Below are 68897 nucleotides of genomic sequence, written 5' to 3'. Positions count from 1 at the left end.
TTTGTACGCACCTTGAAAGAAGGTTCCAGGCCTATTGACCCTGATCCCCAAAATTTTACTTAAGCACTGTAGGTTTCTAAAGAAGTTTTTATTTTTTTATTTTATATATATATATATATATTTTTTAAAAAAAGAGGTTGAGCAAATAATGCAATTATATTTTTTTAATAATTAAATAACAACATTCTATTTAAGTATGTACTCTATTAAAGAAAAAACAACTTTAGAGCTGAGGTCGAAGCGACCCGAACCTAGAGAGGAAAACGATATTCAAAGTTACATAAAATGTTCATGATATATTTTTACTTTATCTTTTTATAACTAATGTAGCTTGTTTATTTATGTATTTTGAAGTCTTATTGAAGTATCGTAATTTATTAAAAAAATAAATAAATAAATAAACACAAAAATAAATAAAAATCATGAAAAAAAATAATTATGTCATGGTTCGAACCTACATCATAAAGTGCATGAGTGATTAAGTGCCCCTACCACTGTGCCAACTATGTGTGTGTGTGTGTGTGTGTGTTGTGTGTGTGATGGTTCGAACATACACCATAAAGTGCATGAGTGATTAAGTGCCCCTACCACTGTGCCAACTATATATATATATATATATATATATATATCCTATCCAGAGCGGAGTTCTGCTTTGAAATTATGGAGTGAACTTTGAGTTTTGGGTCACTTTTAGGTTGCATATCCACATCTCGACCGTTCAGTTTTTAGGTTTTACTGTATAGATCATATCTGCAAATTTTCAGCAAAATTGATGATCATTAAAGTATCTTACTCATTTAAACCAATAGACGAACTGAATCTGTCAACCTGAATCGTACTAGCTTTAAGGCAGTTATCAATGCCTTAACGATCATCAATTTGGCTGAAAATTGCAGAGATGATCTATACACTAGTACCTAAAAACTGAACGGTCGAGATGTAGATATGTGACCTAAAGTGACCCAAAACTCGAAGTTCACTCCTTAATTTCAAAGTGGAACTCCGCTCTGGATAGGATCTGTATATATATATATATATATATATATATATATATATATATATATATATATATACAGATCCTATCTAGAGCGAGGTCTCGCTCTGAAATTAAAGTGCGCTTTTAGAGTTTAGAGTCACTTTTCGGTCACATATCCACATCTCGACCGTTTGTTTTTAGGTACTAATGTATAGATCATCTCTGCAAAATTTCAGTCAAATTGATGGTCGTTAAGACATTGATAACTGTCTTAAAGCTAGTACGGTTCAGGTTAGACAGATTCAGTTCGTCCATTGGTTTAAGCGAGTTAGATACCTTAACGATCATCAATTTGGCTAAAATTTTGCAGAGATGATCTATACATTAGTACCTAAAAACTGAACGGTCGAAATGTGGATATGAGATCGAAAAGTGACCATAAACTCTAACCTAGCACTTTAATTTCATAGCGAGGCCTCGCTCTAGATAAATAATATATATATATATATATATATATATCACAGTACACTTATGAATCAGATTCAACGATACCCAGAAAACCCAGAATTTCAGATTTGCTCATTGTTCCATTCTTCTTCGACTTCCTTCAAGTCGATGGTCCACCAGACAAGTTAAAAGCTGCTCCGATGTGAATATCAGTGGGATTCAATTGGGATTGTTGTCATCGTCGCCTTGACCGCCGCCGGCTTTGACTAAGTCTGCCGCCCATGTTGCAATCCCGCCATAATTCACTCTCTCTGAATTTGTAGTGTTGGGGTTTTGAAATTGAAACTAGAAATAGAGCAATTCGTCCATTTGCAAAACTGCAGAACCGCAAATATAATGTTATCGCCGTCGACCTGACTGTTCTACTCCCTCTCTCTATTGGTTTAATTCGCCGTCAACTCGACTGTTCAACTCTCTCTCTCTCTCTCTCTCTCTCTCTCTCTCTCTCTGTGTTTAATTTGTAGAACTTACCATGGTTTACTCTTTTAATAAATTTTACCTTCTTGGTTTTGTTTGAGTTAACGTCTGTTAATGAAAGGTTTGCATGTACAGACGACTCAGATTACATAGATGACCGACCTCATATATGAATGGCTGAGATTGTTTTTTGGTATTAAAATATTTGTCAATGCAAATGCATTGTCAGTGCATAGAATCCGTTTCCCTTACCACCCCACCAAAAACACATAACTTTATACCTATATTTACACTCTTTTTTTTTTTTTTTTGAATGAATATTTACACTCTTTTTTAGTCTTTAGATTTAACCATATCAAATGGTATCCATAGCTTCCATAAATGATGTGTCAATAATATACCAAGATTTTCGTCTAAATTTTCATAAATTTAAATTACTGATATTTTCATCAATTTCGAAATTTTAAACCATCCCAAGACCATATGTAGGTTTGCTATTCATGACTGTTTCCAATATAACACTTGTTCTGCGTTTGGATGAGACAATTATAAATTTTTGAGAAATTTTGAAATGATAGAATCTACAACTCCATCAATTCAAATTTCATTAATTGTAATTTCCATTATTTGATTGCATCTATTTAGAATTTGGAATGTGTAATAAATTAAGAAAGTTTAAAACAAATTAAAATATTAAAAATGAAGAAAAAAATCTTCTTTTTTTTGGAAATTAATTAAGAAATAAAAAGAAACATCTCCAATGAAATTTGAAATGACACATGTTTTGATGGAATTTAAAGTGAGGAATTCAGGCAGTCAATTCCTTTTTTTTTTTTTTTTTTTTAGAGAAACAGATAAATTTCATTCAATCACGAAAAACAAAACCCCAAAAAGAAGGCAGTTACATGTACCATGAGCCGATAGGGGCTCAACTATAATTGCAATATGCCCTTTTCCAAGGCTACTTAGACCAAATATACCTGAGACTCTCGATAAAATCCCATAATCAACAGCATAAGAGACAACGTCCTCTTCTACACTGTGTCTCTAAAATACCAAGACCACGTGCAAGAATCGCATGTCAACATGTTGACAACAAGAGTAAACCGAACATAAATCTAATTGTCCCAAGGGAGGACGCCATAACCATGGCTCCAGAACATGACCCAACCCTAGCTCAAAAGAGTGGGGACTTATTAACCCTAACGATAAAAAAAACCTAACAAAAATTAAGACCCTAATAAAAAATAAGAACTAGCCGCCATCACCCTCCCCTTATTTTCCCAAAGCTCCGACACTGGCCTAATTCATAGTTTTTACCAGAGAACCAAGAACTACCCAGCTAACTTCCTCGTCTCCAAATACAAAAAATAGTGGCCACCACCCCCACCCACTCACCCAACCATGCATCAACCCTTTACCATAGGGCCTGACCATCACCAACAAGCCACTGTTTCCCTCCATGATGATTCAACCATCGACCTTGATATTCATCACCAACCCACTAACCATAGCCACCATGCATCAAGATCAGAGAAGCCCAGTCACTGCATTCTTGTCTCTTCCTGTTACTTCATGTACCTTAATTGACCTGTTTACTGGTCATTTTGACGGTAAACGACAATTACTTTTACTTTTTACTCTGTCTTGATACTTTTAATGGCCTAAAAAGTTGACTTTTTGTTCGGGTCAATTTTTGAGAAAATTTTCTTCACGAAAGTTATAGAGGACGTTAAACCGAGTCCGTGGACACGTGGTACGCTTAAATCAGAGTTAGTATGTGAAAGTTATGATCTAAATACTAAAGTTACTGTTTATGGTGATTATTCTATAAAAGGAGGAGTTACTGTGGTAAGTTTCTAAAAACAGAAACTTACCTAGTCGGGTTTCTCTCTTCCTCTCTCTCTCTCTCTCTCCCCGACCTAGTCGCCTTCTTCCGGCGATATCTCCTCCATCCGACGACGGATTTTGACACCATAGGTACCGTTGGAAACCTCTCTTCCTCCTCTTCAATTCTATGGTTTGGACTGTGGAAGGTGCAACAAGGAGACAAAGATTACTACGGCGTCATTTCTTCGGGTTTTGGCTGGAACTAGAGTTTCCGGCCACCTCCGGCGACAATTTTTGTTGGGTCTTTCAACTCTTGGATCATACAACCATCCCTCAAAGTCTCTTGGTCTAATTTGAAGCGTGGAGGATGAATTGAAGCTTTGAAATTTCTAATGTTCAAATCGACCCTTTTGCTTTCGGGCTAAATTCTGGCCAATCAAGGTAATTCTAGACTTTGTTATAGTTATGAAACTTGTTGGTCTTGATGAGAGGAAGATTTTGGCATAAGTGTTAATACCCAGTTTGAGGGTTGGCCGACGGCAAGTGGAGCCCATGCACCACCACTGTTGGTGGCGCGTGGGGACCGATTCTGGCCTCCTATTTTTGGTTGGTTAGGTTCCTTATAGCGTATAGATTTTGTAGGTATGAGTTCGGTGGAAATTGGAGAAGTTTGGTATGAATTGGAAATTTACGAAATTTCATAGTTTCGGGTGTTTATTTCCGGAAATCCGACCGTTGGATTTCCCTCGTTTCTATTCTAGAATGCTAGAATTGATGAAATGATATTGTTGGTGAAGTTTGGAACTTGTACATTTTGGAGGGTCAAAGATATCGAGTTTTCGGTTTAGTTATTATGAATTTATTTCGGACCTTCCGTTCGGTTATTTAAGATGTATTATTGTGTACAGGACGACGTACTAAGCCACTGCTCGATGAGGAAATTCTTACGCGTGACCACCTAAGTCGTACTGTGAGTGGACATTTGATTTTAAATAATTATGCATGCAGCATTTTATTTATTTTATTATGTTCCGGTTGAGATTTAGTATATGATTTTACGATATAATGATTTCCTTTAATTGTTGATTTATTAGAATCTCCTGAATTATATTTAGTAGCATGGTGATAATATTTGAGTATTTGATTTATCGAGATTTATTGAAGGATTAAATATTTGTTACTCCTCAAACTTTTGCCTGAAAAACAGTTTAGTCCCTTGCCTTTCAAATTAAATTGGATAGTCCTTATTCTCTCTAATTCTCACACAACAGGTCCAAAACAGGTCTAAAATGACTATTCTAAGATCCTTTTTTTTATTTTTTTTCTCTCTTTTTTTAATTTCTCTCTTTTTTTTCTTTCTCTTTTTTTTTTTTTTCTGGTTGGTTCTCTCTCTCTCTCTCTCTCTCTCTCTAAGCTTGTATCCGACCTCGAGTTTATCCACTCGATCCACCGCACTCACTACCACTCTACAACGCTTGGTGGGCCCCCTCCACCCCTCATGGAAGCTCCGCCGCCACAATTCCATCTCCACCTCCGTCGTCGTCCCCACTAAGCTCAGCCACCTCTCCTCCTCCTCATCCTCCACCACTCCCACCAATAAGCTACCTCACTATCATCATCTAACATATTATGAATGATCAGAAACACCTAGATCAGATCGAGCAATAACAACACAAAACCCAGATCATAAACACCCAGAAACACCCAAGTCGTTGACGTACTGATCAAGATCGAGAGGGAAGGAGAGGAGCGGGTCTCTGGGTTTGAGATTCGAATACGAAACGGATATGTTGAAGACCCGCCGAATTCAATCCAGCAATTCACGAGGTCCACCGCCAAGAAGCTCGACCGGGAACCCGAACCTGGGTCCTCCACGCTCTGGAGCCCCAAGAACCCACCGGCGTCTCCGACAACCTCATCGTCCGGCGAGATGATAAAAGCCAGCTCGCCGCCGATCGAGGAGGGGTTCAAATTGCTGAAGGAGAACGTGAAGAATGTGGAGAAGCTAGCCGGAAACAAAGTGGAGGGTTGCTTGAAGCGGACGGGCTTCGAGTACAGCACTCTACCGGCGCCGGAGTTGCATTCTGATAGAGGAAGACGAAGACCCATTTAGTGGTGGGTTCTGGAGAGTTGAAGAAGAAGATGAAGATGAGAATGTAAGAGATTGAGAGTAGTGAGGAGGACAAGATCAATCTGTGGAGAGGGAGAGAGAGAAAAGCAGATGTTAATGTCTAAAAGTCTAGCGGTAGCTGGACTTTAGTTAACGCTGATCCGGCGGGCGGACCGATACTTCTGCTGTTAGTGATTCCCGTCACCTGTCAAGTAAAATACAATGGGCGTCAGAGGGAGACCGCGCTGGGCGGTCTTCAACTCTCCGATGCCTAAGTTAGTCAATGTATTTATGTTGACAAAGTAATAGTAGGTAAGTATTGAATGCGTAATAAATGAGGAGAGAGGAGAGGACCTTTTATAGGTGAGGAAGAGGATGATCTTCTCCTTGTTTTCGATGTGGGACTGATGTGCTTCGGTTCCCAGTTTAAGTAGCCTCTGATGCCAACTTGACACGGCGCGTGGCGGCGCGTCGGCGGTGCTTTGGGGTTGATCCGGGGCTCAGGCGGTAACCCGGCTAGCTGTCTTTACGCCAGTCACTTATATGGTGGGCGTTGATACCCCTGGCGGTACCATGAGTCTGGCTCATTATAGCTAATTATGCTTGCAAATGTACATGTATGTACAAGTCCCCCAAATCCCCAGTCAAGGAGGGCAATCTTGGTTGGGGAGTTGATCGGCGGTTTGAAGCGTTTCTCCCGCTAGACTTTGCAGAAGCATAATTAGCGTCAGTGCGTCGTCAACCATGGATTTACTGAGCAAACGCTTTGTGCCCTTTCAGGTGGGCCCCTGCTAGGCCCCCCAGGGAGTCCCCCACTCCCCGGCTAAGATGGACCTCCGGATGGTCGCTATTATTGTTTGTTGAGGGGGAGCTGCACGGAGCAGAGGGTGTTGGGTTGCGAGCCCAATCTTAGCACCCAAGTGACGGGGGTCAACGTACCTGATCAGGGCTGTCGTAGACTGTTGACTAGTCCCCGTGTCCCGTAGGGACATTCTGACCGTAACTCCGCGTGGCGGCGTTGTCAGAGAGGCGTGGCCTCGGGATCCACCGCTGGCGGAAGTCCCCCCGCTAGATGTAGCGGGAAGCAGCGTCAAGTAGACGTGCTTGGTGGTATTTTATTGAGCGGTATTGCGCTGAATAAAGTACGCAGTTTGTCAGATGAGAAAGGGGGTTCGCTAGCGGTGTGCTGTGTAGCAGAGGGCGCCCCGTTCACGGAATGACGAGAGAAGTTCCACTGGAGACTTTGATGGTGACAAAAGAAGTTCCGGTGGCGGGGTTTCACTCAGCGGAGACTCCGTCACTTGGAGGATGACAAGTGAAGATCCGCTGGCGGGGTTTCGCTCAGCGGAGACTCCGTCACTTGGAGGATGACAAGTGAAGATCCGCTGGCGGGGTTTCGCTCAGCGGAGACTCCGTCACTTGGGAGATGACAAGTGAAGATCCGCTGGCGGGGTTTCGCTCAGCGGAGACTCCGTCACTTGGGAGATGACAAGTGAAGATCCGCTGGCGGGGTTTCGCTCAACGGAGACTCCGTCACTTGGAGGATGACAAGTGAAGATCCGCTGGCGGGGTTTCGCTCAGCGGAGACTCCGTCACTTGGGAGATGACAAGTGAAGATCCGCTGGCGGGGTTTCGCTCAGCGGAGACTCCGTCACTTGGAGGATGACAAGTGAAGATCCGCTGGCGGGGTTTCGCTCAGCGGAGACTCCGTCACTTGGAGGATGACAAGTGAAGATCCGCTGGCGGGGTTTCGCTCAGCAGAGACTCCGGGCGGTTCTTTACGAAGTCACCCCAACTGTTTAACACGTGTCGAACCTATAGCGGGTTAGCGTGCGTAGGCTTGTCTCCTAAGCCTGTCCATCTTCTAGCTTTTAATGATATTAATTGTGGGTTTCATAACAGAGGTAACGCCTCGGGTACTCCGGAGAGTGAGTGGAGACTGATGACACGTGTACGGCTGGTACGTGATGTTGATATGGAGCGGACGGCTGGGGACGCGTTGGGGCCAATATAAGAGGGGGGGAACTTTGTGGGATTTGACACTTTGTGAAAATTTTGAAAACCTAGTCACCGTTTGCGAGCCCTGTTTGTCCAAGACCGGAGAAGGAGCCTACCGAAGTTTGGGTACACCATTCCCAAAGAGACGTCGATCGTAACTGTGCACCACCGTGTCGGAGTTTGCACCACTGAGGTTGGTAACTGGATTTTCCTCCTCTGCCTTTTGCTTCTGCTATTTTCTTTGATAATTGCTGGTTTTAATGGGTGTGTTCTGAGGTTGGAGTGGGATTTCCTTGGGTGGGATGGTTGGATTATGGTTGGCTAAACGTTGGTGGTTAAGGATTTAGATAGCCGAATCTGGGTTGAGTAGTCTGTTTTGTACTCTGGAGTTTTCTGGGTTTTGTTTTTTGATTATTGTGGCTATATCTGATGCGAGAATAGGCTAGATCTGTGTTTGTGCTAACTGATGTGGGTTTTAGGGTTTGGGATGGCTAACGTTATAGAGATTTCGAGCAGTGAGGATTCCGGGTCTGACGTGTCGTTCAGCGCGGCGGATAGGATTTTTATTGATTCGTTGCGTCCGTCTGCCCCTGCAGGAACCTCACTGCCAGAAGCGTTAGACGTTGAGCCGCTACAGACCATCCCCTGGGAAGTAGTTATGGGTCGTGGTTCGCGTCCGGAGAGTTCTAAGGCGGGTGAGGCCGCTGTTGGCAAAGCTAGGCGCGACGAGCGTTTGGCGAGCAATAGTGCTGCTAGCGGCTCCGCTGGGGAAGAAGAAGTAGCGGGGCAGAATGCGGAATCGGCGTGGTTCCTCTCAGATGGCACCGCCGTCGACGAGGCAGGTGGGCGGATGACAGCCGCTGCGGTTAATCGACTGAAACAGACGTTCCGGTTGCCGGGGTCGGTGAAGCTGCGTCCGCCGACAGCAGATGAGAAGGCGTCGATTCTCCCGGCGGGATCTGCAGCCGTTCATGAGGAGATATTCCGCCAAGGAGTGACACTCCCGCTGGTGCCCAACCTCCAGATCCTGGTGTGTGAATTTGGCCTTGCGTTGGGTCAGATTTGCCCCAATATGTGGCGGTTGTTGCTCGCCGTGAACTCCCTTTGGCGGTTATCCGGGTGCGAGGGGCCTACCGTGGCGGAAGTGCTTCACTTCTACGAGTTGGTGTACGTGAAGCGCCGAGGCTGGCAAGGGCAAGTGAACTTGAGTCGCCGGCAAGGAGCGCCCAAGCTGATCGAGAATCTAAGGGACTCAATGTCCTACTGGCGGGGGACCTTCTGCGTGGCTACCGACGGTTGGGAGTACCACGCCAGATCGAATGCGGAAGGGCCGACATTTAGGATTAAGTCTGAGTTCCAACCTATTCGAGGTTGGTGTCCGGTTTCCGCTGAAAGTATTTGGCGTGCCCATGTGCTTGCACTTGTACTCCTACTAACGTCGTGTTTTTTTTTTTTTTTTTTTTTTTTTTGTGCAGCGGGACTTCGGTACACGCTAACGCGCGAAGAAGAGTGCCGCGTGGCGAGGATCAGGGGTTGCTGGCGGAACCGAAACTTGCTTGATTTCCGCCTGCTGACTGGTTGGGAGTTGCTGGTCGACCTGCGACTAACACGCTCCGTTGGTGAGGAGTCTACCCTGTCGTTTCGTACTATACTTTTGAATTGTGTCTTGACTGGTGGCTGTCGTTTTTCTTTTTAGAAACTCCGCCGGGCAACAAATCGAGTCGCGACGCATTTGAGAAGGCGATGGATCGGGCGGAGATAGAGAATTTTTTGGAGGCCATGTACGCCGAGGGGCTAACGGCCCAGCAGACTGTAGTGAACCCCGAGACGTTGGCGCTGAGCCAGTCCGAGGTTCCGGTGGTGATGCCGATGCCGCACCAGTCTCATCTTGGTGAGGATGGTCTCCCTATAGTGCAGGCGGGGACCCAGACGGCCGGCGGGGATCAGAGGGGAAGCGCTGCGGCCGGGCCACAAAAGGAGCGGATGCCTGCCCAGAGGCGTGGCCCTCAAAAGGTGGTTCAACCGACTGAAGAAGTCATTGTGACCAGGGAGGAGCCGCCAGTAAGGGCGACGGGGGCCGCCGCTGGGAGCCAGAGGGCGCTGGAGAGAAAGCGCCGGACGGCTGAGTCTTCTGACGAGGAAGAGGGAGATGATCTGGAGGTGGTCGGGGCCCGCCGACAGAAGAAGGCCCGACAAGCTCCTTCGAAAACTGCGGCGGTGGAGGGAGAGGCGCCCGCCGTCAGTGATCTGGACTCCTTCGCCGAGTATGCGCCATTTATGACAGAAGGGGAGCGGGAGTTCCTCTTCCATCTGTGTGAGCGGCTGGGGTTCGGCGGTCTGGCGGGCATATGGCGCCCGACGGCAATTGACCAATCGCCCTTTAGCTCGGCGTTTGGTCAAATATCGGCGGGATTACACGATATGTTCGTGGCGGCGTCGAAGCAGCCCCGGATTGAGGAAGAGCTCAAGGGAGAAATTGGAGGTCTCCAGAGGGAGTTGGCGGAGGCAAAGGAGAGACTGGCGGAGGTCGAGCGGGGGCTGGCCAAGGCGGAGTGTGATTATACGGACGCCCGCGGCAAGCTTAATGCGGCCATCCGGCGGGACCTGGAGAGGAATGAACATGTCTCCAAATTGGAGCAGGAGATCGCGCTGCTGCAGGAGCGGATAGCCGCTAAAGATAAGAAGCTCATTGTAGTGCAGCGGGAGTCCGCCGACAGGATGGCCGAAATGAAGCGGCTGGGGGGTGAGGTTACCCGCCTGAGAGCTGAGGGGAGTACCGCTGCGGCCGCTGCTGTTGAAGCGTTCAAGCAGTCGGCGGAGTTTAAGAAGACATTGACCGAAGCGGCGAAGTCTGGGGCCCGAGCCAATATAGATATGTTGAAGCGGAAGGGCGCCATTGACTTTGTAAAGGCGTCACAGCCTGACGTGCCGCCGGCCGAGAGTGTCCCGGCGGAGACAGAAGTCGTGCCTGCCCTAGCTGTAGGTACTTACTCGGGCAGCGGGGAAAGTGACCCTCATCCGACGGAAGGGTCCCAGCAGACTCCCCAGCAGACCCCGTCGGAGGTGTCACGTGCCGGATTTCTGGAGGCACACACCCGGACGGACGGCACCATGGAGACCCCCAGTCCGACAGCTCGAGGGTCCGATCAAGCGAGCCGATCGGTCGCTCCGCCGCCTGTTGAAGCAGCAGAGGCCGAAGCCAACCGCTGAAGCTATCCGAGACCCTAGTTTTTTTCCTGCTTTCCCCTTTTTGTTTGTAGCCGCTGAGGCGCATCAGTTTGTAAAGAATTTTGGGGCGTAACATAAATTTCTGACTTGGTTTGCCATGATGTATGTGTAGTGTTTTTGAGTTATATTTTTCTTTTGTCGATCAATGGAACATTAAAGGAATTAAGATTGGTCCAAGTGCACCTCGTAGCGGACGAGGTCCGCCGACGATTGCTGGCGTTGCCAGTTGCCCTCAGTGCTAGACTTGGTAACAATGGTTTGAATAATTCCTCGTTTCATTGATAGCTGACTGATCAGTGTACAAAAGCGGGGTAGTACCCGTTGGGTAGCTTCCCTTAGCTAAATATTTGAACAAAATAATTAGCTAAGTCAAGATGCTCTCCTGGGTAGGGTTCTGACTATTTGTAGTAATACCGAAGGTGTTCAGTATTCCAAGGGCGGGCCGATGTGACGCCGTCCTTGTCCATTAAGTAGAAGGTGCCTGGGCTAACGACTTCCACAATTTTGTACGGGCCTTCCCAAGTTGGGCGGAGTTTAGTCGGCGGCGGAATGACTTCCTTCATGACCGAGTCCCCCAGCTGGAGGTTCCGGGCCTTGACTCTGGCGTTGTAGAAACGTGATACCCGTTGTTTGTTTTGTAGATTGTGTAAGTGGGCCTTGCGTCTTTTCTCTTCCAGGAGGTCGTTGTCCAAGTTGACGCCAGCGCTGTTGTTCTCTGGGCAGTAGCCTTCGACTCTAGCGGTAGGTTGAGTAACTTCAATGGGTAAGACAGCCTCTGTGCCGAACATCATACAAAAAGGAGTTTCTCCGGTGGCGGAGGTTGGAGTTGTTCGTATGGCCCACAGAACCTCTGGGAGCTTTTCCGCCCATAAACCCTTGGCGTTGTCGAGCTTCTTTTTTAACAACTTTTTGATTATCTTATTTGCCGCTTCGACTTGGCCGTTGGTCTGGGGGTGGGCGACAGATGCAAACCTCAACTTGGTGCCTAAGTTGGTGGTGAAGGAGATGAGCTCGTCATTGTTGAACTGTGTGCCGTTGTCTGTAATGATTGTGTGTGGGACACCGTAACGGCAGTAGATATTCTTCCAAAGGAAGCGAATTACCTTGGCGGTAGTTATTGCCGTCAGTGGCTCTGCCTCTATCCACTTGCTGTTGTAATCGATGGCAACAATGATGTATTTGAATTGACCCTTGGCAGTTTGGAATTTTCCCATCAGATCAAGGCCCCACGTGGAATGAATCCATGGGCCCACGATGATTGACAGTGGTTCCGCTGGTGCGTGTGGGAGATCTGCAAACTGTTGGCATTTGTGGCAAGACCTCGAAATCTGCCGGGCGTCATCACCAAGTGTGGGCCAGAAGTATCCTTGTCGCATTGTGCGGTTGGCCAGGGATCTGGCGCCCGAGTGGTTTCCGCATTCCCCGCCATGGATTTCCGCTAGGACAACCCTTCCTTCCTCTGGGGTTAGACAGCGGAGGTTAGGATGGGTGAACCCCTGGCGGTAGAGCTTGCCGTGCTGGATGTTGTAGCGGGTTGCTCTTCGCTGGAGCTGTCTTGCCTGTACCTTGTCTTCTGGCAACGTTCCGTTGCGTTTATATGTAATGATCTCGTCCATCCAGCTGGGGTTGACCTGAACGTTGAAGATTTCCGCCAGGGTCTTTGTGATACTTGGCTTGTCAAGATACTCCACCCTTGTGTCCGCTGGACTCTGATGCGGTTGGGCGGTCCAGTGAATCATCCTTGGCGTTCTTTTCCCTGGGGATTTGTGTGATTGTGTGAAATTTGAATTTCTTTAGCAACGTTTTTACGTACCCCAAATATGCCGCTAGCTGCTGGTCCTTGGCTTGGAAGCTGTCGTTGACCTGATTGACGACTAGTTGGGAGTCGCTGAATATGTTGACGTTGTCAGCTCCGGAGTCGATGGCGAGGAGTAGACCGGCTATGAGCGCCTCGTACTCCGCCATATTGTTTGAAGCTTTGAAGTTGAATTTCAACGCGTACTCTGCGTTCAGTCCCCCGGGTCCGGTTAAGATGACTCCGGCGCCGCTGGCCTTGGCGCAGGTGGATCCGTCCACGTGGAGGTTCCAATCTGACTGTGGGGGAGTTGTTTCTGCACTGGCTACTATTTCTGTTGCGGACTTTGTTTGAGTACTGGGTTCTGGCTGACGCTCGGTAAGTTCAGCGATGAAGTCCGCTACTGCCTGGGCCTTCATGGCGGCTCTTGGCTTGTAATCTATGTCAAATTCACTGAGCTCGATGGCCCACTTGCTGAGGCGCCCTGAATGTTCAAGGTTCTGCATCACCTGTCTCAGCGGTTGATTAGTTAGCACATGGATTGTGTGCGCTTGAAAATATTGGCGGAGGCGCCTGGCGGCAACAATGAGTGCGAGAGCTAGCTGCTCCAAGGGTGGATATCTTGTTTCTGCCCCGTTCATGCCTCTGCCGGCGTAGAAAACTGGGAGCTCGTCCTGTCCCTCCCGCCGGACAATGGCGCAGCTCACCGCCGATATCGATACCGCTAGGTATATGAACAGTGTCTCTCCTTGCACAGGGATAGAGAGTAGTGGGACTTCCGCTAGGTAATCCTTCAAGCCCTGAAATGCAGTCTGACATTCTGGGTTCCAGTTGATGACTTTCTTGTGGGTCGTTTTGAGGAGTTTGAAAAATGGGGCACACCTGTCAGTGAGCCTGGAGATGAATCGAGAAAGGGCGGTTAACTTGCCTTGGAGGCACTGGACATGTACCTTATACTCAGGGTCCGCCAGGTCGAGTATGGCCTGTACCTTGTCCGGGTTAGCCTCGATTCCTCGTTCACTGACGATATAACCCAGAAATTTGCTGGCGGTGACGCCAAAGAAGCATTTTTCTGGGTTGAAGCGCATGCCATAGGCCAGGAGGATGGTAACTATGATCTTGAGGTTTGCCACATGTCCGCTGGCCTTTATACTCTTGACCAACATGTCGTCCACGTAGACTTCGATTATCTTGCCCAAATGTTCAGCGAACATAGCATTCATCAACCGCTGATAAGTTGCACCGGCGTTCTTCAGACCGAAAGGCATAACGTTGTAGCAGTACAGGCCTTTGTCGTTGGTGAAGGTGGTACACTCCTGATCGCTGGGATGCATCTTGATCTGATTGTAGCCGGAGAAAGCGTCCATCATGCTGAGGAGTTCATGCCCGGCTGTTGCGTCAACCAGCTGATCAATGCGTGGTAGAGGGAAACTATCCTTTGGGCACGCCTTATTGAGATTTTTGAAGTCGACACACATCCGCCACTTGCCGCTAGGTTTCTTGACCATGACCAGGTTGGAGATCCACTGGGGATAGACTACCTGGTGGATGAATCCCATGCCCCGGAGCTTGGCGACCTCCTCCCCTATGGCGCGGTATTTCTCCTCGTCAAAGGCCCTTCGCTTCTGCTTGATAGGATAGAAGGATGGCTTGATGGTTAGCTTGTGTGTGATGATTTCAGGAGAGATACCTGGCATGTCTGCATTTGACCATGCAAAGACGGCGGCGTTGTCCCGTAGGAATTGAGTGAGTTCTGCCGCCACCTCTGGGTCTAGCTGAGCTCCTATGCGGACTGTCCGCTCTGGGTGCTCGTCGGAGATGCTGATGACCTTCAACGATGTTTCTGGATTGACCGGTTCCTTCTTCACATATTTCTTCTCCTCATCCCTAGGATCCTCGAAGATATCCGGTGGCGGTGCCTGATTTCCTACCGTTAAGATTTCGTGGCGGCGGGTTGACCGTGCAATGGTGGTTGAGTAGCATTCTCTTGCCAATTGCTGACTTCCCTTGACACAGCCCGTGCCGTTGGGTGTGGGGAACTTCATGAGAAGCATGTATCCGGCGATGATGCATTTGAGCTTGTTGAGTGCCGGCCGTCCTATGATGGCGTTATACGAACTGAAACAATCCACAATTATAAATTCAGTATGTACCTCCGCCATACATGGACTGGAGCCGATGGTTAACCGCATGTAGTCAGAACCCAGCGGTTGAGTTATATCGCCGGAGAAGCTAAGCAATGGCTCATGGTCTTGTAGTAGTTTCTTGTTCCGCTTAAGGTTGCTGTAACAACCGCTGAATATGACATTGACAGCAGATCCGCTATCCACCAGGATTCTTCCCACTGACCATCTGTCGAGAATGGCATCGATCAGAAATGGGTCGTCATGGGGTAGATGTGCTCCGCGCTCCTCCTCCTCTGAGAAGGTGATGGGCTCCCAACCAGACTTTGGGAGTTTGGCGGATCTCTCGTAGCAGATGTTACAGACATCCTTTGGGTGATTTGCGCGTGCGTAACGCTTTCTTGCCCTGTGAGACATGTTGGTGATTAGAGCCCCGCCATCGATGGTGTTGATGCGGCCTAGTGGCTCAATGTTGGCAATTACAGGTGGCGGTTGGCGCACCTTGAATTGATCCATCTTGCCGTCACGGTACAAGGTCTCAATGGCCGTTTTGAGAGCGTTGCAACTGTTGGTATTGTGACCGCTGTCCTCGTGGTATTTGCACCACATGCCGGTGTTTCTTGGCTTGCCCTTTTTGGGGAATTTCGGTGAGGGTGGCGGTGGTATCCGATCCTTGCACTGATTGTAAATTTCCTCGTACGAGGCTGTGAGGACCGTAAATACCGCATACCGCTGAGAGGACTCCGTCTGCTTGTTGCGATTGTCCCCATGGGATGGGCGGTTGCCCTTGTAATGGTTGTCTTTCTGCCTCTTGCTTTGATAACTGCCCTGTTGCCACTCCCTCTTCTTGTCAGCTGGCTGTGCAGTGGGGCCTTGCTGGTGGTCTCCTGATGGCTGGAGGAGGGTTGAGATGATTTTGTTGGTGTTGCTGGTGGTGGTGGGGTTTCTCCATATGTGATAAACTCTGCCTGGGCATGAATGACCGCCTCACTCATAAGGTGATCATACGCCGCGTTTGGATGATTGTAGTTGAGGTGATAGAGGAATGGTCCCTTGAGGAGTCCCTGCTTGAAAGCCGCCGAAGCCATTGTTTTGTCGAGATCGCGGCACTGAGATGCTGCTGCCCGCCATCTTGTGACGAATGCCTTCAATGATTCGTCCCCTCCCTGCCGGACGCCAAACAACTGGCTCGTGTTGTGATGACCGGCGGACAACAAGATGAATCGAGAGAGGAAAGCATGAGATAACACCTGGAATGAGCCGATGGACCCTGGCGGACACTCGAAAAACCAACTCATTGCCTCACTATCCAGGGTTTCGCTGAACAAGTGGCACAGGGTGGCGTCATCAAATCCCTTGTTGTTGGTGACCTTCTTGAACGTGGTCGTGGGTTCGATTCCCACAGACGGCGCCAATGTTAATGTCTAAAAGTCTAGCGGTAGCTGGACTTTAGTTAACGCTGATCCGGCGGGCGGACCGATACTTCTGCTGTTAGTGATTCCCGTCACCTGTCAAGTAAAATACAATGGGCGTCAGAGGGAGACCGCGCTGGGCGGTCTTCAACTCTCCGATGCCTAAGTTAGTCAATGTATTTATGTTGACAAAGTAACAGTAGGTAAGTATTGAATGCGTAATAAATGAGGAGAGATGAGAGGACCTTTTATAGGTGAGGAAGAGGATGATCTTCTCCTTGTTTTCGATGTGGGACTGATGTGCTTCGGTTCCCAGTTTAAGTAGCCTCTGATGCCAACTTGACACGGCGCGTGGCGGCGCGTCGGCGGTGCTTTGGGGTTGATCCGGGGCTCAGGCGGTAACCCGGCTAGCTGTCTTTACGCCAGTCACTTATATGGTGGGCGTTGATACCCCTGGCGGTACCATGAGTCTGGCTCATTATAGCTAATTATGCTTGCAAATGTACATGTATGTACAGCAGAAAAAATAAATAAAAAAATAGAGAGAAATTAAAAAAAAAAAAGAGAAAAAAATATAAAAAGGATCTTAGGGGCAGAATAGTCATTTTAGACATGTTTTGGACCTGTTGTGTGAGAATTATAGAGAATAAGGACTATCCAGTTTAATTTGAAAGGCGATGGACTAAACCGTTTTTCAGGCAAAAGTTTGAGGAGTAACAAGTATTTAATCTTTTATTGAAATATGCTTCCGATGATTTATTGAGGTTTTACGGAATTAATATTGAGTTCCCTTGGAGTTATGAGAATTATTGAGAAGTGGTTTTCGAAAAGTGATTGATTGAGGAAATATTATGAGCATTAAGAATTTTCAAGTATTTGAGTATGATCGATTTCTCGAGATTGAGTTCAATTATTTGAGGAGGCAATTATGTTAGCGCATGCATGCATTACCTGGTCGGCAGTCCCCTACATGTAATAGTCTGGTCGGCAGTACCCTCCAGAATATTTCGGTCAGCAGTACCCTCTGATGCGTCATCTGGTCGGTAGTCCCCTCCAGATGGCATGAGATAGTTAGTCTGCAGTACCCTCTACCTATCTATGGTTAGTCGGCAGTACCCTCTAGCCATCACTTCCTTGTCCCGTCGGCAATCCCCTCTGATGAGTCCCTGATCGGCAGTTCCCTCCGGGTGACAAGAGATGACTAGTCGGCAGTTCCCTCTAGTCATCGCCTATTTTTCCATTATGAGTATTTATTAAGATTTCAAGAGTTTTATGAGATTAGTATACTACGAGATTTCCGAGATTTCTGAATAAGTTTGAGGTACTTGTGATATGAGATTTCGAGACGGTTTTCGAGATGTTCTATAATTCGTGATTGTGCATGATTTCAGTAAAGAGGAGGATTAAGAGTATTTTCAAGACTTTACTGCATGCTTGGTCTTTAAGAGAATAATTTGGGAAAGCATTAAATCTTATATTTGTTTTCCTTCAAGATTACTTATTTTTCGTCCACTCACTGTAACGGTTTTTAAATTCTTTTTCCCTGGGCCTTTCGGTTTTAAATGCCCAGTTTGCAGGCTAGATTAGTTGAGGTCGGGCGTACATGGAGTTGAGGCATAGCTGTCACTACTTCCGATTGTTGGACTTATCGATCCTTTACCTTTCTATTTTCTTTTCTTGTATACCTTGTATATTAGATTGCTCTGATAACCTAGTGGCTACATGTTCTTAAGTTGTGTTGTGGTGGAGTTTGTTGTGTATCGGGGAGCAAGGTGACTCCAAGAGAATAAGGACAGATTGTTTAGAAGTGTAATTATCTTCCTACAGGTTTTTGGATAAGTCCATTATTATAGAAAGTTCCGCCAAATTTTTGAAAGAATTTTTTCTAAGGTGGGCCCCGCAGGGCCACTTAGGATTTCATGGTGAAATCTGAGGCGGGTCCTGTCACCTCCTGCAGACCTCCACCATCTAGCAAGACAACTTGATACTGGCACCAAAAAAGATTGATCGCAGAAGGATTGTGGTCCGTGAACCCCCGCCGTCGCTAATCAGAAGTAAAGGAGATCACGTACGACTCCACGCCCAAGGCACCTACATCCCCGCCTGGTTGCAACCACCATACTCTGACTAGGCAGAGAACCGTCGTCAACATTGGGGCGCCGCAGGACGAGAGAAACCAATGCAAGGAAGAGACCCAAAGTTTTACTCCGAGTTTTGTGGAGCTAAACCCTCACCAATTTCCTTTATTTCTATGTATAAGTTCCAAGTTTAGAATTTTAAATGAGATAATTCATGTTTAGAAATTATGAATTCCACATTTTTATTTAAATTCCATCTTTTCTACTTTCATCAAGACAAACGGCTTTGACCAATATAATAAAATCTTGTAAAAAAATCATATAATAAGAGAAGTTTATTGAAAATTTGAAATGAAAGACACTTGACTACAAGCTATGCCGGAGGCAGGAGCCATGGAAACAACATGATAATGTAGCCCAGTCACACAAAGCTGATAAACAACAGTTGGGATTTGGGAACCCCAACAGTCCAACACCAAACCAGAGGAAGAAAAACCCTGATCTAAACAGGGAGCTTTTTCTGAGCTCTTATTTAAATGCGGCCTTATATATATTGCCACACTGCACATATTCAACCCAGAGGCAATTGTATATTACTTGTTCCTTCAAAGCCGATTAGCTAGCTAGGCTTCATTCAAGACTCACCATCATCCAAGACCCAAGAGCCATCATCCATTTGAATCATAGACTTGTTCTTCTCAGTCCACCAGCTACCAACTACCTTATGTTCGTCCTTCAGAAGATCAATATATTTGTTTACCAGTGCGAGATCACGATTCACTTCCAATTTAAAATCGTTATTTTCGATTCCCTGTGTCCCTGCAACACCATGCAAGTAAACCTCCACATCGTGCAAACTGCCAAGCCTTCCTGCTTTATCTGATTCAGGGATAACCTTCAAGTAGGGCGACTTGAGACTGTCGATTCTCAACTCTTTTCCAACATGAACATATTTACCATCCAAATATGGTAATTTAGGAACAATATCTTGGTCATTAGTGACACGCAAGACGTGAAGGTTTTCGAGACCAGAAAACACCTTCTCGAATCCCTCATCGCCTAGTCGGGGGCTGGCAAACACAATTGCTGTCACAGGAATCTGCTTGTCCGATTGATCTGTGGGTTTGTTGTGTCCGTTACAGACAATATCGGTTGCGTTTAACGTTGCCATTGCAGCACCCATGCTGTGACCAGTGACAGTAATGCTGATTTCTTCATCCTTGTATTCTTCTAGTACTGATTTAAGTGCAGCTAGAACCTGAGAATTAGAAAGCAATTGAATTTGGTCATCAACTAGCGTAATTCATCATATTGCGATCAATTCTTGAGAGGCTCAGATCATGGAGTTGACATACTATAACACTTTGGAGATTAATGTATTGATAAATTAACTCAATTAGTGTGTTTTTTGAAGTTAATTTAATTTTCAAAATTTAAAGAATGAGAATAAAAAATATAATCATGAAATACCTGATCTCTGCAACTACGTAGTTGATTGTGTGGGGAAAAAATGTCCTTATTAGTGTAGTAGGACAGCCAACCTTGGTGCACCAAAGGATCGAGTCCGTTATTCGATCCCAGAATGTCAGAAGCTGAAACTAAAGCGATATCGTCGTCAACAAGCCACTCATGTACCAACTGGGTTCCTCTCCAAGAAATCAAAACGTCCCTCCTTCCCAACACTTTGGCTCCTTCATCTGTTGTAACCGCAACAAAACCGAGAAAGTTTGATTTCCCGATCGATAATGGCAGATGGATTGCTGCATACAAGTATTCTTTCACCACGTACTTGTATGGGTTACCACTCTGCAAACCCACCTTTGAGAACAAATGTTCCTTTAAGTATCGAGGAAGTCGGTAGTTCTTCGACTTTGGTTCGTTCACCACGGCTACGGCTCCCGCCCTTTCCCCGTAGTGAATGACATAGTGGCGGAGATCAATGTCGAGAGGGTCTAGTAGACCCTCCCACTCGTCTTCGCCGCTTAGAACCCTCCACCTTGTTGCTATACCTCCGGCCATTTTTCTTGCTTGCTAGCTCAAGTATTTGGGCTAATTGTATTTCTGAAAGTTGATTATCTAAATCTTTAATATTGATGTGTGTGTGCTTCTGCTCCCATCCAAGCTCTTGTATTTATAGGTGATGATATATTGCACATGCATAAAACGTTGGAGATTAATTAAGTTAGTTTGGTGTTACAGTATATAACAGCTAGCTAACTAAATTAATTAAGTTAGTTTGATTGATACGTATCAGTTCTTATCCTTCTTGGTTAAATAATGTGATGAGAAATACAACGTGAAATTGATGTATTTGCTTTTTCACGATTAATTGAACAGCTGAAAGCTCCCCATAATTTAACAACTTAAAATATTAACAAGAATTCCAGATGATCGATCTTATCTAATGGAAGTAGTTACTTGTTACATTCACATGCCGCGGGGATTAGACTTGTATATATTTAATAAATAATATCGTCGTCATTCTTGTTTTGTCCTACAACCCATAGTCCTAGCTACAATCGAAGTTAATTACTTGTTTTTCAAATTATGAAACCAAAAATGAAAAACCTAGCGGGTAAAGAAGAGCTGGTCGGGATTATGTTGAGAAGCATTCTCCGTCTTTCTTGAATGAGGAAGCACTCGTAGGCTGGCGGCAACGATTAATTAAAAGGGCAGTGACCACTTATCTAAATTAAGCCCAACAAGAACTCAAACACTCCACCAAAAGATATTTGTGTCCACACTTACCCAAACTAATAGTGCAACGACGCTTTTGGACTCTGAAAATAAAGAAATTACAAACTGTGCCACTACCCCCTACCCACTAACACCACGACTTCCCTTCCACTTTTCCCTCTCTCTCTGTTAAACGAGCACGATACTCTAGGGGTGGGCAGTTTGTACCGAAAATGCGGTTACCGACCCGAACCGCACCGAACTAAAACGGTGTCGTTATATGGTCACACTGCACCGAACCGCATAAAAGCGGTTCGGTTGCTGTTTCGGGTCATAAACCGACCCGCACCGAATTTATTTTAATTATATTTTATTTATTTATTATTTCTCTATTGATGGAAATGTTGGTTTTTAATATATAAGAAATCCATTTTTGTTTAGGTTTTCAATTTGTAATAAGTTGCTATGTTTGCTTGATCATTGATATATATATATATATATATATATATATATATATCTGTGTGTGTGTGTGTGCGTGCGTGTGGGGAGGGGGGGGGGTTTGTTAAGTGTTCAAATATGGTCTTTCTGCAAGTTGCTTGATATGTGGGTGACATTTGCTGATTTGTGTGGACTCTAAATGCATTCAAAATTTATTTATGCCTTATTGAAACTGTTAGGTAAAAATAAGCCTAATTTTGGCCCTTTCTTTCTAGTTGAAATTAATAAATCGGTCCAAACCGAACCGACCCACACCGCACCAAAAAATGGTGTAACCGAAATAATCGGTTCAACCCTTTTGTAATGCGGTTGCGGTTTGATATATAGGCCAACCGAAAAAAGCGGTTTGGTTGCTGTTTGGGCCTCAAACCGCACCTCGCCCACCCCTACGATACTCACCGAACACCGGTGATTAAGATTCGAGGTCCAGCAACGGTTGTATTTTCTCCGACTTCAGAAACATCAAAAGAGATCAAAATTGAATTTCTAATTCGTTTTTTAGATTTTCAGGTTTTCTGAGAAATCGATTACATAAATCTTCAATTTAAACCTTGTTGATAGCTTAAATTTGGTTTATATATGTGAAATAGACTTTGCATGTGCGAAAATCTGTGAAATCTAGGGTTTCTGGTTCATACGTGTGAAATACTGTTGTGAATGTTGGTTTTTTTTATTATAAACTGTTAATTGAGTGAAAATGAAGACTCGTTGAAAGCCTATATTGGAGTCGAAACCAAAAAAAAAAAAAATTATTGCCCCCCAAGAATATGTCTATTGGGGGGCAATAATCACTACACTGTTTATTAAAATACACTAATATGTTATTGATTGAAAATGGAGTGTTTTCTTGATGGTCTAATAGGGGCAATAGACAGATTATGGTCCCCCAATAATTTCTTAACTGTGGTTAATTAATCACTGAAATTAGAGCGTTGAAAGTCTTATGCTGTTTTGAGTTTATTAAAGTACAATAATATGTAAATGATAGAAACTGGTTATTTTTGGGATGGTCTATTGGAGGCGATAGACAGATTATTGCCCCCCTCGCCCCAATAATGTCTTAACTGTGGTTCATTTATCATTGAATTTAGGGCTTTGAAAAGTCTTATGTTTCTTTGTGTTTATTGAAGTACACTAATCTGTTATTGATTGAAAATGGAGTTTTCTTAGTGGTCTATTGGGGGGCAATAGACAAATTATTGCCCCCAATAATGTCTTTATTAGGGGTCAGTAATGTTAGAAACTTTGATTTTGAAAGTCTAAGATGATGATTTTGGTTTTGTTTGCGGGCAGAATGGCAAGACCAAGATTCAATCTGTTGAGTGATTTTGAAGAGGAAGCACACAGTTGAGTAAATCATGACTCTTGATGGAGCTTGGAGAAATTGAAAACTGAAATCCTGAACATGATATCTAACTTCTAATGTATTGTAAAGTAGGATCTTTATTTTGAAAGTAGGAATTTAACTTAGGGATTCTGAAAGTAGGGATTGTACATTCTCGTATGCAATTTATTTTCCAATTACAATGAAATGGCATGATTTGGATGATATGATATACTTCTGTTGCATTCAAATTATTACAGGTCATTTCAACAAATTGCAGATATATTCAAGTCCCCCAAATAAACAGGTTTATTGGGGGGTCATAAAAACTTTATTGCCCCCAATAATCTTTATAAAGATGGTCAGAAGTAATTCAGTTGGGTTTTAAATTAGTTTGCAAAAGTACAAGTATTCAAAATCAATACTTGGTGAACTAAAGTCTCAAATAATTAGGTTTATTGGAGGGCAATAAAAACTGTATTGCCCCCCAGTAATCTTTATAAAGATGGTCAGAAGTAATTCAGTTGGGTTTTAAATTAGTTTGCAAAAGTACAGGTATTCAAAATCAATATTTAGTGAACTAAAGTCCCCAAATAATCAGGTTTATTAGGGGGGCAATAAAATCTCTATTGCCCGCTAATAAACCTCTTATAATCAGTCATTGCAAACTCAATCATGTTCAAAATTTAATCCATTTCTTAAAAAGCAACAAAAATCAAAATAAGAGTCAATATCAATCATCCTCAAAAGAAAAATGTTACAATGAGCCTAAATATAAACAATTCTTGCCCCCCCCCCCCCCCCCCCCCAAAATAAATGCACCTAGCAACCAAAGGATCACCCATATTCCTGCAAAAATAACAAAACAGAACTATTATTGCCCCCTAATAATAATGTCAGAACTACCAAAACACATCAGAAGTAGTAACAAATTACTCTGAATACAAAGGAAAAGATCATTGAACAACTATTATAGGGACTTCGATCATAACAATTAAGACACATTACTGCCCCCCAATAGACAGATTATTGCCCCCCAATAATGTAGTCAGAACTAGCAAAACTCTTCAGAAACTATAACAAGTTGCTCTGAACACAAAGGAAAAGATCACTAAACAACAATTATAGAGACTGAATAACAATTAAGACACATTATTGCCTCCAATAGATAGATTATTGCCCCCCAATTATATAGTCAGAACTACAAAAAGACTTCACAACTAGTTCAAACTTAACACGAACCTCAGATTCACCAAAATCAATTCGAAATTAACACAACAATTCAAAACTAACACAATGTACACAAAAAGACCTAGAAATTCAAATCAAACAGACTAAACCGAGCTAAAATCAAATAATTAGAGATCGACGAAGAAAAGAATCAAACCGCGATGAAGGAGAAACACAAACAAGAGCTTGATGTCGGTCCATGGTAATAGTCACAGAACAACTCCTTTCTCTCTAGAAATCGCAGAGCTTCTCTCTCTAGAAATCGCAGAGCTCCTTTCTCTCCAGAAATCGCACAGGTCCCTTCTATTTAGAAATCGCAGAGCTTCTCTTTCTAGAAATTGCAGAGCTCCTCTCTCTCCAGAAATCGCACAGCTCCCTTCTATCTAGAAATTGCACAGCTCCTTTCTATCTAGAAATCGCAAAGCTCCTCTCTCTCCAGAAATCGCACAGCTCCTCTCTTTCTCTAAAATGGTAGAGCTTCTCTCTCTAAATCTCTTTCTGTTTCAATTTTCAGCTTTGACAGTTACAAAAGGGCAAAATGGTCCAAAAATTTGAAGAAAACAGGCCCACAGAGAAAGAGTTGGGTAAGTGGGGTTAATTAACCCCAAATTTGGGTAAATAATCATTTCCCCTTAATTAAACTATGTTTGTTTTCTTATGTAAGAAATGTCTTTTTTGTCCTTATATCTAGGGGCACATGTGTGACACATGCTTGGTTTTAATAGAGACTCAACGGAAATGTAATGGAAGTACCTAATTAATACAATTTTTTTAGTTCAGGTACCTGATTGATCGTTTTTGAAGTTCAGGTACTATATTGTCTGGTTCAATAAAGTTCATACCCCACCCCATGATAAAATCTTGGGTTATTATCACAAATGATACCTGAACTTATCCTCTATCTTATCGATGGTACCTGAACTTCAATCTTGATCACAACCAGTACCTGAACTTTTCGATTTCATTTCAAATGGTACCTATCACTAACTTCTGTTAATGTTCGGTTAAAAATTAACATGTGCAAAACACATGACCTATATTCAAGAGTAGTTTGACGAAAATACCCATTTAAATAATTTTGTTTACTAGATATTTTGATCAATTAATATGTTAATAAAAATAGAAGTTCAATTAAAAATAGAATTAAAAATGTATCTTTACCCTCTTATGAAAATAAAATTTAAAAGCAAGATCTCAACAAAAATTAATTTGTTTTATAGATACAGACAAAACATTTCAAATAAAACTATAAAAAAAAAATTTGGACAAACTATAAAACATTTAAAACCAAAAGCTTATCAAAACTTTCGTAATTCTTTTTTTTTCCTGTCATTCATATTTTTAATTGAAGTTGAAAGTTTTTCCTTTTTTTTTTTTTATAGTCTCATTTTTATAGCCACAATATAAGTGAAAATAAGTGATATTATAAAAAACAAGAAGGTAATTTTACAAATTTATCCTTGAAAAATGAGTCACATGTTTGGCACATGTCAGTTTTTAACGGAATATTAACGGAAGTTAGTGATAGGTACCATTTGAAATAAAATCGAAAAGTTTAGGTACTGGTTGTGATCAAAATTGAAGTTCAGGTACCATCAATAAGATATATGATAAGTTCAGGTACCATTTGTGACAATTACCCTAAAATCTTTGTAAATTTTAACTCCTATGAAGGGGTCTAATGAGAATAAACCACATACTTTTATTCATAGTTCCTCATTTATTCTCTCTCTCTATGTTTTCTACCTTCTCTTTTTTTTTTTTTTTTAGGGAAAAAGTAACAATAAAATGCAGATTTGAATTAACAATGTGAACACTAGCAGGACTCAAAAGTAAATTCATAATCTAAAAATAATTACCAACAATAGAAACATTGTCATGTCGACCTTTAGAGTTATGAATCAACATATTAGAGACTGCTTTAGGGAAAGCAAGAATTCGGAAAATTGATCGAACATATCCTCATAGTAGGACAATTCGCATAACACGCCAAGGCACGCAATTGAGACTCACATGCACATATACTGAGAAAAAAAAAGTAAAATCTTCCATGGACATAAGATCTAGACAAGGAGATATATTTATTCCGTGAACCATGGTGTTTATATGCCTTTTTTTTTTTTTTTTTGCTTCTTCAAATAATCAGAGAAATATGCGAATGACTATTCTCTCCGGTGTAAACTTCAAATCTAGATTATTGACAATTTTTGGATTTAGAAGAAAAGGCCCAAACGATAAGGGAAAGTGCCCCTTTCTCTTTGATAGGCCCAAAATAATAGTCGCCGGTGGCGGTCGTAAACTATAAAATCACAAATCGTATTCACCAAAACCGAGCAGTGAGGCAGTAAGCGCTCAACTAGGTCTTTTTACAGTATGAAACCTAGGGTTGTACGTGGAGTCCCCATATTCCCTCACTCCACACACCTCAATCACCTCCACAGCCAGCGTCGCTGCTTCACTTCTCTTCTGAAGAAACTCCAAAAGACCACTCAGGTCCGCGCTTCTCTCAATGGCGGAAGTGGAAGTTCCAAAGGTCAGTGAAATTCACTTCCAAATGAATCAGCCTTTTGATTTAGTTTGAAGCAATACCCTGATTTTCAGAGACATATAGCACTGAGTGTAGCTAAAGAAACTTATGAGAGTGGTTTAGATGAAGGGAATTTGAAAGAAAAAAAAAAAAAAATCGGGGTGTTTGTTGACTAATTGTGAGCTGTGTATGCAGGAAATGGTGATTGGTTTCTGTTGCCTGGCGCAACGGTGGCTACACTACTGATGCTGGGTGCTCTACATGCTCGTCGGATGTATGAGGACATGAAGGTATATCTGGATGAATCACATTTGGTTTATTAACAGTACATTTCAGAATAAATGAGCTTGAGATGTGTCTTGAGTAAAAGGAACAGATTATTGAACCAATGCTTCACAATTTGAATGTGTATTTACATAGTCACAGTTATTGTATGCAGTGTCTATTCCTTTTGGGGATTTTAGAGATTACATGCAATGTTGCACCTGTTTTGGATAACAATTTCTATTTTATGTGATTTCTGTTTCTTGAAAAGAAAGTGTATGTAGTAAATGGATCACAATTTTTACGCGTACGAATGTTACTGATCATCAGTGGGAAGGTGTCTAGGATTTGTGGTGATTGTTCATTTCTTAAATAATTTTTGCCACTTGATTGATAGGTTGTGGAGGCACATGAGAAGGGAACTGAATTTGAGTTCCAGCCTGATGTAAAAGTAATATATCGATACCTTCCCTGATTTTTTGCAATCTTGATTTCACTTATAGCTGCTGTGTTTTTGTTGCAAATATGGTTCCTTCATTTCTATCTCTGACTTGACCTTTTTGTTACATTAGTCTACATTCTTAAGGTTGCTACCTCTGCGCTCCATTTCAAGATGTTGGGGAGTGTTGACAAGTGTGGTAAGATCTTCCTGTTTCTTGATCTAGGTTTCCTATTTTCGAGCTACATGTTTTGTTTATTTCAATTCCCTATGTAGAGAAAGAATTTGTGTTGTATTGTTTTAATTCTTTTTATGATATCATGATATACCCACTGCAACATTTCCAGGAAATTCCAGTCTCGTTGCGATCACATGTTTATGGAGCCTGGGCTCGAGCATTCCATTCAAGTATGATTGTTTTACCTGTTTTATTATTGATGCATCATTAATTGGATAAGGCTTTTGCTTATATAGAATTTCATTTAATAGTTACATATACAAGTGCTGGCAATTTTTGCATGAAAAGTTAAAGATAATGACATATATTAAAATGATTTGTTTGCATTTAAGACTTGGAAGAAGCAGCTCTGCCTCTGGATGAATATGCATCATTACGAGATTTCTTTGTACGCACCTTGAAAGAAGGTTCCAGGCCTATTGACCCCAATCCCCAATGTCTGGTAACTGGTAACAAGCTTTTTGGACTTTCTATCTGTCCAAATTTTCCCGTATGAAGTATTTTCACTTTTCAGCATTACATGACTTTGTTTATGGGTAATAGGTTAGTCCTGTCGATGGTACTGTACTAAGATTTGGGGAGATTAAAGGAGCGGGTGCTATGATTGAGCAAGTCAAAGGGTTTTCTTATTCAGTCTTTTCTCTTCTTGGTGCAACCTCGTTTCTTCCTACTTTAGCTAAAGGAGATATGCATGATGAGAGTAGTGAAGCAGAAAATGCTTCTGGGGAGAAGAGTAGGAAGTCATGGTGGAGTATATCATTCGCATCTCCTAAAGTTTGGAACCCTTACTCAGCACGGTAATGAGATTATGCACGCTAATAGCTCCATTTAGTTGACACATCACTGTGGGTCATATTGGTCATGTATCAATGTATATATGATGCTAACAAATACATAAATTTTTATTGCAGTCCTACGAAAGGCCTTTTTTACTGTGTAATTTACTTGAAGCCTGGAGATTATCATCGTATACATGCACCTGCTGATTGGAATATTCTTGTCCGCCGGCATTTTTCTGGTAAGCTCAAGGCTGAGCAACCTTTATGCTCAACACATCAGGGATGGTTCCTTACTTAACATCGTATTAATAATTCAGATTATGAATGAATTTGGCTCCCTGATTTTAATGAATATGCTCTTTATCTAAATCTTTCTTTGCTATATACTATTGGCCATTCAGTTTATTTGCATATGTTGTAGTGACAATCAGCTTTGACTCTAATAATATATAGTTGGTTTCGTCGTTTGTATATTTATGTTATGTTATCTACTTTGAAGGTCGTCTATATCCTGTAAATGAACGTGCTACAAGAACAATCAGAAATCTTTATGTTGAGAATGAACGGGTAAGTTGTTTCTTATTGACCCTTTGAGAGTAGTCTTATTAAATTCTATGTTTATTTGTTGTATTATCGATTTCATTATTGGTACGTGAGATGCATTACTAGATAGAGCAACTAAATTCTTGAAGAAGAAAAAATCATTTATGGTATAATCACAAATTCAAGAACTAATCTAATGTGAAAATATGCAAAGACCAACCAAGTGAAATGCAGGCGATGAATATAAAGAACATAATGACGGCCTGTATGAGGTTAGCTAAAAGTGGATGCCACATTGAATGCATATAAAAGGAATTCGACTAGGTGTCACATCCTACCAATAAAAACATAAGTTCCTTGCCAGTTGCAATATATGGCATTTTGCTGAACCCTTGCTGCATTGTAGTGTTCCACAGTTCTCCCATTGTCAGATAGTTTGAATATGTGAATTTGCTTTTGCTCCGGCCTTTTACATTTCCTATCTTTTTCAGGCTAGAATTAGATATAGGTCAGTGTGCATCCTTCCCTGATCTTTCTTTGACTGCACTCTTTTCTATGTTTTTTTTTCATGTCATCAGGTTGTTCTGGAAGGTCTATGGCATGAAGGATTTATGGCACTTGCTGCTGTTGGTGCAACAAATATTGGATCAATTGAGGTAGAGTTAGCTCTTTGCAGATCATGAGTTGATTTTTCAGGGCATGCATGTACAAACACTGACAGTAAACGTAGACACCACTTGCACAAAAATATTTCCTCTACTGATACTTCTGGGTTGATATTTACCAACTCAAAATAAGTTGGACAGTTAAGCTCAAAAGGTAGACAATGTGAGGCTAGATTTTAGGACACAATCAAACACTGGCATGGAAGGGCCGGTTGATACATAGGGTTTTCTTTCAGGAAAAAAATTTAATGGGCATGTCAGTTAGTAAGGTAACCAAGATGGATTATAGACCTATAGTTAATAGATGAAGACTGCATAACTGACTATACCAACCCACTCAAGCAGTTGAGCCTGAAAAGGAAAAATAAAAGTCAAATGTCGTTAATTCATGAGTACCAACCACAACCGGAGATTGACTTGGCTGTAATTGCAGTACCACTTGCTCTGATAGTCTTGCTATGTTATTGACTTTGTCTGAATTTGGATGCGCAGCTTTCCATGGAACCTGAACTTCGGACGAACCAGGCAAAAAAGAAGTTACTGCACTCCGAGCGTCCAGAAGAACGGTTGTATGAACCTGATGGTGTTGGTAGGACGCTCAAGAAAGGCGACGAGGTTAGAATAATGTCTTCCTGACTTTGTATGATTGACTTGGTTTTAATTGTCTTGTCGGAGATATTAACAAAACAAAACTGCTAGGGGGATTTAAAACCAGTATAAAGTCATAAAATCTTCTTTTTTACTTCTTTTAATGCTTCCATGATTCCGCTTCCCTTGAACTCCTCTTCCATTGGTTTTCAACTTTGCTGTGTTACTATTTCTGCTTATACAGGGTTCTGATATTGTCTTTTACTTCAGGTAGCTGCATTCAATATGGGGTCAACGGTTGTGCTTGTTTTCCAGGCTCCCGTATCACTTTCACCAGAAAATGGGGAGTCCTCATCAGATTTCAAGTTTTCGGTCCAACGTGGGGATAGAGTCCGCGTTGGAGAAGCCCTTGGGAGGTGCCAAGATCATTAAGGCACTAGTAGTCTAATCATATGGTGCAGGCCCGCTCACCTGCGGGACGAAAATAAAGGGACAAAACGGGACAAAACGGGACAAAACCATCCCAGCCGTTGGATCTTAATTCAGTTGATCAAACGGACAAAACGGCAAACCATTAAAACAATTTTTTTTTTAACCTATTATCCAATCCCGTTTAGTCTCATGGTCAGTTACTTGGTCAGTTACATGGTCAGTTACATGACCAGTTACTTGGTCAGTGACATGGGCAGTTACTTGGTCAGTGACATGGTCAGTTACATGGTCAGTTACGTGACCAGTTACTTGGTCAGTGACATGGGCAGTTACTTGGTCAGTGACATGGGCAATTACTTGGTCAGTGACATGGTCAGTTACATGGTCAGTTACGTGACTAGTTACATGGCCAGTTACAGTTACTTAGTCAGTGACATGGTCAGTTACTTGGTCAGTGACATGGTCAGTTACGTGACCAGTTACAGTTACTTGGTCAGTGACATGTAACAGACATCCCAATTCACAATCACAAGTTATAATCATAATGCAAAAGAATATACACAAGTTCTGGGCAGTGGATGAATGAAAAAACATTCATTGAATGACAACCCAACTGATGCATATTACAATCCATTACATATAAAAAAACTTGTGATTATGCTGAAACAAAACAGAAGAAAGATCAACTTCATCCTTTACATGCTAAGTGGTGCTTCATTTGATTGCTCAGTGGGGTTGATTTGTATGCTTGACCTGCTCATATACAATATCAATGATACATTAATAAGCATGAAATAGATCACATCAAGAAATAAAAGCAAGTGTTAGTAGTAAATAAAGTTATTACCCATTAGCATTGTGCTTCTCACATGTTTTTATGTTGTGCCCAGTTTTACCACATTTTCCACAGTTTCTCTGCCTATTCATTGCAATTTCTTTGGATGACTTCAACCTCTTCCCACTTCCTTTTGCCTTTGATTGAGATGGTTCTTCAATGAGTATTTCCTGAGGTATTCTTTTTTTTTTTGTGGATGGAAGTTCCTCAACACCCAGATTTGAGAGAAGTTCTTTAATACCAAGGCGAGGGAGGAGGAAGAACTCAAGACTGAACGTGGAGACAAGGGAGGAGGAAGAACCCAAGACTGAACGTAGAGTCTTGGTTGAGACTAAACGGGATTGGATAATAGGTTAAAAAAAAATTTGTTTTAATGGTTTGCCGTTTTGTCCGTTTGATCAACTGAATTAAGATCCAACGGCTGGGATGGTTTTGTCCCGTTTTGTCCCTTTATTTTCGTCCCGCAGGTGAGCGGGCCTGTCATATGGTGTTCATCATTCAATCTCTTGGCCACCGTAATGCTTCATTTTGCAGATTTTACTTTTTCAAATGCCATTCAACTAGCTCCATTCTTGTAACTGTATATTGTAAGAAACTCTGGTGTTCAAGGGCAATATAATGGAGAAATTTGAGTACATACTAGTGTAATACTGTCCTTTGCAGGTTTATATTTTTCCAGATGCCAACTAAATTGCTCTTTTCCTGTGAATTATATAAACTTGGTGTTCATAAAGTTAGATAATGATGCAACACAAAATAAGCCATTGTAAAAAGATGTTGCTCCATAAATCAGCAATGATTTTCACCAAGCAGATGCATGGTGAAGTGTGGAGAACAAATTCACCAAGATGTAACCTGGATAAACTACAATACACCTTGTTTTCATTGATGTCTAGGAGAACATGCTGTGTATCTCAAACTTTTAGAACCAAAAAAACCCTCTTTTGGATCAATGTTTGCGAACCATTTCAAATTCAAAACTGCAGAATGCAGATCTTACAATGTGTTGATAACTTCACAAATGATTAAATCATCAACTCTTATCAGCATATCTTGCATCAAATTAATAGAAAGAAGTGATAAAATAGAAAACATCAAAAACGCATGTGGCGGTTCTTGGTCTCCCACTATCTTCATTCCCTAGAAAATATCTTGAATACCAATAGTGTAGCACCCCTCTCAGTTTCTCACAATAACTGGTCATTTGACATACTGGAGTTGGATGTAAAAGGGTCATTACACCAGTCACATGTGAGAATTTGTCCTCGCCCACCCAGGCAACTCAACTTGTTTTCGTAAACCTCTTCAAGCATGCAGACCAAAAGCAAGAACATGCAGGAGATGACAGGAACTTAAAGTAATGCTCAGTATTATGAAAGTTATATGTCGATAACTGGGTACAGGAATAAAAAGAATACCCATTCCACCACCAGCTGAACAAACCCAAACCCAACCATAAGCTATTTTCCTGGTGAAACTAGGGGGTAAGCACGCCCACCCAACTTTATACTCAACTGAACCAACAGCTCAAAAAGAACTCCCACCAGATGTGCTCTTCACGATCATAAACCAATTCAAATTACAGATTGTAAAAGCATACAAGAACACAAAAGGAACCTCAAAAACCAGCCCTGCCTTAACTAATCACATAATAGCACACAATGTGGATTGGAGATATGGTATCGTATATGCAAGCAAATTTATATCTGATTTATTATCCAGCTCAAAACAAAAAAAAATCCCCACCAAATGGTCCTATTCCACTTTATATCAGTGACTATTTCTTAAGAGAAACCAAGAACAACAGGAAGAAATTATTTGGGGCATGTACACCATAAGCATCAATCTAGCTGCATTACTAAACCCAGCAGTAAAAATACAGAGTCAAATATCATTGTACAAAATCTAATTAGAATTCCACACGAAACCATATAACAGATTGAAGTTCCAATGAATTTACACATCTAAAGTAGGTTTCCATCAATGCCTGCCTGCTTTTCCACTTCTCAACACTCATCCCATACGAAAAAAAAAATCGAATCCGGAGTCCTCCTTAATATCTCTATATCAAAACTTTGTTCCTGAAAACACCACCACAAATCCCTAAATCAGATTCAATTGAAACCCCTAAACTGAAAACTGGGGCAATTTCAGAAATACGAAAACTTTGGGGGACGAAAATGAAAAACTCGAAAAGGGCACACCTACGTCTGTTTGGAGTAGGAAGAGGCAGAAGGAACACGCTTGTTACGGAACATCATGTAACCGACGGGTAAGACGACTCCGATCATCATGATCGCCGCTCCGATTAGGTATCTCAGTATGCTCGGCGGTTCCACCTCCACCAATCTCCTGAGCTGCACAGGATCGGAGCCAATTGTTAAGGATTATACAGAAACACGTAGATCTGGATCCATAATTCGAAAGAGAAAGAGAAAGGGAAAGAGAGAGAGTTACAGGCATTGTTGGAGCTGTAGAGGTTCAGCTCTGGACGGCTGTGACGGAGGTGGAAGGGCCTGGGATTTTCCGGTGACGGGAAGAAGGGGATCGGAGTAGAGACTATATCAGTATTTTGCTCATCAGAAGAAGAAGAAGAAGAAAGTCGAGTCGCGACTTGGTCATTTTGTTAAAATGTGTCTACTCTTGGGCGAGTTGGGGAAGCCAAGCCCACTAAGCAAAAAGGCCAAGTCTGAGCCCAATGCCAAGTTATTAGCCCAATATCTTACACATCTACAACTCACCGGACGCTGGTGATCGAGAAAGTCTAAGATGGGGCGATCAGGTCACATGGCACGGTCTGTCCCTGAAATATAATTTTCTCTTCTTATATTATATAGTCAACAGTCATGCTCTCCTATGAGACCGTGAGAGACAAGGGATAAGTCCATTTCAATCATACGTATTAACTTAAAATTGTGTATTTATTTTCAATTGTTAAATTTTATTTCTCACATCTCTCAAAAACTATCTGTTAGATAAATACCTTCACATACTCCATATGTATAAAGGAAAACCTAATACCCTCCACAACAAGTACTGCTCGTATCTAATTAGGTGGCTACACCTGCTGCGTGGGATGTCCTGCCTTATGATCATTGTAGTAGTATACGTTTTTTTTTTTTTAATAAAAGTGGTAAGTTTAATTTTATTTTATTGATGTCTATCATTTGTTGTAATCGCTTAGTGATGTTGTGATTGTGGTCGGTTTATAGTTGTAGTTTATTGGAATTTTTTTGATTAAAAAAAAAAAAAATCGACAGTTTAAAAGGACTATGAATAATAAATTTATAAGCTAAAATTATAATAATTTAAAAGCTTATCTAATTGGGCTACTGCAAGTGCCACATGGACTGAGGCGCCTTATTGAAGACTTACTCCTTATGATCATCGTAGTGGTAAGTTTCCTTTAACAAAAGTGGGAAGTTTTTGTTGTAATTCAATGCCACATCGTTAGGATCTCTACTTCTCTATTGCTTGTATCTAACTGGGCAACTGCACCTATCACGCGGCTTCGTGCCTTATAATCATTGTAGTGGTATACATTTCCTATTATAAAAGTGAGAAGTTTTCATTCTAATTCAATGCTACACCTTAAAAATTTATTCTTAAAATATATATTTATGATTTCTAACATGAAATTTATGAGATATCTTATCCATCCGAACTTAACATGTTAAATTCATGTATGAAAAAAAAATTATTTATTTATTTAGTGCATCGCATGTGTCACATTACAAGGCTGACATTCCTTCTACATTATTATTGAATCAACTACCTAGTAAAAACATAAAAATAACACGAAAATTCTAAACTCTTTGAAAGCTTAATGGTAGTTGAAGTCTTTTTTGACTTAAAACCAAACAACTACATACATTTCCTTAATTAAAAGACCCATGATGCTGTAATTCCTTGTCATCTTTCTCACCATTTGATGGTTCATCTTCATTATCACCTTCATTATCACATAGAAAATGGAAATAAGTAAAGCTTAAATTTGTGGAGGCGCCACCATCCTCTACAGTCACACACACAGATAGATAGATTAATAGATATGGCTCTCGTCCACAGAGCCTCACCAAAACGCCTCCCCAAACTTTTCGGATTTGCAAAACGGTCCATCAGGAACTTGAGATTCCCGGGTGAGTCCCCCGACTGTTCATCTTCTCCAACTCTCGCTTATGGAATCCACGTCTTCCATTGCCCGGTAAGTCCCCTCATTTGGGTCTTCATTTTCATTTTCTTTATGGTTCTTGAATTGAAAATGGGGGAGTGTTGGAATGAATGGATAGGACGCAGTTGGGATTGTGGCCAAGCTTTCGGAGTCCATTGCTTCTAGGGGAGGTAACATACTCGCTGCCAATGTGTTTGTGCCTGAAAACAAGGACGTCTTCTATTCCAGAAGGTACCCTTTTTGCTAAAGAACTGAGATTTCATTTGTCTGGTTTGCTTGCATTGATTGTTGGATTCAAAGTTTAGTAATTTGATCATTGGGGGTGTGTCAGTTTGATGAAAGAAAGTGTTTTGTCGAGAACCCATTTTTGTTTGTTTGTTGAAACGTGTTGTTGAATTGGTGGAGCTAAAATTCTGAATGTCTGCAACTTGGCAGTGAGTTTATTTTTGATCCTGTTAAATGGACAAGATCACAAATGAATGAGGATTTCAGTAAGCTATCACAAATGTACGCCGCGCATAGATCTGTGGTCCGAGTGCCAGATCAAGACCCAAAATATAAGATTGGTGTCCTTGCGTCAAAGCAGGTGTACATTGCAAATTTTCTTGCACTTCTGTTTACACACCTTATATTGCTTGTTTGAATATCACACACTTGTTTTCGTAGATTACAATGTTGTCCCTACTGAGTCGCTCTTTGTGTTGATGCAGGATCATTGCCTGATTGATTTGCTACATCAGTGGCAGGATGGAAAACTACCATTAGATATAGCTTGTGTAATAAGGTGAGGTTTTAGACATTTCATCGTCTTAATTCATATTTTTGGTTCTCAGAACTTTGACCATGAAGTGAATTGCACTTCTTTTGTGTTTTCAGTAATCACGAGAGGGGTCCAAACACTGGTGTGTGTCGGTTTCTAGAAAGACATGGTATACCATATCATTATCTTCACACGACCAAAGAGAATAAAAGAGAAGAGGAAATATTGGAGTTGGTTCAAGATACCGACTTTTTAGTCCTTGCGAGGTACATGCAGGTAATCAGGCTATGGATTCTATATATAATCTCACCATTTCAAACTGCATTGCTGAAGAAGTTTGCAGTACTAACCGGAGGAAATAGCTTCTCCTTGTTCTTCAGTTGTAGAAGTCATACTTGAAAACTATGAAATTCTTAAGTACCTGCTCTTCTGGCGTTCAATTGAAGGAAGAAAACAACAGAACAAAGAAAATAAATCATTCTTTTTATTGTGCAGATATTATCTGGCAATTTTTTAAATAGCTACGGAAAAGATGTAATTAACATTCATCATGGTCTTTTGCCATCATTCAAGGGTGGAAGACCATCTAAACAGGTTGACACTTCTCTCCGTTCCATGTGTTAAAATATATTGTTACCTTTTGAACTGTATCTATGCTTTCATCCTAACTCTCTATACATGTTTAATTTGCTAGATTATGTTCGCAGGCTTTTGATGCAGGGGTGAAGCTTATTGGTGCAACAACTCATTTTGTGACCCAAGAACTTGATGCAGGGCCTATTATCGAACAGATGGTAGTCAGTCTTTGACATCCTTATGCTGCTTTCCTGTGATTCCATATCACTGATAATATAGGCTGATTATATTCTCGGAGCCATTATTCTCATATTTGCTACTATTTAGAAGTCACCCCCATTTTAACTTTGACTTCCATAGAAACCTGTGGTTTTTTCTAGCCAAGTTTAGATGAGTAGGTGATGAGATCTAGTAAATAGCTGAACCAATCTCCATCTAGTGAAAGGAATGAACCTGCTACACACCCCAGGACATGGTGAGGTGGGATAGGCGTAGGGACATGATTACATCATTAATTATTAGAAGTTAGAGTGCTTTAATATATATTTGGATATTTAGAGTATTTGGATTACCATAAGAAATGTTTTTGAGTGAGACTCTACCGCTTTTGGATCAATAGTTCCAGATAGAATGCACTGGCCTAGTTGTGAATCTGAAATGAAATCTCACTCTGTGAGTTCTGGAGACAAATCTGAAGCTTTTGGGATAGTGAAGCTAAATTTCTTGACTAAAACGGTGCAGACTTCAGGTTTGTTGGGTTGGAGGAGACACCATGTGTTTGTGATTTCACATGCTTCCTGCTTAGAACCTTTAAATTGGTTTCCTGTAGTTTGGACTTGAGTAGCTGAATTGAAAAAGAAATGAAAAAAATTTACACAAAGTGGAGCAGGAACAAATCATATTTCTTTTGACTGAAGTTATGTTTTTCTGCATCCAATAACCTTTGGCCTTAGGTTTAGAATAATAGAGAGTCCTTATGGCTTGATCCCTCACATTAAATATCCGGGTATTACATTTTGTAGTTTTTAAATAGGATCTTGATTATAATATCATGGTATTGCCATTGTTTACTAATTCATGTAGCTTATTGAGTACATTGATACAGATGTATTTGTAGAATTTATTACCAAGCATTGATATAAGGTGTTGTGAATACTGTAGTGTAAGATCTTATAGAGTTTAAGATACATCTCAATTCGATTTGCAGGTTGCTAGAGTGTCCCACAGAGATAACTTGCAGAGTTTTGTGCAGAAGTCGGAGAACCTTGAAAAACAATGCCTGTCAAGGTCTATCAAATCATACTGTGAACTGCGGGTGTTACCTTATGAGGATAACAAGACTGTTGTGTTTTGAAGGAAAAAGAATATAAAATGTGTTGGTTCTTCAACTCTGTTTGTACATTATTATTCTTTGGAAATGTTGATAAATACACATTTTTCACTTCCCTTTGTAGAGAGATATTTGATAGTATACTTCAACCGTTTACACATGTTGAACAAATTCAAAGCATACATGAGCTGGAAAAGAAAATTGTGCAATTATGGTTTTAGGCAATAATTTGTCATTTGCCCCTTTAATTTCTACTGTGGAGGAAAAAGTTCAACTTTAAAATAAAAAATCATTATCAAATATGGCCATGGAGAAAACCTATTGAGACAATAAAGATCATTTGGATTCCCAAATGCCATATGTTCTATCAGTTTTTTTTTTTTTTTGGCAGAAAAGAGTAGCTTATATTAAACAGAAACAAAATACAAAGACCCAAACTGGGCCAACCAAGAAAAAAACAGAAACAAAGGCCCAACAAACGAGCCCACAAGCTATACTACAACCCGAGAAACGGTAGAAGATCCAACGCAACACCGTCGCGAAGAGCAGCGCCGCCGTAAAGATCTGCACCGCCCCGTAGATATGAGCAAGAAGCACACACTGAAAACGGAAACAACCAAGGCCCAAACCAGGCGAGCCCACACACACCACCACCTGAAACGCAACCCAGCAACTCATACCCACAACACATGTGGACAGCATCACACCGATGGCGGAGCCGATCGAGATAAACCCAGCAAAATTCCAGCCAAAATCAAGAAATAGAGGCACAAAACCCAAATCATCTCCAAGGAGGAGATCGCCCTCTGCCGACAAAGAAACCAGAACAAGAGAAAGAGACAGGAGATCCACACAGGGATCAAAGGGACAGACAAACAAAGAGTGTGCAGTCCCCCTTGAGGCACGACCGTATTCACCGGATTTACGCGCCATAACGGGTAAGCCCCGTTTAAAACAGTACTCCGAGGAGCATATATACAATCCATGGCAGAAGGAAAAGCTCTAGAGGTAGCATCAATCAAAGGTGGCCAAAGATTTGAGAGGAGAAAGAAGTTGAAATTTGGACTGGAAGGAACTGGGGTGAAATCAATCAGGTCTGAAAACAAACCCAAAAGGAAACCAAAGACTAGGAAGTATAAAACAGAGCAAACAAAGGAGGGAAACAAAAGAGAAAATTGCCGAAAATAGAGGCACGAAGCCTCAGATCTGGGATAGAACCCAGGGAAAATTGCCCATGAAGGGCAAGGAGTGAAGCCACCGACTCTCAATGGGTTTGAGAGAAAACCCAGCGAGAGAGGGAAAAAAAAGGCCGCTTGCGTATATGTTCTATCAGTTTGAGTACTAGGCATGGATGGTATTATTGCATGGATACCGTTCTATGATTCTTTTTTTATTCAATACAAGTGTGACGGCCTAACCTCCCAGCTTGATTAAGTTTCAGCCTTGATACGGACAAAAAACAAGGTATTATATATTAAGACATAAAACAAAACTGGATAGTATTACCCAAAAGTGGATTATCAATTTATGAGATTGGGCAAGCACCTTTTTATGTGATTTGGTGTGAAAATCCTAGTTTCATAAAATGAAATCCACACTCTAACTAATCCAGCAAAAAAAGACTACAAATAGTCAATTGATGCTCTAGCTAGCTCTCACAACCCAAACTACAATGGTGAAGGCTTCACTTATGCTCTTTGCCTTCTTCTTGCTCATTGCTTCTTGTGACTCTCTCTCTCTCTCTCCCTCTCCCTCTCCCTCTCTGTACTATTTTACTAATCATAAATTTTGGGGTGATAGGTTCCCAATTCAGTAGGATGGTAGGAGCAGAAGCCCAAAATGAGCAATACAAATGCACCCAATATGCTGAATGCCAAGACAAATGTGATGCAAATCACTGCAACGAGCATCTGTATCAATGGCCTTTGTGCGTGCCCATTTGGCCCTGAACACTCTGCAGTAAAAGTAATCTCGACTTCAACATGTTCTGGTGATAATGATTGCACCAAGTTCTGTCCTATTGACTGCAGCATCAAAAACTGCACAGGGGGTAAGTGTGCATGTGGCTGTCATGACTGAAATTGATGTTTTTCTTTAAATACGAATAAAGATTTCTAGCTAATACAGAATAGAAACTTCTTAGAGAACACACAAAATCTCTCATAGACCTTTGTACAAATGTTCATATCTCGCCCCCAAATTCACATTCCTTGATGCCTTTGACCTTTGTGGATGAATGGTATTACAGGGATGTCATTCTTGTACGAAATAAAATTAATGCAGTTACGATCCTCTTGTATATACGAATGCTGTGTGATGCGGTACATAATGTGGTCTAAAGAGCTGTGTTCTTCGCGTTTTTTTATCTCACTAGTAACAGAAGTATATTGCATGAACGAATATGTTCTGTTCTTCATACACAAGAGAATCATATGCTATTGCTGACGCTTAAAAGTCCGATAGAGCGCTCAGCTTCATCAACAGAGCTGACTCGACGAAGAAGATTTTTGATCCCATCAACCCATTGCTGCTTATGGGCCTTACTCCTGCACTTGAATTCCATTAAACCCTGTCCAGTTTTGAGGCCAAAATAAACCTCTTCTGGAATATCCCTTTCTATCATATATGGCCAAGCAGAATTCTCATCACAGACTCCATAAACAACACCTAGTACCAGCAGATAGTACATTCATTAAGATATTTGTTAGGAAACTTTTCTGTGAATTGTAACATGAAAAGTCAACAAGCTTACTTTTACTCTTCTTGGCAAAGGCTCCCCCAACATGTTTACGTTTGAGTTTAATCATGACCTGAAAAGGCAAAGATCTGAAATCAGAATCTTTTTTTCTATCCGATGCTTTCTCTGATAATTAATACTGAACTAAAACACATCAGGAAGCCTCCTCCAGTCCTGCACAGAGTGGAAGAGGCTGATTCCAATAACATTTATCCGTTCAGTTACCTGAGATTTTTTTATGTAGACAGAGACACTCTTCCATTGTTGAATACCTGTGCACATCGATTTCAACAGTCATATGAATTAGTTAACAGCGTTTAAAAGATGCATGGCATTATTCGTATATACTTCTACGCAATTGAACAATTTAGTTTCTAGTCCTTCAAAATTCTGACTTTCTGTACATAAATTACACTGCTTCCAAGTTCAATGCCAATTTCAGCTTTTTTGGAATTCCAAAATGTTATGCCAAGAAAATGTTATATCATGCTACCTTTTCCCATAAGTTGCAGTAAATCTCCATCACAGGGACCATCCTGCTCCTCCATATGACTATGAAAAGCCAAAGGTGAAGTAATTTCTGCCATTCCCCTATCATAGGGACTAATGGCCGCATTCTTTTTTGGCTCTTTCGGTAATCTTGCTTTCAGTGCTGCTTCTCCTCGCAATGCTATAGAAAAACTTTCTATTAATAATGATCAGAACATGAAAATATGAAAATAAGAGTGTTGGATAGCACTTTGTTGTCAAGAAATTTAACATTTACAAAATCTGCATAGGAGAACTATGACTTGTTAATAGCAAAAGTGAAAAAGAGAGAGTACAAAAGAAATTTATTACTTTTGTCTTGTAAATTCCAAGTCGCTCATTTTAAAATCCTTCCAACAATGGACTTTAAGCTCAACTTCGTTGACCCAAAAAAAAAAAAAAAAACTGAACTTTGTATGTAATATATATGTGTTTGTGTGTGTGTTGAGCAAGTACCTGTTGCAGCTGCTGCTGTAAGGGTCATAAGATCACCAGGACTCTGAATGTCAAGGGCTGATCTGACGGTAGATGCCAGACGGTTGCGATCAGCTCCTTCCGACTCTGCCATTTCAATGCAATGTGATGCCAGCAATTCTGTAGCCAATGCCAAAGACATGGCCATTTTCGAGGGAGGGCCACTGGTGTTTTCTGCTGCCATTATAGCAGCCAAGGCTGCAGCAACTCCTGCAATGGAGACTGCAGAATGCACTCGCGCCCTTTCCATCCGTTCCTTGTCTTTCTTCTTCACTGTGCTATTAGTGAACTCATTGTTGAACCATTTTCCAATTGACCCGGTTCTCCGACTCTGTTTAGTACCAGATTTCCTGACCTTGCCTCGCTGCAAGAAAAAAACATCAGACACTTAGAACAAGAACCTAACAACTTCCAACTGAGACTTATGTGTGCTGGTTATGGGAGATTGGGGAACTCAGGGAGGATCAAGATATCAAGAAATACTTGTGTAAAATTAGCACAAGTTAAAAATATGTAGCTACCTTATAATGGTTGGTTGGGGGCCTAAAAGGTATGACATTATAAGGTATCATTCATTCATTTGTTTCATAAATATTGTGTTAAAGTTAAAGCATCTGACCCAAAACCAATTGCATATAGGTGCCAAGAGTTTATATACAATTAGCAAACAGAATTCGAAGCAAGATGGCATTACCAAAACCAAAATTCCAAGAATTAGTTTAATGCAAGATAAATACTACTGCACATGCACATGCTTACCACTTGTGGTAAAGGAATTGACTCTAGGACTGTGTCAGGACTCTTGGGAATGTTAGATTGCTTCTGTTTTTTAGCGAGAGCCTTCGAGATTTCCGAAGCAGAGATACTCCATGACCTTGACAAGAACTCCATAGGCTCCTGCGGTGTCTGTGGTTGAGGAATTCCAGCCATATATGGAGCAATTTTCATGTCATCTGCTTCCTGTAACTTCTCTGGCCCATGCAAAGAACCACCTGTATTACTAATCTTCGAGGCTAAACTATGATAACTGTCTTCCATTTCTCAATTTGAAATGTCTCCAGTTAACTTTTCTTCTTTGTGGTGATTGGTGGTGGAGGTCAGTTAAATGCCTTTTCTTCCTAATCAAAACTTCCACAATTAACGGCTTTTCCTTTTTTCTGTGACATCAATTGAAGGTAAAGGTTAGAAATTCCCTGTAGACTACTCGAGTCAATCATGCTAGAAAAAAAATCATTACCAAATTAGTTTGGTGGTTCAACCAAAAGTGAATTGAAACTGGCCTAAGAGACACTAAAATCCAGTTCAGATAACCAAAAAATGGGGGTTACTTTTGGGTAGGATTAGGAACTACTCTCTTGCTTCTTTAGGCAAACGCAAAAAGACTTCCAAGTTTTCTGCTTTTTCTACAAAGATTTGCCGAAATGAATAATCAAATATTATAAAGCTAGACATTGATTTCTCATAATCCAAACACTGTTACAACAATCAATTACTACAAGCAAAAACCAATTGGATCAGAAAATTTTGGCTTAAAATCATAGGCATTATCCATAGAAACAATGAAAAACCCAGGTGAGGATTAGAGAGATCGGTTTACTAACCTTCCAATCTTGAAAGCACCATTTCTCCTTCACTTGCAGCTAAAGGTCCTGTTATATATATGTTAGAAAGGGGCACAGTCTCCAAGGCAAAGAAAGAGAATATGTCACACGAACATATTCAGAAACCTAGTGCTTTGAACTCCTATGAATCAGGTCGGACTTGCAGAAAACAAAGGAAATAAGATATGGAATTCACGAAACTCGAAAACTAGGAATCTCCAATTTAAGGAACAGGGGGGACAGAACACAATCCAGGATAGCCGGGAATGGTTTCTTAACACACATGCAAACGAGAGCCAAGGCCTCCTGTGAAAGCCAAAGAAGATGGATATGAAATTACAAAGGAATGCAAAAGTGTATACAACAAAGGTTTATGGAAATGGAATCGTTTCTTGTTTTTTATGGGTTTCAGGCTTCAGCTTTCGGTAGATCATATAAGATTTATAAGATCACCTATGGCCAATAGCCATGCATGAACGTTGACCGGAAGGTGGGGACGAGGAATTTTTTAGGTTTAGGGATAGGGCTTGTGTTTCTTGTGTTTCCTTCTTCCTAAGCCCTTATCCCCATGAGGCTATGAGCCCTGTACGAGTCCAGTGCCTTCCACGGTGTTAGCTGCCAATATCGTATACAACAGGTTGCATCTAAGAATTTTTCGATTTAGGTATTCCGGCATTTGTTGGAGTGGATGACCGAGATCGATTTATTTTTGGAAATAACCAAAAATAACGCTAACTCATTTCTATATTACAGAATTATAGCACTTTTGTGCAAGGAAAATACCTAGTTCTCCCTAGTTTAGATACTCGGATGAAACCATATCTACCTCATTTGTTAAAAACAAACTCACCATTTTGACGAAAGAAACAAATTACATCAAAGATGTTACGAGGTCTAGCTATTCCTATCAAATTATAAAACAATATTTGCTCATGGCAAGAAAAAAGAGAATTCAAGACTAATAGACCCAAATCCAATGAGAGGGGTAACCTAGCAACTACATCAGCAACAAAGTATTGTACTGCTAATCAACTTTCAAGGGAAGCAAGAGAGGGTAGAGCATTTGAGCTATCGTCGTGGAAGGTAAATTGGATTGATAGACTGAATATCAAGATAATAAACAGCAACAAGCATGATCTGTAACCTACTATTGCACCGATATTGTTCCAACTTAAGCACATATCAAGTTTTGGGTTTTAACTCAAAAAACCTCAATACAAATGAGAATGAGCCACTTATTTATAAGTTATATGTGAGATCTTTCCTCTCCAACACACCGCCTTACGTGCAACCTAACTTAGGTCTATACTGTAAATTAACAAACCAATTTCCACGTAAGTCCCACATTAGAGACTTGACCAACCAAGCAACAAACCATATCTCATATCGAAAATTGGGATGCTTGGCTCATTCGCAATTGAATCGAGGTTTATCGAGTTAAAACTCAACACCTAATGCATGCAATAGTAGGTAATGAGTCAGTTTTGTAGCTATTTAACACAAAACTCATCAAATTTGTTTATAAGATGATGTCTTCATGTACGTGTATTTATGACGAGGTATTGTCTGGATCCAAAATCGAACAAACGAAACATCGTTATATTACCATTAATTCTTCTTTTTCTTTTTTCTTTTTTCTTGTTTCGATGAACTAGTGTACTTGATATCTCTACGAAGTATAACTCATGTTCGTACCATTGTACCTCAATAGAATGAAGAAGTAAATAGATGCTAGATTCAAACATTATCGCAAGGAAGACAGAGACTAATGGATGCCAGATCGATCACATCCTCAATCTCAGATCGAGAATTTAATGAAGTTGGTATGGTGTCACATACATGGTGTTCGTGATATCCACAATAATAGCATGTATAATGTTTTCTTTACCAGGCAATGAAGTTTCGTTTGGTCAAGCTAGGCTGCTGTTCATATATATAGTGGTACCAAAATTATATATCCGAGGACAATTTTCATGTGCTACCATACACAATTATGTCTACCCATTTATTGGCCATTGTCCCACTTTGACAGCTTGTGGTTTTGGTAGCACTAGTATGGTGCCCTTTATTTCCTTGTCACACAGCTAGCAAGCTTCCGAGTATGATCACCTTCTTAGGTTCTTGCCTACCGAAAATTTGAAGTTTTGTGGGAAGGTACGCGTTAAATATCAGCAAAAGAATCTTGTCTGTTCCTCCACTCACAACCCTTTTTCATCGATGCCTGATGGATTTGGAAAGCTGAAATTGAAAATGACCTTAAAAGTTATTTGGAGAATGCATTGGAAATCTTCAGCACAATACGAATGTATTCTTGCAGAAATTTTATTCAACCGACATCCTTTGGATGCTGCAATATTATTCTTCAAGAGCTCATGAAGTGACATTGCTAAGCACAACTCTACCCGGCCAAATTTTTGTTGAGTCTTCAACTTTTTTTTTTGAAAGGAAGGACGACAAACTTTATTGATAAAACCTAATTGTTACAAAGGATTTCATCAAGTACTGGAGGGACATCCCCACTCCAAGAAACTTGCAACCCTGAAATCAGAGCAGTATGAGCTAGCTTATGAGCAATCTTATTAGATTCCCTATAAACATGACAAAAGAAGGAACCCGCCAAAGAGGTCAAAACCAGAGAGATATCATCAATAACTCTCCCAAACACAGAAGTATCCTCACCCTCTGCTTGAATAGCCTGAACCAACTGTAAGCAATCAGTCTCAATAGTAACAGGTGACAAATGAAACTCTAAGGCTATCTGGCAAGCCAAGCGACCAGCCAAAGCCTCCACCATATAGGGAGAAGTTACATTATCACATCGGCAACAAGCACCAGCAACAAAAACACCCAAGGAATCACGGACTACAACACCTAGTCCTCCCCTGTGCAGATTCTCGTCAAAAGCACCATCAACATTGACTTTTAGCCAACCAGCTGAAGGATGTGACCAAGGTTTGACCTGCCTACCCAATTTGAATCTGCTCTTCACACTAACTACCTTGAAACTATGAAATAAAGACACCACTTGGAATTGAACTTGAGCTAGAGAATGAGACTTCCCAGACCAAACTCTCTGATTTCTTTCCTTCCAAACTCCCCAAATAAGCATAAGCAATAATTCAAAGTCCTCATGCGACAAGCAAGACAGATAGAAGCTCAACCAATCAATAATAGAGCTCACCGGTGCCACCATAACTAGCTGTAGAGATGGAAATAGACCGAACAGGTCTTTCACAAATGCACACTCCCTGCTAATATGTGCAACTTAATTATATACTCTTTGGATTCTCTTTAAAATAATAAGGCAAAGTATTTGGTGAAATACTTGAAAGCTGTTTAGATAAAAATAAGACACGCATAAAAAAAATAGGGTGCTGTTATTGCTACCATACTAACTACTTTGTTCACCATACTAATTTCTGATTTATTAAAGGGCTAAATACTGTTTAGTATCCTATGGTTTGTGCCCAACATCAATTCAGTCCCTCGACTTTTAATTTCATCAAAAACACCCCTGTATTACTATATCTCGTTTAATAGGTCATTTCGTTATCATTCCGTCAACAGCAATCGTTAACTCGCTGACATGGCATGCCACGTCAACTCCTATGGGCCCATCTATAAGGCAAAATTTCCAAATTGTCCATGCCTCCATGCTGACCCATAAATCCTATTATAGTCCTCACTGTTCACCTCTCTCTCTCTCTCTCTCTCTCTCTCTCTCTCTCTCTCTCTCTCTCTCTCTCTCTCTCTCTCTCTCTCTCTCTCTCTCTCTCTCTCTACATCACGATTTCATTGAAAACTAGAAAAGGTCATGTAACTTGGCCTCCGACGACGGCAACTGAAGGGAGAGCTTCCCAGAGGGACATGCCCTTGCCTCCGTGATCGCTGAGGGAGGTGCACGCACGCTGGGTTCAGTTGACGATGCCGATCAAGCTCTCCAATCTGGCCATGGTGGGATCGAGTCGGAGTGATGGAGATATGAGAGATTCACTCTCCAACAACCGTCAAAGTCGCACTGACTCCGTTAGCTTCCTTGCGGCTGCGTGAAGAGGAGCCACGTCCTCCCTTCTCCGAACTAGCAGCGACGACGGAAGGACGAAGCCCAAAAACTTCTTGGATTTTCTGGCATATTTTCCGACTCCGGCCACGGCTGGACGCTAGACTGGTGGTGGTAGCTTCATCTTGGCTAGGTGAAGAAGCTTATGGTACCTTCTTGTCCATCTGTCAACTTGGGACAGAGAATCAAAGATGAGAAGATGTTTGAGTTTTCTGGCGAATTTCCGGAGGTGAAACCAATTTGATCAAGCCCTCATGCTGCTCCTTGAGGGAGGGGGTCTTCAGGCTCGAGTGTGATTGGGTATGAGAGAGAGAGATCCAAAGACTTGATCATTTTGGTATCCAAAGACTCGATCTCTTTGATTAATTCTCGATTCCGGATTTGTGTTTCTTGTTTCTACTTGGTGGGTGTTTTGAATTGGAATACCCTTTTGGATTTTGCTAGGTTTTTTGTTTGTTTGAGCTTCTCTAATTCATGGTGTTAGTTTGGTGTTAATTGTGTTCTTTCATCTTACTCTATTGGAGCTTAATATTACTGGAATATGGTGAACTGGGTTTGATGGGAATTTGGTGAGGATCATGTCCCCGTCGAACCAGGCTAACCAAGTTTGATGGAAAGATTCCAGATTGTGGAGCGAGGAGAGGCCAACGGAGGAGACAGCCGAGTGGGGTAAGTTGCGGCGGTGTCCGGCGAGGTAGTTGCGGTGAGGAGGGTGAGAAGGCAAACGACAGAGAGAGAGGGGTTAGAATGGAGGCATGGACAATTTGGGAATTTTGCCTTAGAGATGGGCCCACAGTCGCTGACGTGGCATGCCATGTCAGCAAGTTAACGGTTGCTGTTGACGAAATGATAATGGAAAGACCTATTAAACGAGATCTAGTAATGCAGGGGTGTTTTTGATGAAATTGAAAGTCGAGGGACTGAATTGATGTTGGGCACAAACCACAGGGTACTAAATAGTATTTAGCCCTTTATTAAATATTAAAATATCATAATATAAAATTACAATAAAAGACAATATCTAATTAAAAATTACAATTAGTTTTTCTATTACTCCTACAGAATACATACTTAAACTTCATTCTTAATATTTTCATTGATCATTAAACCCAATGAGACTGATTGACTAAGACTTTATGAAATTGATTGATAGCAACGGAACTCAGAGAGACGCGGATGGAGTCAAATAGAAAAAGAATTTGAATTAAACCCTATTTAAAAAGGGTATTTTGGATATTATAAATGGGTGAACAAAGTAAACATGAAATTAAAAAAATATGTGTAACGTGTGAAGATAATGTAAGGTGAACAAAGTAGTTAGAAATGTGACAATAGCTGCATCCAAAAAATAAGATAATATGTTCAACAAATATCTTAAATAAACTAAAACAATGATAACTATACAAATAAAGGAAGCTAAAGTGCAAAATTCGTGCCTTTATATTATACGCCAGCACAAATGAGACATCTTATCCATTATGAATCTAAAAAAAATAGTCACTAACTCTGTAACTCATTTGATTAGCCAAGGCCATTTTGATATAAAAGTAAAGCCAATACTAGTATGGTGAAAAAGATGTCTGAAAGCAAAAGGAATATGTGGTTCTCCTGTCATCTTCCACCTTCCATTATTCCCATTGACATTCCTCTAATAATTATAAGCTCTAACTTTACATGCTAACAGAAGAGATTGATCCAAATCAACAATCCACGAACTAGGAAAAGACGTGAAAAAGGATTAAAAGTAACTATCTAGTTTAAATCCTCTCATAAAAGCACAGCACATCGCATCAAAAAAGTAGATGATAGTGGCCTCAATTTTATGATGATGTTTGTTAAATTCGGACCTATCAAGATAGAGGCATCCAAACAGTCGGCTAGCCTTTTAACCGGATGTGTATCCTAACAGTAAAATGATAAGAATCAAGTACATGAATATTGTAAATTAAGACGTCTTTTTCAAAATCTTACAGCTAAAAATTTAAATTCAGATCTATCACAAGACATGCATAGTCTTAGCTTTTTAATTAGGTGCATACCCCAACAGTAAAACGATGCGTATAAGTAGACTCAAATTTTATGTTCAAATCCTTTCAAAGAACAAAAGTTCTCAGAAACACTAGCTACTTGGTCACGTGTTGAAAATATTTGAAATCTCCTCTCTGAAGCTTTGATTCATCATATAGATTTCTATATTGTTACCCAAATTGTTGAGTGAGAATTACTTCTACTTCTACATGCATAAGACTCGTGTAACATATAGCTAGATCCACAATTCACAAAACCGATTCATTATCTACAATTTATTAACGGCTCCAAGTTTTTTTTCCTCTTGGCATTAACCAGTACAATCCAAATGCTCAACAAAGAAAAGCAAGAAAGCAAAAAACTTGAAGAAACACTCCAAACAGAAACACATCCCTTAGGCATAATCTTCAGAAACTGGAACTGGGGAGTAGGATCCAATGAAAATGTCACCATAGACCAGGCCAGCCAAACCTCCACCAACTAATGGACCAACCCAGTAGATCCAGTTATCGGCGAAGTTTCCGCTGACAACGGCCGGGCCAAATGAGCGAGCTGGGTTCATAGATCCACCGCTGAATGGTCCGGCCGCTAGGATGTTGGCACCAACAATGAACCCTATTGCAATGGGTGCTATGATCCCAAGTGAACCCTTCTTGGGGTCTGCGGCTGTGGCATAGACAGTGTAGACCAGACCAAAGGTTATGATGATTTCAAACACAACACCTTCAATAGCTCCTACACCAGAGGCAAGTCCATGTGTTGGCACGCTCTGCAAAAGGCAAGTAAGAATATTAGAGTTGAATTAAGGGGACCAAGATCAGTTGGCCAAAGATAAAGGAACCAAAAGTTACTATCTACCCTAATTGATGACCAAATATTTATACCTCGCTGGTGACAAACTTGAGGAGAAAGCAAGCGACGATGGAGCCTAAGAGTTGAGCAATCCAGTAGAAAATGCCGGTTAGGATGGTAATGTTGCCTCCAACAGCCAATCCGAAAGTGACAGCTGGGTTCAAATGGCCACCGGAGATGTTTGCAGCGACGGAGACCCCCACAAACAGAGCAAATGCATGGGCCACGGCCACCGCGACTAGGCCGGCAGGGTCTAAAGCTGCATCTGTAGTCAGCTTATCTACACATGCGTATCAAAACCATTAAATTTGATTATACAAAAGGGTTTATTTCTCAAAGAATTCAATTATACGCTCTTGAGTCATGACTCTTATTTAACATGTTTTGCATGAGTAATATCTTGGATACTACATTTAGCCACTGTATACAACTTTTGTCTTATGTTTGATACGTTACAAACGTATTTACGTATGTGACAGGTTGGTTTTTTGAGCTAGAAATACAGTTATATATCATGCTTAATTGAATGTAAGAATTTCTTGTAACGCACACATAAAATGCAACCGACACTTTATTATTGTTTTGAATTACACCGTGCGTCGCCACTCTTTATAACCAAATTCCGAACTTACCATAAGCGAGGGCAGAGCCAACGCCAGCAAACACGAAAAGAAGGGTGGCGATGAACTCGGCTAGGTAGGACTTGAGGGAGCCAACACTGAAAGAGTCACCAAAGCTACCAAAAGCAATCTTCACCATTGTTTGTACTGGAAAAACACTAGGGAAATGAATCAAATTAAACTCTAAGCCAACTTAAACACTAGAAGAGCTCGAGGTTTTGGTAGGTGCATTTCATCCTTTGAGAATGGACTCTATATATAGTGCTTAGTAATAGTAGGTACTATGTAAGAACGTCCAATTCAGCCGGCGGCAATCATAGAGGTTGGAGCCATGGATGGGTTGTCATTGCCCAATTGGCCGCCGACCAACAGCCATTTCTATATTTTTTTGGGTTAAGATTTTATTATGTAGGCATTATGAAGATAGGACAATTAAGTTTAATTAGTATTAATTATGAACCGCCAAGGATTATTCTAATCCTAGGAGATAAGCATGTTAATTCCCACGGATTAATATATGACAGAGGCCATGAACACTAAACTACATTAGTGATTAATTTGAGGTTTTATGTCATTTTCCTTGTAACTTAATTTATATGTGTTGTCGGTGGTGTGATATAAGAAAATATTGGTGAAGACACCTACGTTTTGGAAATACTTTTGGAAGTGTCAAAAGCACTTGTAGATAACTTAAAGTACTTCTTATAATGGTGTATACTTGACAGCAGGATATAAAAGTGCGTTTTGAGGTTATTGAGTAGCACTTTTATTTGTTAAGAAGACATGTATAAAATAAGACTGAGAGAATGTAGCTCTCCCATGATGATGTATGTCCTCTATCATTTTTACGATCATCAACAAACTCGGGACGTTTTGAGTTTCTATTGATCGAGTTAGGCTCAATTTAGCTTGTTCGAATTCAGCTCGTAAAGAAAACGTGTTAAATTTGAGTCAGTGAACGTACCTGCAGCTTGTATTTATATCACGAGACCATTCGAGGTAGGTTTGAGCATGACTCGCTTGTTCAAGAGCTTTACTTCACGTGAATGATCTCATGATTAGAAATAATTGATGTTTGATAATTTGTTGGATGCATGAATGCAAATATGCAATAGCTAGCTGGCTGGTGCTTCTTCCTATTCTCAAATCCATACTTTGTTAATTTCTTTTTTAATTTCTTACATTGGAGCCTTTGGAGGAGAATCAAATTTCTAACAACATAACATACTCTTAACCCAACTCCCTGTCTTTCCTCACCAGTACTTAAACTAACCCTAAAGAACCGGGCGATTTGTGCCTATTAATTTGGTCTGCCTGTAGAAGTTTCAAATGAGACTGGATCATTAGCTAGTTCACAGAGAATCAAAGCAACGATTAGAGACACTATTAGACTATTTCAGCTTAAATGTGTGAGGTCATACCATCGAAATTCGATGATGCACTGGAATATCAATCAGATGACCAAGAATATCATGCAATTAATATAAATTTCAACCTTATATGGAATTGTTTCATGCAATGAGGTAAATCAAAGAAATTATAACGCAAATTTTCCTAGCTAAATGCTAATATTGAGTGTGCCACAAAGTGTAGTTATTGAATTATTGCTGGAATGAAACCGCTTATATATAACCAATGGATTTCAGATATTAAGCCACTCTGGCGGTAGGGATACGGGGTTTCGGAATTGGTCAAACAAAATTGGAAGTATGTATATATTGTGTGTTAGTTTTGGTACCTCTCCATCAATTATCTCTTGTTAGATTATCCTAAATCACTAGTAAAGTGTTTAATTTGGTCAAATGACTAGCTATTACGAGATTGACCGACAAGAATAACAGGGTTACTAGTCTAGTAGTCTACATGAAATGAGGTTGGAAATACACATAACACATGGGCGCTTATTTTGATTTACGGAATTGTTTTGGTTTTGCCCAAGCGAGTCTTGAATAAGGGGTTCATGCTGGGTTTCGCTTATTTTGAATATTTGATTTCCAGGATGGGGGAATAATTTAGTTTCGAAGAAAAGATATATATTTTCTATTATCTGGAGCCAAGATTGAAATCTGCCTTATCTGAAAGTACCTCTCGACCAAAGCCGGAGGACTAACTCAAATTGTTTGATAATTGGAGTATCAATTTGCAATAAAAGCAGAAGGAGATAGGATTTTTTGTTATCATTATTATTTAGGATTTTCTTCTATTCCCATTAAGTTTTTTTTTCTTACAAAAACTCCTCTCTCTTTTTTCTTCCCTTGTGTGTATTGAAGATTATGGGATTGGGGGCAATAAAACGTTATATTGCCTTTTATTTAGGGGCAATAAAACATAATATTTTTTTTATTGAGGGCAATAACAGCTCTTATTGGGGTCAATAAACATCCTAAAATTTTTATGAGATCTCCAATGACCTCCTCATGGACCTTCGGTCACATTTTCAGTGACCACTGACAACCGACGAGCTCCGATGAGAGTCTGAAGGCATTCAGCGAGGTTCTGACAAATTCCAGCGATGTTCTGATGAGGTTCCGGCAAACTTTTCGATAACCTCACTCTCGCACCCGCCCCCAAAAAAAAAAATCTCTGAGGGCGAAATAGTCACACAAAAAAAAAACTTAATTAGGTATTAAGGAACAAAATTAATTATCTTATGGGTAATAGAGAAATCCATAACTTTGGTGGGGTAAGGCTGTAAGGGAGATTAATTTCCTTAAAATTAAGGTATTTGGACATTTCCCCTATACAAACATAGTTTTAAACTGTTGTTTGGCTCCAATTTTGTTGCAGCTGGTCAACAGTCTCTTTTCTTGCGCGGGCGTGCCAGCACCGTCAGGTGCGGTCGTCGGGGTGTCCCTTGACCTGACTTCTGTCGAGCGATTGTAGACGAGGAGAGCACCAACCTCATCGCGGGATTCTTTGTGCCTCGTGGCGAGGACTTTTGCTGAGCTTCTTGAAAATCACAATCGATACTCGATGTTGTAGATCGAGCAGAGCGAGAACCACTGGGAAGTGAGGAGAACTTGCTAAAGCGTGACTTTAGCTTGGCTGGTTTGCGAGGGCGTTACCCTTGCTTGGCTGGTTCTGTAACCGTTGTGGTCGCGGCACTACCGTCGGCTCCCGAGGAGACTAGGACCGAAGTACGTTGGCAGAGGGTTTGGTGGCACTGAAAGTCGGCTTCTGAGAAGACTAGGACTAGGAGTGTGATCACCGGTAAGAGAAAGAGAAGGAGAGGAGTTGCTCTTAGAGAGGTTGCTCTAGAGATAACTTAGATCATTTTAGAGATGTTTTGATGTTGTGAATGTGTCCTTGAGAATGAGAGGAGAAGGTGTTTATATATGGAAGAAAAAGAAGAGTGAAATGATGAGTGGAAGAAAAATAATGAAAGTGGAGTATGGAAGTGATTTGTAAAATATGGAAAAGATAGAGTAATGATGAAATGAAAGCAAAGCATGAAGGTGCAGAAACATGGAAGTGATGATGATCTATTAAAGAGATTGTAGTAGAAAAATATATTCAAGGAAAAAGAGAAAAGCATCTAGCTTTCTTCATGTGGGTAGGAAACATGAACATGATGAATGTTGAGCTGGTTTTTGGTCAGTTTCTGCCCCTTTATTCCTTCAATTATTTCTCCACCAAGACTTCAGAATGAGCCTTCGACTTCTTCATAAAAAATGTTCCACTATGAGTTTAGATCATCCTGGTAAAATTTCAGAGCTTTTGATATAGTGGTTGGGCCGAAAACGCTGCTGGACTTCTTACAGGTCCAGTTTTCCAGTTTTGCTTCTGCAGAAAATTGGACTGATTGTTTGAAGGCCTTCCACTCAAAACTAGCTCTGTAAATCTTCATAAGAAATGATCCTTGGGCTTTCTAGATATAATCTGGAAAGTTTTAGCTCATTTCGATTTCATTTGGTTAGTCTGCCGCCCCTCCTTCCTTGTTTAGCTCGGTTTCTCCTAGCCGAAGTAGGAAAATGTGCTAAAGTTGACTTTTCATGCTTCCATAGTAGGCTTTATTTAGCCTCTAAATATATATTTCGAGGTTGTCGACAATATATAGCTTGAGCCACTGATATTGGCTCAATTTCTCCAAGACACGCCTTGTCAGGCCAAAATGCTCATTTTTGGTTCAAACAACTATGATACCCCGGAAATTTGTAATTATTTTCCGAGAAATTTCCGGAATCTAATTTATGGTTGTTGGACTGTTTCGCGGCTCGTGGATGGAGCGGAAGTGTTTCGGACAAATTTCTATTCGGAAAGTATGACTTTAGGGGGGCTCAAGGTTGACTTTTTATACGTTGGGATTCTCCAAAAACTTCCTTCACGAAAGTTGTAGAGCGCATCGATACGAGTCAGTGGACATGTGGAATGTGAGAATCGGAGTTCGTATGAGAAAGTTATGAGCGTTTGAAGTTTTGGGAAAGTTCTATAAATAAGAGTTTCCATTTTCGGAAACTTACTATTTCCATTTTCACATTTACCATTTCCGGAAATCAGAAATCCTCCGTTCTCTCTCATCACCCGCTCTCGACCCGACCCGAACCCTGTGATCCGACCCCGATTTTCCGGCGATCTCCGGCGACCTCTAACCTTGAAACCTGCACAGAACGGTTCGCCTCTCTCGTGCGGTCGTCTCTGTGCCTCTTACGGCGATTCGTGGTGGAGGAAGTGTAGCAAGGCGGTGCAATTTGAGGATTTCGGACCCGGTCGGAAATCCTTGTTCCGACGTCGGCGGGGCTTCAGGTTGAGCTTGGGGAGCTCAGAGTAGCCTCCTTGATTGATCCTTGGTGGTTGTTTGGATCGATTCACGTAAAACTTGGTTCAACTCAGATTGGATTACTGTTCACGGCTTGTGAGGTAATTTTCAACCCTTTATGCTTGTTTTCTGACTTCGAGCTAGTTATGAGAATTCACAAGCATGCTTAGATGAAGCTTTTTGATGTTGGGAGTTTTGTGAAATATTGAGTTTTGGCTGGCGGCGGTGCGCCACCTCCTGTGGCGGCGTTCCGGTGGTGTTCCGGTCATGTAAGGGACTGTTTCTGGTATTATATATGTTCTACTCGTTGATACGAGCGTTTCGATATATAATATGCAAATTTTGGAGTTCGTATGAAATTGTTATGATTTTTACGATTTCATATCGGTGAATTTATTTGATCCGTGAGGATTCAAGCTTCCGATCGACTTGTGGTTTGGACACCTCAATCGTGGAAGTACTCTGGAGACTTAGGGAGGTCTCGGATGAGGTTTTGCCTCGATTGACATTACTCATGGGGAATTGGGTTCAAAACGGGGGTTTCGAACTTAAATCACTTCGTGATTCGTGCACTGAATCAATACCTTATGTGTTCAGATGCTTGTTGAATGGATTGCGGCGATTGTGCTTGTTTTGGTTCTCGTGTGAAGACGCAGCGGGATTCAAAGGTGAGTAATCTCACAAGGTTCATTAATGAACGGATTACCTTTATCGTTTGGTGAGTAAATCTATTAGTTATGAGCAGGATCGATATTTGTTATGAGCAGGATCGATATTTGTTATGAGCAGGATCGATATTTGTTATGAGCAGGATCGATATTTGTTATGAGCAAGATCGATATTTGTTATGAGCAGGATCGATATTAGTTATGAGTATGATCGATATTTGTTATGAGCGAGATTACCCTATTGTCTTGGAGTTATTAGGTTAACTACGACTATAGTTGGTATTAGTGGCATTTCTGAGTGGATGACTATGTGTGTCTATATATATTATGGGATATATATATACATATATATTCATGTATTAGTGGCTTCGTGGTGAATTTTTGTGATGATTGTCATGTAAAGCTTGTGTAGGAATATTTGTGTAATGAATTGATGACATCAGTATGGTGAATCTTTGTGATGATTGTCATGTAAAGCTTGTGTAGAAATATCTGTGTAGCTTGTGTAGGAATATTAGTAGGATGGTTGATATCTGTGTGATGACTAGCCATGAATCTAGGTGATGATCGCTATCTGTGTGATGACTGGCGATATCTGCGTGAATCTATGTGATGATCGCTATCTATGTGATGACCAGCGATATCTATGTGATGATTAGTAGGATGATTTCTATTTGCGTGATGACCGGTAAAATCTATGTGATGATCAGCTAGGCAACTGCAATCTATGTGATGATCCTTGAAATCTATGTGATGATCAGTTGGATGATGAATATCTGCGTGATGATTGGTGAAATCTGTGCGATGATTAGTGTGATGACTGCTCGGTAACGGAGCTGAATTGTTATTAAGTTAACAAAGATCGAGAGGACTGCTGTGATGGTTGGGGTTACCTACAGACGTCAGGGTGTGGGACTTCGATGACTACTTTTGACTTGAATTGCTTGACTTAATGTGACCTCCTGAACTAAATTATATACAGGGGTTACTATGAATTGTTTTGCTTGTTTTGATATGTGATTGCCTTGATTTCTCCTTGATTGTATTGATTGACGAATTGCTCTGTGGTGAGGATAGGAAGGTGATTCATTGTTTTTCACCTTGATGTCATGTTGGTGACAAAAAGGCTCCTAGTGGGGAGGGAATGAGCCTGGTTTGGGATTCGCCGTAGGGCGTTAGAATGGCATCAAACATTGCTTGAGGAAGTCTTGTTTGATTGAAATTGTGTAATGGGACGCTAGTTGAGAATCTAAACATGAGGCTGTAGTCACCAGTTGACTTATGTAGACACGACATGAAAGATTATGGAATTGATGGACGTAGGTGTGAGTTGTGTGTATATCATGTTTAGGTTGAGGTGACTTAAGAAATGTGTTTTGCTTTGTGGTTTTGAGTTACTCATACGAGCTTCATAAGCTTACCGGGTTTGTTGTGTGGCAACCCGGTGCACTATTCAATGGAATGGTGTAGGGGTTAATCCTGCAGGTCAGGGAAATCGTGGCTGAAGCTGAGGTGGCGCCTGTGCAGCTTTACGGTAGGAAGCTATCTTTGTGACTTTACCGTTGATAAGGACTTCCGTTGTATAGTTACTCTGAGCTGCATTTACGTTTTATTTTGTTGTTGGCAATTTAATTCGTAAACTTGTGTAATATATAACTCTATGAAGCGAGTGTATATTAAGTTTGAGGGTTCAGGGCATCAGTATGTACTTGGGTTAAAGGGAAAAAGATTCCAGGTATTTGGTATTGATGACTGAACGTTTCACGCATATATAATTATGGGATTATATATATCGATTTTCGTGTGTGTAAAATCAGGGGTGTGACATAAACAGTCTGTTAAGATGATTGTCATCTCATACCTATTATCTTTAAATTTAATATTATTGAATTACTATTGTGTTCTTAAGATATAAATAGTTTAGTAATTAACTTTTAATTAAGTGAGGGTAGCTGTGGAAGTTCAAAAATTTAACCGGCCTTTGGAATTTTCTTAATTAACAAAGAAGATAACCCTAATCCTTTCAAAAAAAAAAAAAAAAACCCTAAACCCTAACAGCTTATTAGAAACTCTTGCATTTTAAAAAATAAAAATTATATTGGCAACTATATCAATTCACTTAATTACATTGTAAGAATTAATATAGTGAAGAGAGGCGCGACATTTTCTTGTGAAAACATATAGGGTTTTTGTCCATTTATCCTATTTCAAGGGATTTTTTTTTTCCACTTACCCTATTAAGTTTTTTTAATTCCTTCTTACCTAAAACACTCTAAGGAGGTATTCCCTAATACCCTATTATTATTATTATTATTATTATTATTATTATTATTATTATTATTATTATTATTATTATTATTATTATTATTTTAATACCATTTTACCCTCACCCTTTGTTATTTAGAGAGAGAGAGAGAGAGAGAGAGAAACCATATAAGACTTCGCCGGAGCCGGTCACAGAATTCCAATCACTGGTCGTCAGAATCTGGTCACCGACCGCTACCCACCGGAAATTTCTGAAAACATCTATTGCCCCAAATAGACGTCTATTGTCCCCCAATAGAGGGGCAATAGAGGTCTATTGGCCCCCAATAGAGGGGCAATAGAGGTCTATTGGCCCCCAATAGAGGGGCAATAGAGGTCTATTGGCCCCCAATAGACGTCTATTACCCCCTAATAGACGTCTATTACCGAAATAGAAACTAATCTTCCTAAAATTAGAAAAATAAAACTTTGATTAAAGAAAAAAATGAAGAGATTATATCAATTCAAAACGTTTATTGCCCTCCAATAGACCTTTATTGCCCATTGATTTTTTTTTCTTTTTTATTTTCTTCTGGGCTTATGCTGTCATTTTCTCTTTGCCAGTAGTCCAAAACTTCCAAAACAGTATTCAACCAAAAGCTGGGGTTTGTCATAAAAAAAAAAGAAGAAGAACAAAAGATGAGGTTTGCCTTTTATCTTTGTTTGCATCTAAGACTAATAATAATCAAAATTTCAAGTTTGGTAATTTTAGTTTTGATACCCATATTTCCCCTGGACTCGAAACTGTGCCACCCTGCCAAACCTTGTATCTTTAGGATTATGGAAACACTAGCCAGCATACGGTAATAATAATTGATATGTGAACACAGTTAAAGGAGAACTAACTGGACATACAATGGACTCTTATTAATTAAATAATACATCCATTTCAACATGTCCTTTTGTCATATATACACCTGATGTATGATTGGAAAGATAGAAAGAAAAGGAAAGATGAGAAATGTGCAATGCAGCTATTCTCTTCTTTTTGATAAATAGTAATTGTTGCTAGTCAAACTTGCAATTTTGACTAGATCTGGGCATCAATGCAACGCCAATTTCCGGTAGCATATGCATAGCTATCAATGCCGGTAGTTTGCATGTGCGATAGACATACGACTGGTAGCTTGGAATTTCCGAATTGTTCACGATTCCTGGGTTAGAAACGGCCTTGTACACCACCTGAGCCTCCGGCAAATACCCTAAAGAAAGAGAGAGAGTATTTGTAATTTTTAATTTTTGGAGCCCAAAATCGTCATTTAGCTGTTAAATTGGATTAGTGGGAATAAAAATCTCTTGGTGATGTAAGACTGTAAGTGGACTAACTTTATCCTATTTTGGTGCTATGGGTCAAGGACCCAAGCATATATTAGTACGCTATGATGCAAAAAGGATATAAGATCTAACCTAAAAGCAGTTGGTTGTACTTAATGCCTATGAAAATATAATCAGATAGCGCACTTGTTAGCTAAAAATGCGCTTTTGTTTCCTGTATGTTGTGTTATTGTACTTATAACTGATGTACTTATCTAAATTGCTTATCAATGCAATTTCTTTTTTCTTCTAAAAAAAAAAAATTATACCATCAGTAAATGAGCCCAAACTCTCTCTGTTGTTAACAAGGGAGGAAATGATTTTGTTTGGCTTTGTGGCACGACATAAATAGGCTGGTATATGAAAAGGAAGCGTTTAATGCACATATCTCTTTTGCAGCAACAGTGCAGCGTTTTAATGAATACGCTAAAGCCTAGCCTTGGCTGCTACAAGGAGACCACGTCCGAATGGTTCCTTGAAACTAAACAGTGATGGTGCTTGAGAAATTGTGGTGGCTAAAACCATTCCTCTTTATGGCTTTTCTACTCCTAGACATTCAGAGATTTTAGCAATCTCTTGCAGGTTACAATTAGCATTGGAGCTGGGTTTCTCTCAAATTGAACTTGAATATGATGCACAAGGTGTGATAAATGATACACTTGTTAGAAAGAGAATATAGCGATCGACGGACACCATTTGGACGGAATAAAAAGACAACTACGGCACTTTGTCTGGTGACATATGCTCTTTTGCGTCTACTAGTAATCAGGTTGGACATGAACTTGTTAGTTTTGCCGTCAAGCATCGTATACAGATTATTTGGCACAACGACTTCCCTCCTTGGTTAGTTACTGAGGCTCAAGCTGATGTTAGAGCTTATATTTTACTATTTTAGGTTCAAGACTTCAATCCCTACTAAGCCTACCACCCCCCTTCTCTTTGACATGATACAAGGCAGTCAAAATTCTCGCCACCCTATGAATCTCAATCTAGCGATAGCACCTGGAACCACACTATATTCTCGAATGTTTTCTTATTGTCAGTGTGTTAATATACGGTCTTTGCACATGATTTAGCTATTTTGGGATACAGTGTAAAATAGAGTGAAATTCTTATTATTATTAACTACGAAAACGTATCATAACTATCTAACTTAGTAGTTTATCTGTAATTCATATTAATTGACGATTGTTGTGGTTAGAATTTGTTGATGTATGTTGAATGGAACCGATAATTCCATATATAGGTAGATTAGTAGTTCCTATTCTTCATTTGAAGTTGTTGAGAATTTACCTCATCATTCACAATGTAATCAAAAAAACTCTCTTACTTTAAGAAAAAATCCCTAATTGGTCTTCAAATGCATAACAGTAATGTGGCACAGGGCATTTATGGTTCTGGCGGGAAGTAGGCCGTGTGGCCATCAGCATCACAAGGCCCACAGACCAGTGTGCAACTCCTGTCCCTTCCATTTCAAAAAAACTACTCAGACTCTTCAAATTAGGAGCAAATTGAATGCCCTCAACAACTCAGAAGTAAGAAATTTAATTCTGGAACTGTGGCCCTGCAGCTGCATTTGGTAATTATACACCACACTTCTGTTCAAAATATATCATTGTTTGAAAAAAAAGACCCTCTTCAATTCCATACACAATCATTCAAAGTTCAAAGTTTCAACTTTCAAGCTTTAAATTCAATCATACCCATTTAGGAAGCACCCAAATTTTTTACTCAGATTCTCTCTTTTATGAGTTACCCACTTCACCATATTTATCACATTATCCATGTCTGGTTTCCACTATGTCTCACCTGCTCTTGTTCTTGATAGATTGATTGGGTAGCTGAATAGGTTATGAGAAGTGGGTGAGTGCTTTGTGCGTTTTATGAGAAATAAGATTTAAAATGGTGGGTTTTATCTGTAACACAGTTGGAGAGAAAGATGGGTGTCAAGAACAAGCAGGTGGGAAAAGAGAGAATGGAGATTCTGGGCCACGCTCAGATGTGCATACCCAACACAGGCGCTCCAAAAGGTCTAGGCTTTACCACTCTGATAATTGTTGTGATTACTTTTGTGAATATGTGTATTTGGAGATGGATGTGTGCATGCACTTTTGGATTTCATTTAGTTGGGTCTTGAGATTTCTGTATTACCTGGGAAAAATTTCACTTTCCAGACCCTGCGACCCCAAGAAAAGAAAAAAAAAAAAAAAAAAACTTTTGGAGGGTTTTGACTGTTTGAGATTTTTGGCATCATTTATTGGTCCATTTCAAAGTGAAAAGTTGAAAGATTCTGAATGTCTGTATTGTGATATAGGAAGATAAATTAGGGGGTGTGTGAGGGAGATTAGCAAGTAATGAGATGGATGGCTAGTCCTGTATACAATGCAATTAAGGAGTTAGTATTCAGAGAATATTGTCAGGAAATTAACTTACTGGTAGGACTACTAAGCATAAATGCTTTCATTCTTAAGGGATCTTCGACAAAAAGTATATATTATTCTTCCAAGCCTGTAAGGATCAGAGAGTATTTCACATGGTGCTCTCCATCATCTATTCATTCTTTATCCACCTGCGTGATTTTATTTGGTTTTGAATAGACAATGTTGGCATATTAAGATCAGTATATGCTCGTAGATTTGTGTTCTAGAGTTTTAGTAAGATTAGTGACCTTTAGAAGACTTTGGTTGGGCTAAGTTTAGAGCAGTCACATTTGACATATCTATCATTCCCTCTTTCCCTTTCAGTGCTTCTGACAAGAATTTTGGTATTCGAAGAGGTCGAGTTTTAAGTTCCACAAAGAAGGACAAGAATGAAACACAGGTGAGACCACATATGCCAGTTGATATGAAATTAATATTGTTATCATGCTTTATGTGTATATAGGACTCCTGCTATATTGTTATGATCGAACTTGAACATGTGTAAATTCATAAAATGCCGCAGATTTAAGCTTCTTTCTAATCTTGAATGTTAATGAAATCTGAAATACTTCTCTTTTCTGAATGAGTTTAACAGGTTTCATCACCTTCAACAAGTGCATCTACGGGACAAAGTCCTTGGCATGAAAATCCTATTTATTTTAACAAGAATATGTCATTGAACAACAGAGCGTCCTTGGAAAAAGATGTGAGAAATGGAATTCAGTTTCTGTCTCTTTCAGCATTGTGTTAGATGAATCTTGCTATATCATGCTCAGATTAATATAGTTATAGTATATTCAAATATCTTTTACTAGAACATTGTTGCAAGCATTGAGACTGCTGAATTACCAATTCTCTATCTGTTATCTGACCATAAAATTTTATTGATAATGATACACATTTGCAGATCGAACAGCTGCAGTTGCGTTTGCAGGAAGAGAAATCTATGCGTAACATGCTTGAGAGGGCAATGGGCCGAGCTTCAAGTACTCTATCACCTGGACATAGACATTTCTCTGTCCAGGTAATTACTAGGAAGAACTGTACCAGAATTTGTTTGTTAGTGCTTTGACTAGGACACCAAGTTTTTAGCTTGTATAAGTTCATGATTGATTTTTGAGATTTTTGAGAAATCTACACATTCATCCAGCATGGAAATAATGTGTTACGCATGCACTTTGTCAACCCTCAGTGAATGTGTGATGTATAATTCATGCTTAATTTTTGAGAAATTTATGCAGCTGTCTCATAGCTATGATTACTTTGCATGTATTTGAACTTTGGTGCAGTGTTGTAAAACTTTGATCCTTGCTCCATTTTTTTTTATTTTTTGGTTTTCCTATGCATTTCAACTCAAAATACATATCACCTGGTCGTCTTAGCATAGTCCTGTTGTTTAGTATATGAACACATGGGCACCCTTTCCAGGCTTTCCTTATAGCACTGGTTATGCTAGGATGTTAATGGCTTAACAATACCAGAATAGGTGTACTGCAAAGATGTGTGAGTTTAGAAACTACAGCCGTGTGTGTGGAGAGGGAGATCCAAGTATCTCCAATCCCTAGCATGGGGGGGGGTGGGAACCGAGGTCAAAAAGATTGAGAAAAATCAGTCATTCACAACCACTGATGAAGGACCAATCAAAATTATTACTCAGATTATCACTCCTAATATTTATATTTCGGGGGGGGGGGGGGGGGGGGGGGGGAGTGTTAGCATGGTCTTGAGTCGCTTAAGTACCTTCAAAATGTTTAATATATAAACATGGGAACCCTTTCCTTGTAAGCCGGTTTTGCAAGGACGAGTTCTGCTCATGGGTTTAACATGATGTCAGAGCCTTGGATTGTACGAGGTCTAGGTTTTCTCCATTTCCCATTTCTTTGTTGGTTTGCAAGTTTGCAGCATGGCCTCTCCATGTGCAGGATGGAGCTGCACTTGAGGGGTGCTGTTGGCTTGATATACATTGCTGGCACATTCTCTAACAGCAAAAGCTTTTCACATCTAGTGGTTGTCTAAAACGTCCAACTCAATCTTCAAAGTTTAGACTGGTGAGGTAAACGGAGTAGTAAGTGTCAGTGCGTCTGAATTCTTTTAATTAATTGTTTGTTTTGCTTTATTTTCTGCTTGTCTACAATTGTGTCTTGTAGCTCAGGGCATCATCAACATTAATTCCAAAATTTTCTACTGTATAACTGATTCATACTCATGGTAGACATTATACATATACATATATATATATATATATATATAGTGTGTGTTTGTGTATTATCTCAAATTGTCAACATCTATATATATGTATGTATCTAATTCCATTTCTTAGCTGTCACTACACTGAAGCAGAAAATAACCACAAATTGTTTCTTTAGACGAAGGAATTGATTTCTGAAATTGAATTACTTGAAGAAGAAGTTGCAAATCGCGAGCAGCATGTTCTCTCTCTCTATAGGAGTATTTTTGAACAGTGTGTTAGTAAGCCACCTTCGGAGCAGAACTCACTTGTTGCTTCCCCTGCTCATATGAAGAATGGATCCAGAAAACATCCCAGTATCATTTCAAGTGCATTTTGTTCTGCAAAAAATTTTCCTTTCCGACATTTCAGAGCTCTAGTTGCCATAGATGACTCGGGAAAAAGAGCTTCCAAGACTAGTCATACTCCACTATCTAGTGGCAAAAGTGACATTGATTTTGCAAAGACTCGTTCAAACCTTTCCAAGGTAGAAAAGGTAGAATATAAGTTTATACTTCTTAGTTTACTGTTGAACATCTTTGTTATCTGTGTCATCTGATTGAACATATTACTTTGGTACATAATATGACTTGTATGTTCAAAATGTTGTATTTGCTGAAATGTGAAGAGAGTTATTTTTGAACAATTATTTTCTGGCAAGTCTTTATTTAAATGGTAAATGGAGTTTTTAATAGGTGGTTTGTGGTGATTTTATATGACAGGAAGTTAGCATGTGCTTCATATAACTGTTTGGCCATTTCTGCTATATGTTTGTTGATGCCATTAATCATTTTCTTATTCAGGTTCGTGAAAGGGTTCCAGTCCTCGGGAAAACTTCCATGATGCGAACTCTGAAAGATCATCTCCACCAGTGCCCTAGCAAGTTAGCTGAGGAAATGATCAGGTGTATGTCTCTAGTTTATTGTTGGCTTTGCAGTGCAGCCTCTGAGAAGATTGAGAAAAACCAATCGCCTTTGCTGTCGAGGTCATCCACTAATGTTTTACAGCCTCCACATGGTACTGAAGATGCCCAAGATTGGTCAGGCAAATCAATGGTAGAAATATCTTGGATATCAACCGATAAGAGAAAGTCTTCTCATGCTTCTTATGCCATTAATAACTATAGGTTAGTTCTGTACAATTCATCTATCATTAGCCAAATCATACAAATGTTATAGCACAAGTGAAAGGAGGGTGTGTTTTGTCCTTTTTCCTCGATTTACTGGGGCTTTGACTGGAGTAAGTATGACTTCAGTAATTTGGACCTTGTGTTTGGCAACTTCTCTAGTTTCAGGTTGGAACCTTTGTTTTGGTGACTAGCATCACCAAAAGAATCCTTTGAAATTGTTTTACAAATCTGTCAGGGGTATTTGACTTCAGACTGTGACCTTTTTTATCTGTGCTAGTTTGGCTTAAAAATAAATCCACTATAAAGATAAAATTCTCAAATTATGGTGATGAAGCACAATAAAGTGCAACTGGTAAATCTAGCACCATGTAGTTAAACAATAGATTCATGAAATTTTGGAGCGTAATGTGTAATCCTGACCCATACAAACATTAATATTCTTTATGTAGGACACATATAGTTTAAGGTATATGTGTGTGTCTGCAAACTTGCACTTGATTTCCTCTTATGTTCACCTAATAGTAGTTTTGACTTGACATGCACGTCATTTCTAATCTCAGAATGTTGGTCGAGCAACTGGAGAAGGTGGATGTCACTCAGATGGAATTGGATGCCCAAATTGCATTTTGGATCAACGTTTACAATGCGCTGCTTATGCATGTAGAGAGTTCTTAACCAGCCATTGTTTGTCTCTTATTAGGATTGCAAGTACTTATAATTTTCTCCTTACCTTTGTGCAGGCATATTTAGCATATGGAATTCCCAACAGCTCTTTAAGAAGGTTGGCCTTGTTCCATAAGGTAGTTCAGTTCTCTGCTAGTACAAGAGGTTTTGCTGTCAGCTTAGAAAAGAAAAAACACCGTGCATCTATTTGTAAATTAATACTTCTTAATGCTGAGTGGATAGACCCGACTCTTCAGCCCATAAGGTGTATCTGGACTTTAGAAAGAAAAAGATAGATGATGAACTTCTGGTATAGTGCAGGCTGCTTACAACATTGGGGGCCTTGTCATCAGCGCAAATGCCATAGAGCAATCCATATTTGGCTTCCAAACACCAAGGATTGGACGGGTACTCACAAACTCTTATCTAAGAATGTATATGAAATGTCTTTTGATCTATTCCTTAAATTCCTTAAATTGGTTTGGCAAGTCATTTAGCTCATTCTTATGAATGAGGGCTTAAACAGTGGGTTTTCTTTTCTTCTGTGTTTTATATAAAGTAGAAACTCTACATTATATATCTCATCTAATCTGCTTCTGTGTTTGCAGTGGCTTGAAACATTCCTTTCAACTGCCTTGAGGAAGAAGTTTGGGGAAGACAGACAGCTTCGCAATTCAAAATTGGGTCTCCCAGTTTCCGAACCCCTTGTTTGCTTTGCTCTCTGTACAGGAGCTTTTTCTGATCCTGCGGTAAGTTCTTTGCTGATTGCTCCTTTGTTTTAGCATTGTAGTGTAGATGAGTATAATTGTCCGAAGAGTACTTACTGGCTTCCCTGTTGGTACACAGATTTGTCTATTGTAGTGTTGTTGTTGTTGTTGTTTTGGTCAAAGATACTTCAATTAAAGACAACTGGAAACAGAAAGTAAAAACAAAGAACAAAACAAAACATAGAAGCCACTAGGCCGGAACCCATTGTCATGACTCATGCCTAACACCCAGGAATAAGCATTAGTCTACTGTAGTGCATGATTTCCCCTTGAAATTTCTGTTTACTTTCTCACTTGTCTTTTTACCATGTTTCTTCATAAGAAGCATCTGATGAATTTTTTTTACCATCAATATGTTCTGTTCATCATTAAAAATCATTCTTCAAAAATCAAACACATTCAGACTGATGCTTATTTCTTACTTGTAGTTGAAAGTCTACACAGCCTCAAATGTTAGAGATGAGCTTGAAGAAGCAAAGAAAGATTTCATCAAAGCAAATGTAGTGGTAAAGAAGTCGAGGAAAGTTTTTCTACCAAAGATGCTTGAAAGATTTTCGAGGGAAGCGTCTTTTGGCTCTGATGATCTTCTCAAATGGGTCACTGACAATGTTGATGAGAAGCTTCAGGATTCAATTAGAAAATGCATTGATCATAAATCCAGCAAGAAGGCATCTCAAATCATAGAGTGGTTGCCTTACAATTCAAGGTTCCGATACGTGTTCCCAAAGGATCTGGCAGAGAAGCCATGGTGGTTGTGACTTGTGAGATTCATCCCAAATGCTTGAAGAAAAAATCTGACCTTTGTCGGCTTTTGAAGGTGCTAATAGCTCATCACACTGGTTAGCCAACAATACGCGGAGTACAGTCTTCTTGTGCATCTGATCTTATTTCAATACCACTGTGTATGTGTCCCTGAAATCCTCCCTCTCATCAGAGCTTTGTATGAACTTGATAGGTTCAATATAACTCTGTTAACATTACTCTCAGGCTTGCACCTGTCGCAGTTTTAATTTTCAGACCTTTATTTGTATATGGGAGACTAATGTACATAATGTTGTAGCATTCATCGGTTTATGCAGTAAGGTAGTAAAATGTAAGCGGCGATTTTCGCACTCATTTTGCATGCGGCGCTCTTTATTAATCTTCTTTTATCTGTTCATTCCCCAAGTAAAATGAATTCGTAATTTCAACTTTATTCAGTTATTAGGTTTCCTCCCTAGGGCAGAGTTGGAGCTTTAAACTTCCACTTGAAAGAGACGACTCATTTATACAAGGACAAGCATGATAAGAACTTTTGCTTGCCAAACTTTATTCCTGCAGCTCTTGAGACTTTTGTGAAGAATCTTGATGGGCACAGAGCAAGTCATCATCATGATGCAAAGGCAGCATGGTTCATGATA

At 40.4% G+C, this 68897-nt stretch overlaps 7 protein-coding genes across 13 annotated transcripts; 3 read left to right on the top strand and 4 right to left on the bottom strand.

The window, feature by feature from the left end:
• Positions 1-18783: 18783 nt before the first annotated feature.
• Positions 18784-20590, bottom strand: LOC112179217 (phospholipase A1-IIgamma). The gene is made up of 2 exons (XM_024317566.2): positions 19945-20590; positions 18784-19732 (listed from the first exon to the last, which is right to left on the bottom strand). Exons 1-2 carry the CDS (start codon positions 20491-20493, stop codon positions 19109-19111), a joined length of 1173 nt encoding a protein of 390 aa, XP_024173334.1. The 5' UTR covers positions 20494-20590; the 3' UTR covers positions 18784-19108.
• A 5935-nt stretch (positions 20591-26525) lies between these two features.
• Positions 26526-30844, top strand: LOC112179832 (phosphatidylserine decarboxylase proenzyme 1, mitochondrial). The gene is made up of 12 exons (XM_024318312.2): positions 26526-26735; positions 26925-27019; positions 27391-27444; positions 27566-27631; positions 27780-27840; positions 28003-28112; positions 28214-28467; positions 28582-28688; positions 28949-29016; positions 29571-29648; positions 30150-30272; positions 30516-30844. The coding sequence occupies exons 1-12, from the start codon at positions 26576-26578 to the stop codon at positions 30675-30677; spliced, it is 1338 nt and encodes a 445-aa protein (XP_024174080.1). The 5' UTR covers positions 26526-26575; the 3' UTR covers positions 30678-30844.
• A 2357-nt stretch (positions 30845-33201) lies between these two features.
• On the bottom strand, positions 33202-34150 carry LOC112179833. Of its 2 annotated transcripts, none has more exons than XM_024318314.2 (3): positions 33970-34150; positions 33717-33869; positions 33202-33593 (listed from the first exon to the last, which is right to left on the bottom strand). In XM_024318314.2, the coding sequence occupies exons 1-2, from the start codon at positions 33973-33975 to the stop codon at positions 33717-33719; spliced, it is 159 nt and encodes a 52-aa protein (XP_024174082.1). In that variant the 5' UTR covers positions 33976-34150; the 3' UTR covers positions 33202-33593. The 2 variants fall into 2 exon arrangements, with proteins under 2 accessions (XP_024174082.1, XP_024174081.1); XM_024318313.2 differs by having other exon boundaries at positions 33721-33869.
• A 1281-nt stretch (positions 34151-35431) lies between these two features.
• LOC112175941 (formyltetrahydrofolate deformylase 1, mitochondrial) lies at positions 35432-38574 on the top strand. 4 transcript variants are annotated; one of them, XM_024313676.2, is made up of 8 exons: positions 35433-35716; positions 35802-35914; positions 36119-36269; positions 36394-36467; positions 36560-36719; positions 36939-37037; positions 37151-37240; positions 38227-38574. In XM_024313676.2, the coding sequence occupies exons 1-8, from the start codon at positions 35564-35566 to the stop codon at positions 38371-38373; spliced, it is 987 nt and encodes a 328-aa protein (XP_024169444.1). In that variant the 5' UTR covers positions 35433-35563; the 3' UTR covers positions 38374-38574. The 4 variants fall into 4 exon arrangements, with proteins under 4 accessions (XP_040366428.1, XP_024169444.1, XP_040366429.1 ...); XM_024313677.2 differs by having other exon boundaries at positions 35434-35716; positions 37151-37237; XM_040510494.1 differs by lacking the exon at positions 36939-37037 and having other exon boundaries at positions 35432-35716.
• A 1821-nt stretch (positions 38575-40395) lies between these two features.
• LOC112175940 (VAN3-binding protein) lies at positions 40396-44397 on the bottom strand. The gene is made up of 7 exons (XM_024313675.2): positions 43690-44397; positions 42848-43245; positions 42071-42452; positions 41580-41756; positions 41312-41358; positions 41102-41159; positions 40396-41016 (listed from the first exon to the last, which is right to left on the bottom strand). The coding sequence occupies exons 2-7, from the start codon at positions 43124-43126 to the stop codon at positions 40778-40780; spliced, it is 1182 nt and encodes a 393-aa protein (XP_024169443.1). The 5' UTR covers positions 43127-43245; positions 43690-44397; the 3' UTR covers positions 40396-40777.
• Positions 44398-50007: 5610 nt separating this feature from the next.
• Positions 50008-51488, bottom strand: LOC112175680 (probable aquaporin TIP-type RB7-5A). Its single transcript, XM_024313401.2, has 3 exons — positions 51262-51488; positions 50662-50909; positions 50008-50546 (listed from the first exon to the last, which is right to left on the bottom strand). The coding sequence occupies exons 1-3, from the start codon at positions 51386-51388 to the stop codon at positions 50172-50174; spliced, it is 750 nt and encodes a 249-aa protein (XP_024169169.1). The 5' UTR covers positions 51389-51488; the 3' UTR covers positions 50008-50171.
• Positions 51489-61771: 10283 nt separating this feature from the next.
• On the top strand, positions 61772-68622 carry LOC112176851. Of its 3 annotated transcripts, XM_040510654.1 has the most exons (12): positions 61772-61870; positions 62219-62321; positions 63036-63111; positions 63307-63417; positions 63619-63735; positions 65078-65434; positions 65742-66064; positions 66628-66727; positions 66808-66867; positions 67052-67138; positions 67339-67479; positions 67926-68622. In XM_040510654.1, exons 4-12 carry the CDS (start codon positions 63382-63384, stop codon positions 68253-68255), a joined length of 1551 nt encoding a protein of 516 aa, XP_040366588.1. In that variant the 5' UTR covers positions 61772-61870; positions 62219-62321; positions 63036-63111; positions 63307-63381; the 3' UTR covers positions 68256-68622. The 3 variants fall into 3 exon arrangements, with proteins under 3 accessions (XP_040366588.1, XP_024170713.1, XP_024170712.1); XM_024314945.2 differs by lacking the exon at positions 61772-61870 and having other exon boundaries at positions 61886-62321; positions 65078-65425; XM_024314944.2 differs by lacking the exon at positions 61772-61870 and having other exon boundaries at positions 61886-62321.
• The last annotated feature ends 275 nt before the right edge of the window (positions 68623-68897 follow it).

This window comes from Rosa chinensis, chromosome 7, assembly GCF_002994745.2.
Source record: "Rosa chinensis cultivar Old Blush chromosome 7, RchiOBHm-V2, whole genome shotgun sequence".
NCBI classification, from domain to species: Eukaryota; Viridiplantae; Streptophyta; class Magnoliopsida; order Rosales; family Rosaceae; genus Rosa; species Rosa chinensis.
Note: the sequence above shows the minus strand (reverse complement) of the source record. Positions and strands in the feature narration are given on the sequence as shown.

What these genes read in the sequence shown, in the direction of transcription:
- LOC112179217 (XM_024317566.2), bottom strand. Translation starts at nt 20,493, where the DNA reads ATGGCCGGAGGTATAGCAACAAGGTGGAGGGTTCTAAGCGGCGAAGAC. An exon ending in TACGTAGTTGCAGAGATCAG is followed by an intron (nt 19,733 to 19,944) that starts GTATTTCATGAT and finishes TCTAATTCTCAG; the next exon opens with GTTCTAGCTGCACTTAAATC.
- LOC112179832 (XM_024318312.2), top strand. Translation starts at nt 26,576, where the DNA reads ATGAAACCTAGGGTTGTACGTGGAGTCCCCATATTCCCTCACTCCACA. An exon ending in CGGAAGTGGAAGTTCCAAAG is followed by an intron (nt 26,736 to 26,924) that starts GTCAGTGAAATT and finishes CTGTGTATGCAG; the next exon opens with GAAATGGTGATTGGTTTCTG. An exon ending in GGGGAGTGTTGACAAGTGTG is followed by an intron (nt 27,632 to 27,779) that starts GTAAGATCTTCC and finishes CAACATTTCCAG; the next exon opens with GAAATTCCAGTCTCGTTGCG.
- LOC112175941 (XM_024313676.2), top strand. Translation starts at nt 35,564, where the DNA reads ATGGCTCTCGTCCACAGAGCCTCACCAAAACGCCTCCCCAAACTTTTC. An exon ending in GTGTCCTTGCGTCAAAGCAG is followed by an intron (nt 36,270 to 36,393) that starts GTGTACATTGCA and finishes GTGTTGATGCAG; the next exon opens with GATCATTGCCTGATTGATTT. An exon ending in CTATTATCGAACAGATGGTA is followed by an intron (nt 37,241 to 38,226) that starts GTCAGTCTTTGA and finishes TTCGATTTGCAG; the next exon opens with GTTGCTAGAGTGTCCCACAG.
- LOC112175940 (XM_024313675.2), bottom strand. Translation starts at nt 43,126, where the DNA reads ATGGAAGACAGTTATCATAGTTTAGCCTCGAAGATTAGTAATACAGGT. An exon ending in TCTACATAAAAAAATCTCAG is followed by an intron (nt 41,160 to 41,311) that starts GTAACTGAACGG and finishes TTGCCTTTTCAG; the next exon opens with GTCATGATTAAACTCAAACG. An exon ending in CTTTGCCAAGAAGAGTAAAA is followed by an intron (nt 41,017 to 41,101) that starts GTAAGCTTGTTG and finishes TGCTGGTACTAG; the next exon opens with GTGTTGTTTATGGAGTCTGT.
- LOC112175680 (XM_024313401.2), bottom strand. Translation starts at nt 51,388, where the DNA reads ATGGTGAAGATTGCTTTTGGTAGCTTTGGTGACTCTTTCAGTGTTGGC. An exon ending in TGGCTCTGCCCTCGCTTATG is followed by an intron (nt 50,910 to 51,261) that starts GTAAGTTCGGAA and finishes ACGCATGTGTAG; the next exon opens with ATAAGCTGACTACAGATGCA. An exon ending in TCAAGTTTGTCACCAGCGAG is followed by an intron (nt 50,547 to 50,661) that starts GTATAAATATTT and finishes TGCCTTTTGCAG; the next exon opens with AGCGTGCCAACACATGGACT.
- LOC112176851 (XM_024314944.2), top strand. Translation starts at nt 62,194, where the DNA reads ATGGTGGGTTTTATCTGTAACACAGTTGGAGAGAAAGATGGGTGTCAA. An exon ending in AGGACAAGAATGAAACACAG is followed by an intron (nt 63,112 to 63,306) that starts GTGAGACCACAT and finishes TGAGTTTAACAG; the next exon opens with GTTTCATCACCTTCAACAAG. An exon ending in GGTTGGCCTTGTTCCATAAG is followed by an intron (nt 66,868 to 67,051) that starts GTAGTTCAGTTC and finishes GGTATAGTGCAG; the next exon opens with GCTGCTTACAACATTGGGGG.